Below are 72,089 nucleotides of genomic sequence, written 5' to 3' on the forward strand. Positions count from 1 at the left end.
TACATTCTTAGGCACTTTTCCGCATGTGGTCGAATCGAAAAAAAAACTCAACATTCATTTGGGGGTGAGCAAAATGGAAATTAAGGGCGATTTTTGAGTGAAAATTTTTTCGCGAATACAATACTTCCTTTTTTGTAAAAGGAAGTAAAAACATATGGGAATGTTTCGGCGACTCCTACCCTATGGGCTATCCTATTTATTTATATATTTTTTTTTACTGAAGAGCCATGAAGCACGATTTTGTATAACAAGGGCCGCCGAGAGACAAGGCGTGCACCATGTTAGTTTGACGCCAGTCCTCCCTCCCATTATGCTAATTTTACTCTATGCACAATAATTTGAGCCGAGCCCATAGTTTCCGACTAGGCAGACATACCCACTCTGTAGCCTAGTGAAAAGTGTGCTGTACTGAATGCTTTTTTTTTTTTTTTTTGTGATAATAAAAATGTTTGAAGCGTACATTTCTGCGGCTCTTACTTAGATACTCTTAATAAAAGAGAATCATGGATGTTCCTAAATTGTATTTTAAGGTTACATTTTCTATTAAAATTTTACAGAAAAAATACTTTTTGTCACTATTATTTCAATTATTTATTTATAATTACTATTTTAATTTTTCAAATCAACGGAGAGTTTTCCTTTTTCTTCGTTAGTTGCATCGCCAAATTGATATTGGCGGCCACACTTCTGAAAAACTGAGGTGGGGGGGGGGGCTACGGCAACGGCCCTGAGGGTATGAGAAAAAAGTATTATTAATGCATCTATTTCTTGCTGAATGAGTTTAAATATTTTTTCTTTCCAAAATTCAAAAATTTCATGTTTTAAAGAAAAGAAAAACCTTCTGGAAAAAAAATCCCCCCCAAAAATTTTGATGGCGCAACTTGCGCCATAATACCCCCCTGTGGGCACCCCTGATGGGTTCGACTTGTTGCACAATGGTTTTCTCCTTCCTTTGCCTGGGGATACGCAGGGCCGGACTGGGTGGTCAACAGGGCGCGGGAAGGTTGAGCTGAAGGGCGCCGAATTTGCCTCCATAATATCAAAGAAATTAAGATTTAGTGCAGACTTTTTAAGGGGATAAAAAATCATTGAAAAGTAAATAAGGCCATTTTTTGTTACAGAAAATTTCCAAACGAGAAGTCATATTTTTTGCAAGTTCAAAAATAGTAGGAGAGACCTCCTTCCCCTCAGGGGCGGATACAGAAAAATCTTTTGGAGGGGGCACGGAAAATTGAACAGCCCCCCCCCCTTCCCGATGTTTCATAACAAAGTTTTAATGACTTTGTTTGTAAATGTGCGTGTTTTTTAATTTTCCTTAGGATTCCTTCAGGTCAATGAATCCACTAAGTACATGAATATTATGCACTAATATACTTTGTATGTGGACGGAAAACATCTTTAACTTTTCAAGCCATTCAAATACTGAACCCAATATAATGTCACCAAGATGCTAGACAATGAGCGGCTTTACTTAGGAACATTATCATAATGATTATAACACGAGGGCAAGGTTATTAAATAAACCCATACTTCAATTGAGTTTTTTTAAATTAATTTATAAAGGAAATCATGACATAAAAGTTTTACTGAAGAATTCAGAAACTATGTTTTCATGAATTTCAAAACAGTTGCTGATTTGTTCTTAAAGCCATGATACAGTTGAGATAACATATTAATACTACGAGTATATGTCGTTTCCATTAAAAATCAAGGTTTTTCCAAGAAAATACCATATGATTTCTTTCATTTTGCATTTTTTATAAGCTGAAAAAGAAATCTATTATTTCGCAAATAGGTTCCTGGATCAAAATGACTCTTTTTGGTGCTCCTACACATTTAAAAAAAAGTTAATTATTGATTCCATCAAAGAAGAATTAGTGGACAAATCGCGATAATACGGTCCCTTGAATTCGAAACCAGTGAGTTAAATTCTGCAACTCTGGGCCTCTGATTCCAGAAATACTTCTTTAGCAAAGAAAAATGCTTTTATTCAAAATATGCTGTGTGTGTTTTGTGTTCTTTTTAATTAATTACGTAAAAAAATGCAAAGGAAAGGTCAATTAAAAAGTAGTAAAGAAATTAGTGAGATTAATTCATCCTTATTGGGGGGGCACGGACCCACTGCCTCCCCTCCCGCCCAAGAGTGTTGGTACATCCCCTTAAATATTACTGATTATCCCTAGAAAGAGTCCCTAAAAAAAAAGAGGAAAGACCACAAAAATATCCACTGAAAATTTGAAGAACGCCGGGAAGCGGTTGGGGGTGGAATATTTTCTGGTTTCGAAGAATGAGAAGTTTTGCTAAATGTTTCTCAGTAGCCACTTCTTCCGAAAATTCATTGTTTGTTCGTCTTTCTTCACACTGCTGTTAACTAGTGAAATGCATTATTCACTAGTTCACAGCATTAGAAGACAACACCTCTTGCTGTGATTCTTTTTTTTTTTTTTTTTGCGCGTGTGTTGTCGATTGAATTTTTTTCACTGATATCTGCAGTTGTTTTAATACATGATGCTGTCATTTTGTTACATGAATTTGTCGAATCCTTAAGCTGACGATGTTTTCTCCGTGCGATAGTCATGCCCAGGTTTTTTTTTTCTTTTTTTTCCTGCATATGCTGGTTTGTCATTCAAAAAGAATAAATTAAAAACATCATTTCATTACAAGTAAATTTTTTCTTTGCACTGTTAAAAATCTTTGCATCTCTGCATGGTGCTTTTTAAAAGCATTTTAGCTATGCAATTATTTTGCGAGTAGGAGTGAGTGATAACGAATATCAAGCCATTACTAGTTTCTATAAATGTACCTACTTAAAGGGGAAAAAAATGGATGAATAGCAATACAAAAAAGGCATTCAGTCAAGAAGGGAAAACATGATTTTACAGTTTGGTTAATAAGTCAGGAAATATTATAATTTATCAAAAATGAAAATTAATAATGACTAAGATGAAGAATTTAGTGTGGATGTGGATATAACATGAGACATGACACTAGTGATTAATTTATGCCAGTCCTCAAAATCAAAAGATTATTCGAATTGTGTTTACTCATTTGTTCTGTACTTATATTGTACTATTATTTTTTCTTCATCTCAAACGTCAAATTTGATACGGATGTAATGAAATTGGCTTATGTATAAGCCGACTGTATACAGTAACCGCTACCATGAAACCATGAAAATGAGTTAAAAATGTAACGTTTTTTGCTTAATGGTTGGAATACATATTTTTTATAAATAAAACATAAGTAATATCTAGAGTCTTTAAAGTTCATTTTTAAAGTCTGATTTTTTTTCCAAATCCGATATTTATTTATTTATTTATTTATTATTAGTATGATTAATAACATGATCATGTCATAGAAAATATCTTGGGTGAAAGTTACAAGAAAATACAACCAATCGAACTCTAACTCATCCAGTAAACCTGATTGCCTCTTTGCTCATTTTGATAACACTAAAACTACTGGAAAAAGCTCGAAAATTAAATTATTTAAGAAATCATTTTTTATGTATCGATATACATTTAAAATTACTATAATTGTTTTTGACCATTATAAGGAATAAATGAGTGAATTAATTAATTAATAAAACTTTTGCAAGAAAACTCAAAGATTTCAGTTTAAAAGACGATCAAATAAATTTCTAGACCATGTTTTCCTCTTGTTTCCTTTTTTAAGAATTCCTTAATTTTTTTTCGAAGTAAAATTCAAATTACAAGTTTTTTATTTCCCAGGGTAAGAAAACAAGAGGGTTTATCGTGATGATATTTTTTCCTCCACATTCTTAGATCAGGATCTAAGTTTTGAAAATTCATACGAACATTTTAAACGTTTCTATTCATTTTTATGGTACTGTTGTCTCAAAGTTTCTAAAACTTTTTGAGTGCAAAATTTTGTTTTTGAAAACTGGTGCAACCTAGAAATAGCCGTCATAAAATGAACCAATCATACTAAAAAGAGAGAGAGAGAATGAAAAAAAATAGTTCACGAACTGACTTGATCTTAATATTTTTTACTTTTTAAAATAATAGTTTTCAATTGATAACACAAGACACTTAAATTTTATCTTTCAACTTATCTAAGTACGTTGTTTTTTTAACTATATGCATTATTCAAAATTTTGCAATATCATTTATTTGTCATTTCGCAGCTCATAGATCATATTGCATTTAATTATGAATTATAGATCGTAATTCTATAATTTAAGAATATACATGAAGGAAAATTTTTTCGCACTAAAAAGAAAAGGAAAACTGAAACGAGTAACCTAATGTTGAAAAGATCCTTGACTTAATATATCCGATTTTGCTGCCGCTTCAAAATTACTTGTTCACTAATGCTAAAATCAGATCCTTGTCCAACAGAAATCCCTTGCTACGAATCCCCAAGCATCGCAGATCCTTATCCATAGAAAGTATCTTATAAGGCGTCATTTAAAGCCATAAAACAAGTGTGTGGTCTACATGTATGCTCCCCTTTTTCCTGCTTACTAAAAGATAGTTAGTCAAAAGCTCTTGTACAGTACAAGAATGCTTCGAAAGACCCTCATAAAATGCTTTAATGATTAGAATCTTTAGCTTTTATTCTGTGAAAGAAAAAGTGCTCTTTATTTTTTAGGCTCTATGCTATCCTGAAATGTGTATAACTATAACTGCAGATAGAAAATGAATAAGTTTATTTCGATATTTCTCACTTTACATTTCTAATAGTCTTTCTTGACTCTTATTAATATTCGTAATACCAGTGGCATACCTAGCACTGGGGACACTCGGAGCGATAATTTGTGATTTCACTCCCCCCCCCCTCCTTCCCTCGAAACGCAAAAAAAAAAAAAAAAAATGTTTTAGATTCTATGTAAACATGGAAATTTTACAATTTTCAGAAACAACTGTATTTGTGAAAAACAAAATTTTAATTGGGATAATATACAAAAGACAAATAAAAACTATGAATATTTTTTATGTAACTTGCCCTAAACGCATGTGTGCGTCGAGAGATCAAAAAAGGAAGGGGGTGTGTAAAATTGTTGGCCCTGTAATTACTTTAAACGTATCTCACACACAAGGAAAAATAATGGGTTTTCAGTTTTTTGGTATAAGAGGTCACTACTAGGTCTAAGTATTGACAATATGAAGCTAATTCTAAGTATAGTAGTATGTATTAATACCATGATGTGGAGTGGGAAATATTGGGGCCGGGCGGTCCCACCCCGTGGAAAATTTTCACATTAGAAATTTTAAAAATGCATTTCGGCTTCATATTTTTCAAAACTTGCAATTCCACTTTCAGTGTCGCCCCCCCCCCCCCCCCACACAGACAGGTCAAACCCTGGGCGGACAGCCCCACCCCAATCCGGCCACCTTAGCGACGTCACTAGTAGTAATACCTTTGCGTTTTACTTATTAGCGACATTGTTATACATTCCTTCTTCAAACTCAAACTTCGTTTCGCTCATAATGAATTGTATTGTTTCATTGATGCAAAATATATTAATAATAACCTTCATAAGTCACCAGGATAGCAAGGGGGGGGGGCATAGAGCTTCATCTGAGAGAAAACACAGGTTAAAAAACTTCCCAAAATGATATAAAGGCAGTATAAAATGTAATAATGTAATGATTTTATCCAGAAATTAAAATATAAATATTTTTAAGGTAGTATTGTAGCTTAGACAAGGGCGACAACCCCCCACCGCCAGGGCAATAACGGAATCCCTCGTCCAAATGCTACGCCCCCTCCCGAGAACGTGAGCCCCAAATGAGATTTAAAAAATCTCTTAAGTTACCCCCCAAAAATTTTAATGCCAAAGGTTATGCCATGACCCCCTTCCTTTGTGCACACCTCTGGCTAATAAGACAGTGAATGAATTAAATCTATTTACAAAAACTAGAATATGTTTTGAACACAAAGCTTGCCAACGGCAAAGATCTTGAACTTTTGTTATGATTTTAACTGACAAAGCCGAGTTTAAAATCGAAAAATGTTTTATCTTTAAAACTGTTCGGCATCTTCATTGTTTAGTGCAGTAATTCCCCAAATGTGCCCTGGGGAGCCCGCAGTCCTCGAAAATTTACTATTTTTGCTCAACTAATTCAGACTTATTATTTATGAAACTTTTTTCCAATTTTTACAGAACCTCTGCAGGATAAATAAGGGCTATTCAATGCAGATACACGGCTCGTATTTATTTTTGACTGCCAGCTACAAGTCATACTTTTATTTTGAGAAGGGCGCCATGCAAAAATCTTAATTCCAAAAAGGGCGCCTTGACTCAAAAAGTCTAGGAATCACCGTACAGTCCTGTCCTTGTTTTTTTTTGTGTGAAGCTACAAAAAATACGACATCAGTCATCGTGTTCATGCATCCACTAAAATATTGATTTTATGCGGCTTATTTCGACATTACACTATTTTTAATGCGCAGATTTCAAATATTAACATTATTTGTCTTTTTACTTGCTTCTATTGCACTCATGATCGTTAGCAGAACATGGAATCATGCTATCTGCTCATATTACAGCAATTAAAGAACAGTCAATAAATAAAACCATTCTCTTATTCTTGACCATTAGACTTGCTGTCACTTTCATCCTCACATCCCTTTTTATTAGGGAAACACCATGGGTCCGCTTTTGTCCCCAGAACTGAACCTTGAAGCAATAGATAAGCCACAAACGATGCCCTGGGTGTAGACTGTTTACGAAACAAGAGGGGCTAATTGCCTTTATAGGGGTAATAAAAAGGAACGTTTATATAAATAAGAACAACATTGCTTTTGTATGGAAAAATTATTCACATTCAAAATCACTTCTTGGTTCCACATAATTTATTTCCATATTGCTAAAACATTATTTTGGAAAATAAGAAAACAGAAGGGCGCCTTTCGAGAGGGCGCACCAGGAAAAGTCCCGGTCAAGTCTATGGCCAGTCCGGGCCTGGGGATACGTGCTCCAATGAAATCGCTGCTTCAGTGACTGATAAATATATTTTTAACTTATTATTAGTGAAAGTCAAGAAAAGAAAAACTTTTTTTCATACACTTCCTATTAATTATGAGCATACAAAATGAGAAGTGAAAATTATTTTTGGAGTGCATGTCACTGCCTTATCCTGATGCAACTATGCTTGATAAAGTAAACATAATTTAAAATATTGAGAAATTTTCTGAATTGAAGTACAGTCGAGTCTTGACTTACGCGAGGGATACGTTCCAAGACCCCTTGCTTAAGTTAAAATTTTGCGTGGCGGAAAAGGGAATGCATACAATTTTTTTGTAAACATACCTAGTTGTTTTAGGCATTTATAAACACCTCTCAAACTGTCTTAAACCATTTCTTAACTATATATGTTATAATTTCTTGCACAAAGAAGTGAATTTTTATTGCAATTTAAAAAATCTATTTTTCAACATAAAATATTCTTACAATGCACAAAATCAACAATTAATAGGAAAATAAAACAGTACGATACGTACAGTATGTAAATAAAATGCAGCACTATAATAGTACTATACATTTAAATACAGGAATTATGCTTCTAACTTAAAATAGAGGATGATGACGATTTATGCTGCACGATCAGATTGTTATCAGTCTTCCCCTGACAGCGCATGCCAAACAGGAAACTTGTCAGAAGAGGAATAACAGAGGATGAAATTATCTTCTGCTTTCTGCCAAAATTATTCTGTTGAAAATGTTCTTGTTGTGGGTGAAGAATTCGCATTTGGCTCTAAAATTTGTTACTCGTGTAAAAACTCCTGTTATAGTTATTTTGCGTAAGTCGAATCTCATTGTAGCGCGAGTCGACTGCATTTATTATTTTCAAAAACTTGAAATTTCACTATGGGTGTTACCTCAATAGCGACACCACTGTTTTATTCAACTTGTATTGAGAATACTTGTTATCAATAATTTTTATATATGTTATTCTTACTTAAATAGAATCAGTTACAAAATTCTAACAACTAACTTTAATAATAAAAAAAACAAAACAAAATTACCACTAAAGAAATTACAGCTGAAATTAAATTATAACTTAATTTTAAACAATCAATGCAGACTAAAAATATATAGTCTGGCTCCTACAAAGTCTTTAAAATACATAATGTTTCTTATGGTATTTAAAACAAATAAAAAAGTATGAAATTTAGTATAATTACAACTTTTAGCACCATATAGTAAATATCTGGCTGCAATTCTTGATTGCGAAATCTTTTACATTTTATTTGTTTAAAATAAGTTTCTAATCAATGTTCATCAGCATCTTACTCTTTATTTTTGTGCAAAATTATTGAAACAAACATTAAGAAGAAGAAATGGTATTTTATTTAAATTTTTATAATGTGAAAAGATTTTAGTACATAATATTACATCCAGGTCTCTTTATTAAGATTTGGACACGATTAAGAGTTGTATCCACCAATTTTTTACCATCATTTACAATATTTGTGTCCTTGTAACAGATATAAATTAGCGCAGTGATTAGCTTCTCTATAGTTAGTTCTCCAACAGTCCGTATGCAATAGGCGATTATTGCATATAATCCAAAGGTTCTCGATTTAACTGATATCAGGAAAGTTCCCAGGCCATTCCAATGTTTCAATTTGGTTCTCAGGTATGGATTTTTTGACCATTTTGGACGCATGGAAATGGTCTAAATCCTGCTGGAAAATACCCACTCCATCTGGGTATCGCTTTTTAACCCTAGTTAGTAAAACCTTTTTTTCAGAATAGTTATGTATTGCTCAGAACGCATCATACCCTCAGCAGGCTGCAAAGAAATAACCCCAAAACATCGTCTTTTTGGGGAGCTTTACAAATTGATTCATGTTCTTCACCTAGGAGATCTCCGCACGTGTTAAATTCTTTGGTTTTGGACAATGAAATGAATTTCGTCGCTAAAAATAGTACTTGCCGCCAATTTTCAACAGTCCAATTCTTATATTTTAATGCTTTCAAGTAGCGCTTTATCTTCATTCGTTGGGTCAGAAGCTGTTTCTTCATAGGTCTATAGGTTGGCAGACTGGCTGCAATAAGGTACCTCCGAACAATAGATAAGTTATATTTATTCCATTCTCTTTTAAATCTCTATTACGTGCTTCACTAGCCATTGGAGAGTCTTTTTTACTCTGCATAAATAGAAAAGAGTCATCTCTTGGGGTGTTGTTTTCAATTTTCGGCCTCACCCCCCCCCCGCTTAGGAGCTATGGATCCTGTTTCTCTATATTGTTTAATAATTCTACAGTTGCTATTCTAACGCCAACTATGCTTAAAATCTCTCTATAAGTCTTTGGCGTATATTAGAAATGAGTAACAATCGTTGTACGCTTTCGCGGTGTCACATCCATTGCTGACGACAGTGAAATCTCAACTGACGTGATCATGGCTGCAGCTTTCGCCAATGGAAGTTCCTGCACATGAGCTCCCAGAAACTTTCTGACTGGTGGAAATTAATGTTAGATAAATGATTTATTCATCCCATCCACACATTTTTACAGACTTTAGTTTGATTGGTTAAGAATATGTGGAAAGATTTTAAAATTGATGAAAAAAATACTTTGTTTCAAGTAATTTGCACAAGGGTGTATAACGACTGAGACTGAGCAATAAACAGTTGCCCCCCTCCCCCAATTGCACCAGAATCTTGAGAATGGTTTATTTGAGCCAAGGTTGAGGGGGGGGGGAGGGGAATCCTTTGTAATGTGTTTTGAAGATATTCAGGATTAGCCATTGAACATATGCCTTATACACTAACACTAAGCCTTATTTCCGAGAGGAAACCATTCCTTGATAAATTGAGACTGTTTGGAGCGGAAGCTGGAAAAGGGGATCATACTGTGTTTTACTCAAATACCTTGATATTAGGGGGTGCAGCAATGGAAGGGGGGGGGGGGGGGATGGAGTCTTCATAACCTTTGATTTTGACATATTTCCAATCCTAATACATTACTATACATACATTATAAATACTAGTAGATAAATTACACTGCAAGAAAATTCTGGTTGTGATAGTGTGTAACACAGAATGATTTTCTCTCAGAAGGTACATAAAATAAAACAATACACAAATATCAAGAGTAAAATCACATTTTTATTAGAAAACAATATTTACAAATGCTTCATATGAGTTTCAGCTTTAATACACATAACTTTGAACACTACATATGACTTTAAGATTTAAAAAGTCTCTACACTATTTACATAGAAATGAAATCACTATTAGTATATTTAAAGAAACTAATGTACTTAGTGCTATAAAAAGTGTTCAAATTATTTCTTATTTAAAAATGCTACAAATTCTATAACTTTTGATGACAGGTATGTTAGGAGAAAAGGTGTTAGTACCAAAATTTGGCCCATGTGGTTCTCCAGGGAGACTAAAGAAGCTCTTAATTATAAGCAAGCCACTTTTCGTAAGTTTAAAGAAACTGGTCAGAGTGCGGAGAGGCTCCAGTATGGTAAGGCAAGGCGAAATTTTAAGTATTTGGTACGGATTCAGAAAAGGGAATTGAAGCAAAGGCTGGCAGATGACATTGATGGGAACCTTAAGAGGTTTTTTGCTTACGCTAATTCTGGGAAAGCTCGAAACAGTCAAATTGGGCCTTTGGTTGATGAGTATGGAAATTTAATCCAAAACGATAGAGATATTGCAAATGTTCTAAATAGCTTTTCCAGTGTGTTTAACGATAACTGTATCTCAACAGTTGACACTAACAAGACACAAGCTATTATACAGCTCGAGGATTTTGTATTTCCCAGGGAGGAGGTTTTATTTCATTTGAAAAAGATTAAAGCAACTAAAGCTCCGGGACCAGATAATATTTATCCAAAAATTTTAGTTGAATGTGCAGAGGAATTAGTGGATGTTATTTTGAATATTTTCAATGCTTCTTATAACTCGGGGACAGTGCCAGAGGACTGGAAGCTGGCTAACATAACGCCACTCTTCAAGAAGGGGTCTAAAGGTATTGCTGGGAATTATAGACCTGTAAGTTTGACTTCGGTGATTTGTAAGATTTTCGAAACTTTGATCAAAATTAAGATCATGAAGTTCTTAGAGACTAATAGTCTGTTGACTAGTTTGCAGTATGGTTTCAGGAAAGGTAAATCCTGTACTACTAATTTATTGCATTTCTACGACAAGGTTACCTCAGCTTTAGATAACAAAAAATGTGTGGATGTTGTTTACATTGGTTTTCGAAAAGCTTTTGACAAGGTACCGCATGTTGCTCTTCTCAGCAAGTTAGCTGATATTGGAATAGGAGGAAAAACTTTACTTTGGGTTAGAAATTGGCTTACTGGTAGGAAGCAAAGAGTAGTTGTGAGAGGAAATCATTCTAATTGGAGTGATGTTTTAAGTGGGGTTCCTCAGGGATCAGTTTTAGGGCCTCTTTTGTTTATTATATTTATGAATGACATTAATGAAAATATTTCTGGAAGCATGAATTGTTTTGCTGACGATGTAAAAGTTATGGGGATTGTCGAAAATGAAGAACAAGTAAAACAGCTGCAAGAGGATTTAGATCATATTACTAAGTGGGCAGATAAATGGGGTATGGCAGTTAATGTAGGGAAATGTCAAGTTCTACACTTAGGTCATGGAAATAAGCGTATGAGATATCGTTTACAGGGTTCAGTCATAAATCAGGCAAAAAATGTTATGAATCTGGGTATCTTTATAAATCAGGACTTCAAGTTTAGTCAACAGTGCAGTATTGCTAGTAACAAAGCCAACAAAATGCTTGGGTTCATCAATAGATCTATTTCAAACAAATCTAAGAAAGTTCTTCTGCCTTTATATAGGAGTTTAGTAAGACCTCATTTGGAGTATGCTGTTCAGTTTTGGTCGCCTTATTTGAAGAAAGATATTTTTGTATTGGAAAGGGTTCAAAGAAGGGTAACTAAATTAATAAGGGGACTCTCAGATTTAGATTATGATACCAGACTTAATAGGCTTAACATGTATAGCCTGGAGCAAAGGAGAGTCAGAGGGGACATGATTCAGTTATTTAAATTTATCAAAATGAAAGATGTAAATGGATTAAATTTTTGCGGGGAAAGCAGGACAAGGGGTCATTGTTTTAAGCTATTTAAATCTCAGGCTAACTTGGAAATCAGAAAAAACTACTACTTTAGCAGGGTCGTGGGCACTTGGAATAGCTTACCGGAAGAGGCGGTAATGAGCAAGGGAGTGGATAGCTTTAAGAGGGCCATTGATCTTCATTGGGGACTAATTAATTGACTAGGACCAGCCTAGCTGGGCGCAGAGCCTGTTGCTGGTCGTTACATTTGTATTTGTATTTGTATATATACTTTTATTAAGATGGCATTAAGTAATTTTTAAGCAACATTTTGGAACATAAGGATGGAAAATGAAGGGTATACATCCCAGCACAATGTAAATTTCTTTTCTTTCTCATGCTGCATTCATTTCATACTCCTCGCAACATAAATATTACTAAAAACTAATGAGCACCACTTTGATAATAGTTTTTTTTTGGCATGAAGTTAAAGTACTTACTAATGTTTCTGAGTTAAATATAGAACAACAAACCATCATTTTATTTTTACCTAATTATCATTATTTAAAAAAAAATCTTGTTTTTAAATATAAATGCACAGGGGTTCTAGATCAAAACCTTTTGACAACAGAGCTTTATGGAATTAAATCTACCAATTGGATAAAGATTCATTTAAGATGCGAATTTCCGAACGAAGTACAATGCTTTTTTGAATGAGATTCAAGGAAAATGTTAGAGCCAAAAATTCGAAGTAGAATAATGTGTGCTGGCAGGGAGTGAACTTTTTCGACGAGAAAATACTTTATAACGAAAAAATACCTTTGTGCTGAAAAGTAAAATAATCAATTATCCAACGTATTGAAGCACAAAACATGCAAATTATTGTGACACGTGTTTTGGTGTTACAAGGAACATCTTTTTCAATGCAAAGAAGTGTGAGCTTCTGGATGAAAAGTCATCCAAGAAAAGCAACACGCTGGAACAGAAGATAGTATAAATACCAAAAATCAGAAATTAAACAAAACAAAAAAGGTAAAATGACAAGCTCACACTTCTTTGCATTGAAAAAGGTGTTCCTCGTAACACCAAAACACATGTCTGCAATAATTTGCATGTTTTGTGCTTCAATAAGTTGGATAATTGATTATTTTACTTTGTAAGATTCAAACTATTCCTTCCAAAATTTATTTGAGAGAGGGAGAGATAGACCAAACCTAACAAACATTTCCAACTTCTTATTACATAGTTTTGGATGCATTTGAAGAAAAGTTTATGAAAACTTTTTTTAGAGTACAAGTAAATAGTTTCATTAGCTAACAAACACATACGAAAACTAAGAGCAGTGGGGCTCAAAAATTTTGACCCAAGGGTCGCGAATTATATTAAAATTAACCTCAAGGGTCAGAGCACTTATAAAATTTCAAAATATTTTAATTTTTGCTAAACAACATGAAAAAAAATCAAATAGAATAGTTGTTATCATAATTTATTACGAGATTTTTTTTAATAACATTTGCTTTTCAGAAATTTTTTTCTGAATATTTGGATCCAAATTTCTGACATTGGGACTAATTGGGGGTTTCAATTTGTACACAGAAAAAAATAGCAGGTCACACAGATATTTCGTAGGGTGCATGTGTCCCATAGGTTGGGTACCATTCTCCTAGAGTAATCCAGGGGCGGATACAGGGGAGGGTCATAACCCCCCTCCCACTAAACCATCTACACTGTTACACATCATCATTGTGTTTAAAAAATGATTGCAGTAATCTTTTTTAATTCATCAAAAATGATTAAAAGTTAGCATTTGAACTATTACTTCCTTTCATTGCTTATGAAATTAGTAAAGTTTTTCTATCAAGTGCATTATTCCTGACTGATTTGGTGCTTTTTATCGGCACCCAAGCAGTTTCAAAAATTTTTCGTATCCAAAACCGTTGGTTCATTTGTAGAGGGTGAGTGGTGAGATATTCCTCAGCATGATCTGCCACAAAATGCTAGTCTGTATCCGCCCCTGAAGTAATTGGTAAATGGCTATATCATTGGCTACCACAAATTCATTTAGAATTAATAAAATTTTAATACTGCGAAAATTATACCCTTTTCCATTAAAAAAACTGTTTAACTTTTAATTCATTTTTGAAAGTTAAAAATTTATTTAAAATGCAAAAGAACATATGTAAGGGAAAGAATTAAGGGAGAAATTAAGAAAATTAATGTTAAAAAAAGTATGGATTGTTTATACATCTAAATGTACAAGCGAGAGAAAAAAGAAAAAAAGAGCAATTCTACTTAAAATATTTTTGTATGGCATGAAACTATGAAGGTTTTTTTTATATCATTTGCCCTAGACAAAAATGTGCAGGCCCTCGAGAGGTCAAAAAAGTGAGGGGGTGTATGAAATTGATAGCCCCTTAATTATTTCAAATGTATCTCAAACACAGAGAAAGATTATGGGGTTCAATTTTTATGAGAAAGTCACTACTAAGTCTAAGTATTGACAATATGAACCTAATCCTGAGTATAGTATTGACTCCACAACGTAGGGGGGATTTCACATTTGTAGTCTTAAAAATGCATTTTAGCTTCATATTTTTCAAAATTTTGCAGTTCCACTTTGGAAGTGACCCTCCAAGGTGACTCTTGAGGCAGATCCCATTTTGGTGGATTTTTGGATTTTAAGGGGTGCTGAATTCATTTTAACCAATTGTGTGAAATGATATGTGTATATATTTTTTCCTGGCCCCTTTTATTGTAACTTAACACGAAATGTATGGAATTGAGCAAAATCAAGGAATATCACTTCTAGTCTTGTGCTTAAAAACAGCTCTATAACAAAAGGTCGTTCAGCTTAATATTTGGCTGCATATAAAATCAAGTTAAAATCACTATTGAACTAGTTTTTGATGTTCTCAGTCAACTATTTTCCTTTTTTATATGCTGAAGCTGCTGGCTAGAAAGAAGAAAAAAAACAATAAATCACTCATAAAATTATACTTGATACATGTAAAGAAAAAGTTTACAAAACCATTCACATTTCAAAACCTAAGCAATTTTTAAGCTACAGCAGCCATCTTCATTTTTTGACTGGACAAAATAATCCTATTCAGGGAACCACACAAATAGTAAGATAATGGGAAAAAGAATAAAATAAAATAAATACAGTAAAACCTCTCTATTACAGACACCTACCGGGACACAAATATTGTCCGGTTTAAAGGGGTGTTCGCTTTCCCGAGGGACACGTAAAAAAATAAAAAAACAAGTTTTTAAATAATCTACTTATTACAAAATAATTAATGACACTTCTTAAAAGAAAACTTATTCTGAGATCAAAAGTTATATGCTTGTAATTACAGAAAAGTAATGAAATGTAATAAGTGTTACATATGCTGTAATTCAAGGTTTTCAAGAAATAAACTACTTTAAAATACATACCTTAAAATACATGTAAAAAAAGATGTAATTGAAGTTTGTTTTGAGTAGTTTTTGCTCATCATATCTTCATGATAAATTTTAAGTTCTTGTGTTAATTTTACCCCTATTTCATCATTTCTTTCGGTGTAAAAATGTCTTAGTTCATCAATGTATATTTGAGTATCACTTAAGCTTCTAAATTTTCGTTTCTTCAGATGATACTTCGACCACTATCTGAGGATCGTCTTCTTCTCCTTCACTTTCGGTTTCGTTATGTGTTATGCTTTCAACTATCTCCTCCATTTCTAAGGAGTTTATTTCACATTCAACATCACCATCAATGTCAGCAAATTCATTGCCAATTAAAACATTTTCACCACTGAGGCGTATTAATTTTGTTAAATCATTAACGGGTTCTTCGTCATTAACTGTTCCTTCTTCAGCAACAGGTAGACCTTTTTTGAACCCAGCTTTTAGAAAACAGCTGGTAATTGTAGTCGCCTTGACTTTTTGCCAATTTGCATTTATCCATGAAAATGCCTGTAAGACATCGATTTTTACCGAGCTTGCACTACATTTTCCTCCATCTAAAACTGAAACGATGTGCTTTAAAATTAATTGTCTGTAAAATACTTTGAAGTTTTTTATGACACCTTGATCCAAAGGTTGGCAGACGAGCATAACATTTGGAGGAAAAAAAACAATATTTACATTGGTCAGTTTTACATTTGGATGAGAGGTCACATTATCCAGAAAAAGAAGAACTTTGCGCTTCTGACGTTTCATTTTTTTATTTAATTCCATTAGCCATTCAGTCATTAAATCCATGTTCATCCAGGCTTTTCTGTTTACTTTCCATTGAAAGCCAATTTTGCGGATTCATACCTTTAAAGCATCTTGGCTTTGCCGCTCTTCCTATAATTAAGGGTTGCTCTTTAACACCATCCATACCAGAGCACAGTAAGACCGTTAAATGCTCTTTTGACATTTTGCCACCATGACATTTTTTACCTTTAAAGCACATGGGTTTTTCAGGTAATGCACGGTAAAAAAAGCCCTGTTTCATCGGCATTTAAAATATTTTCGGGCTCAGTCTTTAATTATGGATGACAATTTCTCGACCCATTCATTTACCGTTTCAGGATTTATAGTAGCGGATTCTCCACTTATTACATTAAAAGAAACAGAATGTCTCTTCCGAAATCTTTCAAGCCATCCATTCGAGGCTTTAAAATCCGTCACTCCAAGGTTCTGCGCAGCTTCTAGTGCTTTTGTTTGCAGCATTAGTCCTGACATGGGAACTTGATTGCTTCGCACTTGGCAAAACCATTCGAATACGCATTTATCAATTTATGAAGGTCCCTTTTCAGATGACATTCTGTAATGCTTGCTGTTTCCATTCTCGCACCAAGCTTTCATTAACTTTTCTCTATTTTTACAATTTCTGCCGATTGTGTTTTCCCTACGTTAAAATGCTCTGCTAATTTTCTTACACCATATTTTTCACTTTTGTGATATACGAGCACCTCAATTTTTTCTTTTAAAGTCAAAGCTTTGCGAGGCATTTTTTCCAACGTCTATGCGAATAAGGACACACTCGACTACAGGGTCAAACGCAAAAACTTATTCCAAAAACTCTTAAAATGAAATAATCCTTCCAAGGAAGTTGCCCCACCTCCTCCTTTCTCTGGCAACGATACCCCATTATTTCAATTCACAAATTTTCAGCTTTCTTTTTCCCTTTAAAATAAACTCAATAGCTGGAATTAAGTATGCATCACTTCTCAACCATCGGCCCCGTCCGTTAAAAGGCGCTGATGAAGAACAGCAAAGGCTGCAGTAATAAAACTTAAAAAGATATAAACAAATCACCAATTCTTTTGTAAACTCTGAAGACCACATGGCGGACAGTTTAATTACTATGGGAAAGATAAGGCGTTCGGCCAGTGTACCATGTGTTTTGTTCACTTAAGCCGTACTCAATAACCAACATTTGCATTTCTTGGAATCCGAGCTGTCCCCAGAAGCCTAAAATGTACTCCCTACCCCCAAACAATGGATTCTACATTCCTTTTCCACCTCAGCAGATTTTTTCCTGGCAGATTCTGAACGGGTTGTGCATTTTCGCAAAGGGGTAAATATCTTTTATGGTTTATTGTGGAGGGAGGAAAGGTGTTGCTAATTGTTATCTCTGGTTCTCTTTGTGTCAATTATTGAACAAGTCCAGTGTTGGAAGTGAATCCCAATCTAGGATGTCCAATAAATCTCTCTTTTTTTTCTTTCAAGGAGAAATAGTCAGATTTGCTGAAATTGTCCGTCGGTGTCCGCTTTAATGAGAGAAGAAAGAGCTTTTTTACAAGAAATGTTGTGTCCGTGTCCGGTTAAGTGAGTGTCTGCTTTAATGAGGGGACTTTTAATGGCTTAACCATAGAAAAGGGATGGGAATAAAAGAAACTGTTCGTAATGAGAGGTGTCCGCTTTAAAGGGGTGTCCGTTAAGCGAGGTTTCACTGTAAATAAATCAAGTAAATAAAATTAGGTATCAATCAAAAGAGCATATTGAGATATTTTTTATAACAAAAAAATTATCTGCTCTCAAGCCTCCTTATTGAGATATTAGGTCTTAAAGTCAAAGGCAAAATTTAAAGACATGACTTGGTGAGAAATTAAAGAAACCATGCAATTTCACTGCCTGGATGTGGCAGGATATCCATCTGCAAAGCAACTGAAAGATAGATAGATAGATGTCTTTTATTATTCACCAAAACTCGTTAAATTTGACAACTTTTTCTTAACATTTTGAAAGACTTTAAAATTTCATATTTCAATAATGGGGACACGAGGGAAAATAATTTATGACTCCAAAAATATGCTTTACTATGCTCTTTTGACTGCTACTTATTTAGATTTTTATCACTTTTTCACTATTGTATGGTTTACTGGTTAGAACAATGAGGAGAGTTCTGTATATATTTCTTTCAGGAAACCCTATTCTAAAGCGCAAATCTGGGGAAAATCTTTAGATCAGCATTAACAATTTCATTCGAAGGCATTTTATTGAAACCCAAGTGTCACAAGCTGATTTGAATAAAACTTAGTACATTTATAAACACTTAAAAATATTGATGACATATTTTTTTTAATTGGCAATCAACACTTATAAAGGGATAATGTTGGATAGTAGAGATATTAGAGGCTACACAATATTATTTTATTTTAAATTTCAGATACAAAAATTCAAATAAATGTTGAATATTTGAAAAAAACTAAACAAACTCAAGTTGATGTGGTCAGGATTTTTTTGGAGATACTATTTATACGAGTGAACCACCTCTCACAATCTTACCTCACCACAGGACTAGTTGCCTATGAGCAATTCCATGTCAGATAAATCACCTTCTTGACCTCACCATTTCCGGTTTCAATAAAACTTGGAATGAACAACACATATAACAAGGTAAGTAATATTGCCAATTTTTAGATTTCTATTTTAAAAACTGTTCAAAACATAAGGCCTGTAGAAAACTGAATAAGGGGGGGGGGAAGAAAAGAAAAGTGTGTTTTTACAAATAACTGTAGCTTCTCTCTCAATTTTAGTAAAATGAAAATTCAAAAAGCATGGTAAAGCTAAAAAATACAGCTTTCTACAGATATATTACAACATATTTACAAGGTCATGGGGTTCTCTGACGAGGTAATATTGTAAAAGCTGATTTACACCCTATTAATAGTATTTTCAGAAAGATTCTAAAACATGTAAAATTTAGTATGCTTAGTTTTTTGCAATCATTATTTGAATTTTTGTAATTAAAATTTTAAATAAATGAATATATTATTGTAGATTCTAAAATCCAAACTATCCAATATTTAGGGGTAAATTTCACCCCACTAAATTTTTTATTGTCGATAAAAAAAAAAAAAAAAAAAAAAAAATATATGTAAATATTTTATAGTGTTCTAGCAATGTGCAAAATTTTATTTAAATCAACATGCGACACTTGGGTAGAGTTATTTGTAAGTCACATTAGTTAGTGTAAGTAAAATATTTTTAATAAATAAGTTTATAAAGTCTATCACTTGATTTAATTGGAAAAGATTTTACCAATTACTTAATGCCTTTTGCCATTTGAAGTGGCGATAATGTGACAATTGCGTGGCGATTTTTTAATCGTTAGTTTTTTCATTCAGCCTTTTGTGGCTAAAGGGGATAAGTAATTTTGCTCTTTAATGTATCCCACTCTCAGATAATAAACCTTGAAAATTAAGCATACTAAAAAGTAGATTAATATAGAATAGAGTACTTTTGTAAAAACAAAAAAAAAGAATTTTTTTTTATTTTATTGAAAATTGTAACAAAATTATTGCAAAATAGCATTAATGCATACTTTTTTTAGCACAAACTATTCAAGTTCAGTCTTATTGGTGTGCCAACATTATTAGTGATTGCAATTTGTCTAGATTCAAAACTTTGATTTCATCACTTAGATAATGGGAGAGATGGGGACAATGATGTTCAATTTCTCTAATTTTCTCTTTGATGTGTTAAACGTTTCAAAGGAATATTTATAACAGAATTTTCTGCTCAGAAAACACTCTATAAAAATTCCTTATGTTAAAGTATAAGTATCTTTCTTTCATAACTCTACTTTGGAGCAACAACAATCGACACCAAAAATACCAGTTTTACAAAAAGTGGTTGTAAAGCTTATTTTTCTAAACACACTTTTATTAACTTCACCTGCATCAAAAATCTATTTATGTCTGTAACGGAATCTAGCAACTCAAACTGTTTTATTTCTGACTCTATCCAACTTTTAAGCCTGAGTCTAGTGAAACTGTTGATCACCTCAAGAAGTCTTGCTACATTAGATAAGTACACAATTTTAAATTGTCTTAATTATACTTGAATTACAAGTGGCATTAACTGTTTTAATTGTAACTAAAACTAATACAAATACAAATGTGACGACCAGCAACAGGCTCTGGGCCCAGCTAGGCTGGTCCTAGTCAATTAATTAGTCCCCAATGAAGATCAATGGCCCTCTTAAAGCTATCCACTCCCTTGCTCATTACCGCCTCTTCCGGTAAGCTATTCCAAGTGCCCACGACCCTGCTAAAGTAGTAGTTTTTCCTGATTTCCAAGTTAGCCTGAGATTTAAATAGCTTAAAACAATGACCCCTTGTCCTGCTTTCCCAGCAAAAATTTAATCCATTTACATCTTTCATTTTGATAAATTTAAATAACTGAATCATGTCCCCTCTGACTCTCCTTTGCTCCAGGCTATACATGTTAAGCCAATTAAGTCTGGTATCATAATCTAAATCTGAGAGTCCCCTTACTAATTTAGTTACCCTTCTTTGAACCCTTTCCAATACAAAAATATCTTTCTTCAGATAAGGCGACCAAAACTGAACAGCATACTCCAAATGAGGTCTTACTAAACTCCTATATAAAGGCAGAAGAACATTCTTAGATTTGTTTGAAATAGATCTATTGATGAACCCAAGCATTTTGTTGGCTTTGTTACTAGCAATACTGCACTGTTGACTAAACTTGAAGTCCTGATTTATAAAGACACCCAGATCCATAACATTTTCTGCCTGATTTATGACTGAACCCTGTAAACGATATCTCATACGCTTATTTCCATGACCTAAGTGTAGCACTTGACATTTCCCTACATTAACTGCCATACCCCATTTATCTGCCCACTTAGTAATATGATCTAAATCCTCTTGCAGCTGTTTTACTTGTTCTTCATTTTCGACAATCCCCATAACTTTTACATCGTCAGCAAAACAATTCATGCTTCCAGAAATATTTTCATTGAAATGCACAAACAATCATTGAATAATGATTGTTGTAAAAACAAAGATTATAGGATTGAAGTAAACATGATTACTATAACTCAATATTGGGGAGTTTTATCATGTTGGTTACTGTTGCATGGAAAAGTTTAATACTTTGTGGACAGAATTCCATCATAAATTAAATTTCATAAAAATCAGAAATTGGCTGCTCTTGCTCCAAGGTACAAATACAACATTTTACTTACTCTGTAGCTTACATTATTAGGTTAATGAATGTAGGTTGTTTGATCATTCAATAGTTCAACTTTCTTTTGTGGTTTTTGATGATACAATGATGTTATCAATCGACCCCCCCTCCCCTTCTTTGCAGCTTCAACTTATTGAAGTCTCACTGTATCATAGGAACAAAAAATACTTACAAGTGAACCAAAGCACTTGAAATGTCTGGAGGCAAGCCTTTCATTGTATAACAAATTTCATAAAATGTTCTCATCTGTTTCAGGAATTCAAAGCAATTTAAATTATCAGTCTGAAAAAGAGAAAGGAAATTCTGAATAAAGGTGAAATTTAAGTAATAATCAATGCTGATAAAATGACATTAATGATAAATGGAAGTTAATGGAATGATAATGGTAATTGTTGACAAAATGATAAATGGAACATTTAAAAAAAAAAAAAAAAAAAACGCTAATACTGTGACTGAACTTCATCTTTAATATAGGTTACACCATCTGAACTTTTTACGAACTAGATTTCAAAAGTCAAATACCATTTTCAGTTAGCAAAAGAGAAAAATCATTTTTTTCACTCTAAACTATCTGCCAGACACATCCTGTAAGAAATTCCTATCACCAACATAAAAATTGTCTTCTTATCATCAAATACAACATTTAAGTCGCAACTCTTAGCTCAGAACACTATAAAAGTTAGTTTGGATATACATGGGAGTTGCATCAATTCAGCCAAAACGAATGTTTTTTGTTTCATTAATTCACAGCAACACAGTTTGGTGCATCGTTAAACCAAATGTAATTAAGAACTGCATTTTAAAACTGTACTTGGTGTGTGAAATGATTTAGAATAGGTTGACAGCTCATCCTTAGAAGAAAAGGGTTTTCAGACATAGCAGATTTTTCTTCATTATCATACATGTGATTGGTAAAAAAGAAAAGAAGCTGAAAGTTTTTTGAGTATCTGAAGATTGAAAATTGCGGAATTCCGTTTTCCGGAAATTTTTACCGAGAAAAGGTTAGTATTTTATTACAATTTTTCAACTTTAGGGAAGCAAACATGGTTTAAAAGAACATCAGTTTCTTACCACAAGATTATTTATTAGGAACTGCTTTTTCTTAGTTGAGTTTTTTTTAGTGGTTACTTAAATAATTTACTAGCTTTTTATGAGACATATTGACTACATTTTTGAACTTAAACTAAGAAGTAAGTACTAGCCCTGACTCCATGGGGCTTGAGGGAGCTCAAGCCTACCCAATAATTTGTGTAAGCATGTCTTTTTTTAAAGAGTGTTTTTAGAGTAGGGTAACCAGTGCTTTACTTGAGGAGGAGTTTTGTTTTGCTTGAGGAGTGTCAAAGACAATTGTGAAGTTTTTAGCAATTTCTAGGCATTTATGAAATTCCAGACATCAAGGCAAACACACAATTTAATTTACTAAAAGAAGTTCTTGTGCACCTAGACTTGCCTTTTCCAGATTTAAGAGGACTGCTGTGACAGTGAGTTGTGCCAAATATGAGGGAGGAGTTGGGTGGATTTCAAAAGTTGGTTTTAGATTTGCAACCACATGCAAAATATGTCCACTGCATGGCTCATCACAAAACAGAACTGTAAAAATGTTCATTCAAACAAGTAACCTGGTCTATTTGAACCAGAAAACTTGTATACAAATTTTTTGAGTCTTTTATCTAGAAAAAGCCATGCCTCATATTGTTGTTTCTTGCAAATTAATCATATCAGAAAATAAGTAAAACAACATTTTCAAAGCATAAAAACCTGAAAAATTTCCGAGGGAAATTTCCACAGATCTCACCTTCTTGGATGATTCCATACCCGTTAGAGTCCCCCCCCCCCTGGCAGTGATTTCAGCCCCCCCTCAATAATTTTTGCAAGATGGCGCCCCTGGAAGTAAGTAACCACCCTTAAGCAGGGCTAAGACAGAACTGCATGCATTAGACCGACAGCCCAGTTAAAACATATAGAGACTGCAGTTTGTCCATGTGAAAATAAAAATCAATTTATTTACTTTGTAAATGAACTTTTGCTAAAAATGAGAAATATCTCATTCTTGAGCAAAATGCGGAAAGATTGTGTATAGTAAGTAACATATATGTTCTTTAGCTTGCATGTGAAAAAGATTACATTATTTTACACCTTATCTGAAATCAAGTAGCAATATCTAATTATCTGCTATTGATTTCCTATTTTTCTTATTTCCTAAACAGTAGGCAGTATAAAACCTGATGAACAAAAATACAAAGTCATTTTTTACAATAATATTTTTTTTGTTAAATTCTTGTATTTTCTTCTTCCTAAAAAAAGAAACCCCCGAATTCCATGATTCTGTAGATTAAAATTTGCGATTCTGCAAATCAGAGGAGAAATAACATGTATGATTAAGCAGCAGCGGAAAATGATCTCATAACTAGCACTTGAGGAGAATGCAGAAGAAAAGGATGACAAGTCGGCACCAACATGTACAATTACTGCTGACTTAAATCAACTGTAAAAAGTACTGTTTTATTTGTAACATGCTGAAGAAATGTTGAGCTAATAGAAGAAAACTGATAATTGCTTGTTTCAATACACATCTAAAAATAAAAGAAACATCCATTTACAGTACCTCACAAAAGTAAATTTCAGAAAGTATTATTCATATACCGTATATACTCGCGTATAAATCGAGAAATTTTGTCCAAAAAATGAGATCAAAGGAAGGGGGGTCGACTTATACGCGGGTCAAATTTTCCGGAATTTTTTTTTTGATCAACGAGAGCTGGGAAGCTACAAGAAATGCCGATGTGCGGTTACAGGTAGTTGCTGATAAGTTGATTGTGTGAAAAAGTAAACTTATTCAAAAATAATAACTAAAAAAACCTAAATATTACACATAAATAAAGATAATTTTATTCCTCTTTATTAAGAATCAAATCAGCAATTAACAAATATCGTGAAACGTATGAAAATATTTATCGTCAACAGTCACGCCATTCAAATAATTAACTGCTATACTTTTTGTTTTAAGAGTGGCAACATACGTGCTTAATCATATCTTTTCAAAGCACGTGCGCACTTCTGCCTCCTGTTTTCTTAAGATGGCTGATTATTCCAAACAAAAGAGAAAATCCTACAATGCAGGCTTTAAGCTGCAAGTTATTTTATTTGCCGAATCATCGAACAACTTTGCTGCTTCACGTAAGTTTGGCATGAGTGAAAAACTCGTGCAGGACCGGAGAAAGAAGAGAGAAGAGCTGCAGCAGATGCCAAAAACAAAGAAGGCTATGCGTCATGGATCTGCATCTTTTCCAGAGTTGGAAAAAACTTTGAACGATTGGGTCGTCGACTGCCGGAAAAATGGGTACGCAGTTTCTCGAACTGCAATTTGTTTGAAAGCGCAAAAACTTGGCAAAGAAGTTGCTTCCGGCAGCACTTTCCGCGCATCAGCAGGGTGGTGTACCCGTTTCATGAATAGGCACGGCTTGTGCTTACGACAGCGCACCAAAATCGCACAAAAGTTGCCAGCTGATTTGGAGCATAAGATTATGAAGTTCCAAAGATTCATTATCCGAAAGAAGCAAGAGGTTACTTACAACCCCTCTCAAATAGGAAATATGGACGAAACCCCCCTCTGTTTCGATCTCCCTGGAAACAGGACTGTAAACCAAAAGAGGGAGAAAACCATCCTCATAAAAACGACTCGTCATGAGAAGGCGAATTTTACTGTCGTTCTCTCGTGTTGTGCTGACGGGACCAAGTTACCGCCGCTCATAATATTTAAAAGAAAAACTTTGCCAAAGTCTGTAGTGTTTCCCGCTGGCGTGGTGGTTTGAGCTCAAGAAAAGGGGTGAATGAATGAAGAGGGTGTATTAGATTGGTTGAAGACCGTCTGGAATAGACGTCCAGGCGCACTCCTTCAAAAAGAATCCCTTTTAGTGTGGGACATGTTTATTGCTCACCGGTCCGACGCCGCGAAAAGACAAGCAAAAAAAGTGAAGACTACTATATAATTAAATAAATTATATATCAAACGGATAGATGATTTTAACATTTTAATCAGAATTTAGTCCCAAGAAAATAGAAACTAAAAATCCATAATAAATTTATTTTTAACTAGTACAGGGTTCATACTCATTTTTAAAAGTGAAAATTAAGGACTTTTTAAGGACTCTCAAAATTTTTTAAGGACTCATTGGAAATAATTAGACAACTTTAGGTACACGATTTCGAAGTTTTCCAGTAGGGCAAAGTACTTGATACATATTATACGGAGGTCATTCAGAAAGTTAGTTGCACTACGTCGTAAATATGTTTTGTCTGAGACAAATGTCATGAAATTCTGTGGCAACACCTCAGACAAGTACCTTTATTGTGTGACACAGCGGCTTTCTCAAGGCGAGTTTAGTTTTTCTGATAATCAGTCACAAACATGTCTCAACAGCTGCAAGTAGCGTTCAAATCAGAAATGCATGCAGTGATTTGATTTTGTGGGGAAAAAATGCAGGTGCACTGAAATTTATGGGCAGTAGCATGAAGTGTATGGTGAAAATGCAATACCATGTCAAGTTATAGTGAAATGGTGCAACATGTTTGAAAAAGGACGTATGGATATTGACGACGATGAGCGAGAGGGAAAACCAAGTTCAGGAGGGAAGAGTGGGATTACCCTCCCTAGCCGCCTAAACCTTTCGTCTCCTAACTTCCATGTTTCTTGCTCCCATGAAACAAGAACTTTACAAGTGACACTATAACTATATACTATTTGGATGACAAAATGAAAGCTGCAACCCATCAATGGTTATCGGACATTGGACAGGATTTCTTTACAAGAAGGCATCAAAAAACGTGTACCATGCCTTGACAAATACTTTAATAACAGAAGGGGTTGCATTAAAAAGTAGATTTTGAATGAAACTTTAGAAAGACAATAAAGCTAATGTAAAATTTCTATCCTTTTTTTGTTTTCTTGAGCAGTGCAACTAACTTTCTGACTGACCCTCGTATATACGCATACACAAATGCATAACATTATTTCTAAAGTGTAGGGAGAGACGCAATTGACAGTGATGCCCCATTATCCGTGAACTATACTTTAAAATTTCATACATCACAGGGATGAGTGATCAGAGAGTGAAAAGGAGGAAATCAAAAATGAAAAAAAAAAAAAAGAAAAAGAAAAATGAAAATTAATTTGAATTCTGAAATTTTGAATTCAAATTATATTTCTCGCAATCACGAACTGTGACAGGATCCTATTCATTGGAGTTATTGTTTCTAGAAACGGCTCCTGTCCCCCCAAGTTTGCCTCTCCTCCTGTGCGGTTACTGGTGCATAGTTATGTGTGTGCACGTAGGCATGTGTGAGTGTATGTGTGTGAAGTCGTGTGTGTGCGTGTGTGTAGTACATGGACACCTCTGACCAGGAGAAGCGGATAGCTCAGAACCGGAGCAGCCGCACCGCCTGCACAGGTCGGTGGGCGGTGGTGCTGCAGAGGCCCCTGGTCCAAGCTGAAAAGGAATCAGACGCCAAAGACTGTCAAGAGAGGACAATAAGCAATCGTGATTGCGCAAAAAAAAAAAAAAAAAAAAAAAAAAATCTTAAAATCATACAGAAAAGGGACGAGATCAAAATAGCCTCTGGAGTCTATGACATTCCAAAATTAAACAAAAAAGGCTAATTTGCCAGTTTCAAAGATAATACAATATTTTTCCCTATTAATTATGCTTGAAACAATTGAGTGGTAATTAATACATAGTGTACATGTTTTAGCATACATTATTGGAGTGAGGGGCAAACTGATGGGAAAAAAAACTAAAATCTCTTTTCTTCAAGATATTTAAACTACCGTTTTGTTATTATTGCTTTTCATTTGTTACTAACATACCATTTTTTACAAATTTGCTGCATATCCCCATTTCTTGCAAATATGTTTATTTCTATTTAAGTTTTGAAGGAGAGGCAACTATTTCAAACCCCTGAGTCCTTATGATAAAGGGTTGAGGGAGCCAGGATTCAATCTTGGATGCATCACTAATAAATATCAATTTTTCATAATTTTTAGAGAAAAATATCTTTTTTTAATTAAAAACATTTGAATTCAAGGTATTGAAAATTAGAATGTAAATTTTAAAAGTAGATCTGTTTTTAAAGTAAAAATTTACAACAAAGTGAAAAATCTAAGTTTTCCTTATGTGGTAGAACATACTTTTCACAGCGAGAATTGAAAATACATAAAAAAATAAAAAATATACATATAAATAATTGGTTATCCTTTTTCCTTGGATTGGAACTCAAAATTTGGTTTGAAAAGCTTCATAATACTATTTCAGGATCAAAAGATTAACTTGAAGTTGCTTCATTTGTTTTGCAATCATGAAATTCCAAAACGTTTTATAGGCTGTAGAGCCTAAACCATTAGAGATGCATCATAAATAATTTGAATGCTTTCTTAAATGCATAAAAAAGTAACCATGCCAAGTTCCAATACGATCCGAGACTGGGAGTTGGGCCACATTTTTTTTTTTGTAGACTTTTGCTTTTTTCTAAAATAAATTTAAGAAATAAAAATATTATTGAAATAATAAATTAAATAAGCAGATATAAAGTAGCATTTGGTAAAAAAACTTTCCAACAATAAAAATTATTGAAAAACTTTCCAACAATAAAAATGATTGAAATATTTGCAGGATGCAAAAGGATTGAAATCTAGAACAAGGCATGCAATTTTCGGCAAAACACATGTTTGACATCGTTGGCATGTTTCCCAAACATACGTTTTTGGCAGATATCGTGGAAGAAGAATATTTTTGGTTGAGAAAGAGAAAAGTAATAAAATGGGGATCAAACTTAATATAATTTTTAAAAAAATAAGGAAATGTTCAGAAAATTAAGGACTTTTAAAGGGTTTTTTAAGGAAGTACGAACCCTGTAGTACACTTGTTTCTTCACAAAGTAGTAAAAAATATGTCTCAGTGAAAAAAGTAACAATTAAAAAAAGCTTAGCATAAATGAAACATAAAGAAGGGTTTACCTTAATAGTATAAGGACCTTCATCAGTAGGGGGCACTTTAACTTTCTTTGGCACAGGAAAAGCAACATTTTTAACAAACTCCATACTATCAGACAAATTCACTGAAAGTGTAAAATTTTGATTATATATGCATATATAATTTCACTTAATACTTGAAATAATCATATTTAGTTCAAGCATACCATACCTAACACTGAATCTCTTCCTTTCACTGGATCATCTGGTACTACAGTTTGTAAACATTCTTCATATTTCTTATCACGCCCTGGGCAAGCACATATTTTGACATCTATTCGGTGATGGCCAATTACCTTATTACTGAAATATAATGAAGTTGAAAAATCAAACTGAGCTAAAATATGTAGTCTAATCATGTAACACATTTGATTTGCCCATGTCTGACAAGGGCAAAAGTTATAGGCAAATTTGCACATGCCCATTGCCCGTGCCTCACATGTTCTAGTAATGATTTATAATAATAAAACGTATTTATCATAAATGGCACTGCTAGAGAAGCATTTTTCCTGTACAAAACACATCCTACATTTTAGCAATAAGCCATAATATCGTTATAAATTCTTTACTATAAAGTACAGCAATGTCTGGAAGAACCGCACAGCATTTATTCATTTGAAAAGTTAAATTTTCGGAAGTGCTGCCTTTTGGTCGATGTGACGTTTACAATCGACTTTTCTTTTATCACCCCGATTTTATCCCAACTGTTTTGACAAAACAATAAGGAAATATATACTGACACATTCTGATAAAATTACAGATATCTACCTGTTAAGTAAAAGCTTTAACTACAGTGAATGGTTGGCTGTTCGAAAAGATCTGGAAAAGTTGAATTTAATATTTGCGAATTTTTGGCATAATTGATTACAAGTAAAATGGGCTGGTTTTTTAAACAAAAAAGTAACGTAAAACCTTTAAAGGAATGTAAGGAAGCAAAAAATTAAAAACCTGGACACATTTTACTGATGTTAATGCACAATAAAAGCGATACAAAACAGGAATTTGCCAAAACGAAACATTTTTAAAAAATCGTGAAAAGAAACTTCTTCCAAACAGAAATACATTTATTGTCAATTCTAAATCATAAACACGAATATAAATTTCCATTTTCTTCCTTTGTAAAGAGCTTATTTGCAAAAAAAAAAAAGGTGGCAAAACATTCCTGATTTGTGGAGAAAAATCAAGAAACATTCCCAATTTTTGGAGAAAAATCGAAAAGGAATTTAAATGTGGGATTAAGTTTTTTCTTAATTTTTCCTTTAAAAGTGGAGGGAAAGAGCCAAACTCGAGTATATACTGTAAATTCTTTCTTTTTAATGAGTATTTTCTACTCTGATATACCATGGATGAGTTAATCATCATTTCTAAGTGCAGCGATGCAGCGTTTCTGAGCATTTAAAATTTTTGTGACAAAGATTTTTTTGGGATGCAGTGATTATGACGAAGTGGCATTATTACCAGAAATCACTGTAGTTGCTTGGTGGAGAAAAGGTAAAATATCCATTTTGAATGAACTTTTACCCATTTTCAGGGTTGCCAACTTCCAGTGAGGCTGAACAGAAGCACTATTTTGCAGGTCTAAGATTAGAGTATAAAGTGCACCTCCGCAACTTTTAGAGAGATGAATTGTTTACTTTGGTAACTCAAAAGTAACAAGAGTGTGCAATATCAAGATAATTATCATTATCTTTTATTCTTCTTTCTTTTTCTCTTTGCACTAGCATTTTTTCCTCAACATGTACAAAATGATAATAAGAGCAAAGATGAGGTCATATAAAAAGTTGAAACACACAACAACAGTATACTATTGCAAGCTCATTGATTTACAACTCAATATTTGTTCAAAAAAAAAAAAAAAAACAATTTGTGCTAATTTAAGAAAAACAAAACTCAAACTCACATAATTTCATGTATAAATATATAAATGAAAAAAAAAATCATTAATAATTAAGATAAAAAATTAGCTCTTCTAAAATGGCACACATGAAGATAACTTTTCAAGAGACAAAAACATTAAAATAATTACAAGATACAAAAGGTTTGAAATCTGAAATACAGGAAATAAAGTAGGTATTCAATGTCAGCGTTGCAATGTTTCCAAAAAAGTAAACTATTTTATTAATCATTAAAATAAAACCAAATAAGCTAATCTTTGGTAATATATGTGAAAATAATTTCCAACAGCCATAAATACTGCCAGCCCCATTTAATCACGTAAAAGATAAACAAATATCCCACTTTTACTAACAAAACCTCCTAGAACCGAATATTTCCCCATAGATGCAATGTTAAAGATCCCCGCTAAATCGAATAATTTCCCCGGATAATCGAATAATATTAATCAGCTTTTGCATATATCTTTGTTGAGAAAATTTTGGAATAAATTCGAAAGAAATTAAGTAAGAACAATTATTGACATTAAAATATAAAGTAATATTTATCGCTGACAACGGGCGAAAACAACAACATTCTTATTCTATTAAAATGTTTCCACTATTATAACAAATTTCTTTTGTCTTTGTCATTACAAAAAAAAAGTGATGTTGATAACTAAATTAAATAACACATATAAATATACACATTTTAGACAATGACAATTCGATAAATATTAAATGTAAGACAAGGGGGGGGGGGGGAGGGAGTCAGAAAAGTGTTTTGAAAATACCTTGAGCAAGCAATTTCTTATTATGGAATTTTTCAAAAAATAACGAACTGAAAAAAAGGTGCCAAAAGAAAGATTATACAACTCAAGTTGTAAGTTACATTTTATAATTTTCATACGTACTTGTAATACATACTAATTATTGAACTATTTAGTTGTTTATTTAGTTTATTTTAAAAATTTTTTAGCAATAACATTATTGATTTCATTTATATAGTTATTGATCTATTATTAGTATGTTTTAAGACAAAGGTTGTCAATTTAGAAAGGTAAATAAAATTTCCCAGCTTAATCCAAATCCCCGCTTTATCGAATATTTCTTGAAACCGACTACATTCAAAAAAGCAGGGCTGAAAGTATTAAAATATCAACAATATGCACAAGGATTGAAACCTTAAAAACAGAAAGCTATTTCCTGCGACCCACATATCCAACGTTATCATGTTTCCAAAGAAATAAATTATTTCATAAATAGAATTAAAATAGAAAACAAAATAAACTAACCATCAGCAACATATGTTAAGAAATCTTTCAAATTCATAAAATATTAATACATATACAAGATGCAAAAGGATTGAAACCTCAAATACGGGATGAAATTTCTAGCACCATACGTGTTCATTGATGTCATGCTAAAGCCATAGCTTGGCCTTAAAAAAATCCTTAACAAGAATGCATGTTTCATTGAGTTCACTACATTTTAGAGTTGAGCGTTGATGGTAAAAGGGATTTCATTATGTAGAAATTGCTCCACATTGGATAATTTTTATAATAGCTTAATTTAATAGTATATTTCAGTTTATATTCAGTAGAAAATAATTTATTAGCAATTAATGTATTAAAAATTCAATCTGTCAAATTATAAAATTAGTTTGATTGAGATTATTCTTGATTCAGATTGGAAAATCAACTAAATGTTTTAGATTGAATCTTCAATTTTTGTTTTACAAAAGTAACATGATACACTTACTCTTTTTCTAAAGTAAAAACTATCATCATAGGTCTTCGGTTTGGGCCTCCAGAACACGATCCAAAACATGTAAATTTATATATGAATGTAGAGAATTCTTGCCCAACTAAATATATTCAACATAATATTGATATTAATCAACTTTGTAAAAATACACAAAAAACAAGATTAATGATAAAAGTAATTTTTTTCCTTACCCCACAACTTTGCACTGCTAGGCAACATGCTTTAAAAATTCAGTAAATTGGTAATTATTCTTGGGATAAGTTAATAGAGTAAAGAAAATAAAGCTTCATAAAGAGTATGATAATGTTCTTTAAAATGATTTTAAACTTCAGTTTTTGATTTAATGAAAATATTTTCAGTCTTTTTATTTCCTGTAAGCATTATTGTAACATTAAATTGTTGACCAGCTATTTACTTATAATTAATAATAAATAATAACAACAGAAAAAACATAATAAAAATAATCAAAAAAAAAAAAAAAAAATTAATAAGTATCTTAATATTGCAAGGCCATAACAAGCCTTTTGTTTTGAGGAGGGTTCTATCAAGCATTTTTCAGGAAATCTGTATGATCGATAACACTTGATTTTATTCTGAGACGTGCTGTTTGCCCAAGCAAACCAATCAGAGCTGGGCACTCCAAATTTATTTCATTTTTCAAAGTTAAGGAGAATTATAATTAAAATTACTCATATTTTCTGCACTTAAGGTGAGCTACTTTTCATGGTGATATATAATATGAATCATGCATTTGTGTTAAAGTTTTTTCTTTTCAATATCCAGTATTAAAAATAGTTACTGCCATGAAATTGACTTACAGTGTGTTTTTCAATGTTTAAAACATCATGTAGTGTTATAAGTGTAAGATAACACAGGGGAACAGACAATTTGGTGCACAGGTATTTGGAGGTGATTTCATATGAATTTGCTACCCTGAGTTCAAATATGACATCAGTTTTTGCACAGGAGCTCTAATTTCTAAGATATAACATTGAAACACATGTGACATGGGTTTAAGTTACATCCATAGATCAAACAAAAAATGAAACATGGAATTTTTATTCCTATTGTATTATACAAGTAAATCAGAGTTCAATTACCAAACAGACCAATTAGGTTGTTGACCATGGGTCCCCGATTTATAGAGGCCCCCCAAAAGACTTAAATTGTAGTGGTCTGTTATTTCAGAAAATGAAAAATATTTAAGATACGCTCCTTCATTTATTTACCTTTTTTAGGTGTACAAGTGTGGGATGCTCTGCGTCCCAACAACAAGTATTTTGAATGAGTGGTTCAATAATTCAACACTCCTGAAACCACCTCCATTTCATCCTGAGTTCTCCATTAATGCTTACGTTTATACGGTTTGACTGCAGAGGACCCCTGAAAAATGTTTGTTTTTGGCACCCACTGTTTTTGGCACCCACTACATTAATCGGAACCTAAAAATATTATATACACAGATCCAACTTGTCACATATCACGCATAGTGCATATATGCAAAGCAAGAACTTACAAGTTGACTTTAATTCGTTGAAGCTTTGTTACTAAACTTGCCAGATATTTACTCCATGCAGCAAATTTTCCTGAACGTAACTGGACTGTAGACTGACAGTAGGGCAAATGTGATGGAAGCAATCCTTGTTTCAGAAACCTATACTTGCTTTAGAAATGCGCAAAATGAAGTTAAAACTGCATAATTTGAGTAAAACAGAAGCACTTATCTGATAAAGTAGAGCTACTAGAGAACTATTTTCATATTTTGATTCAGAACCCCAAACATATCTAAAATTTGTTTTCAAACTCTGGGCACCAAAGAAAAAGCTTTTTTTTTTTTGTCCTTTGCATTCTTAATGCCTTAAATCTTTGAAGTTAGTTAAAAAAAAATCCAATTTTATTCAAATTAAATCTGATTTCAATAAAAATTGTTTTGATTAAAAAAAAATAAATAATTATAAAAAAAATCATGAACCCTGATTTATTTTAATACATACAAGTACATTAATATAAAAAATGACAAAGAGAACAAAAATTTCAAATTACCACATGGATTTTCAAAAGGGACAACAACACTATGTCGATAAGTTAAGGGATCAATTTGATACTGAGCATTCCTACACTCACATCTGATCAAATGTTCTGCTTCAGCAAGCCCTGCAAAAAATTAAGCAAATTTAAACATACTGAGAAATAACATAAGATACATATCACAGCAGAAATTGCATACAGGTTAAAAAAACAACCTAGGAATGATTCTGTGCATGCGTGAGTGTGGTAAAAAAACAACCTTAAATTTACAATCAAGTTCCTGGAAGCACAGAAAAGACACATGACACACACAGGGGGGGGGGGGGGACGCCTGTAAGCAGGCCTGAGATTTTTAAAATGAGGGCTGAGGAGTGAAATATATGTAGGGGCATAGAGGTTAACAATAAGGAGGACTGTAAAAGGGATTTGTGATGGGTCTCGACATTTCTGTGCACACACATGCTCCTGCACACACACACACATACATATATATATATACATATATATAATCAGGCCCACGCCAAGACTGATCGGAGCCGTCATGCAAATGTCTTATGAGCGCTTTCCTGCCGTGGCATTAGACACAAGCAATAATTTTCTCTTTATATAAAGGCAGCGAGACGGATTGCTTGTTTCAGTGAGCAGTATAATTTCTTCAATACCTCTAGATATGATGAAAATTTCAATTTTATTTTTTTGCTCGGAGATTTTTCTCCTCCAATTTTAGCACTTTTGAATGGTAGAGCTCGGCACCTTTTTGACTCTGGCGCGGTTGTGCGTAGCACGACCTTGCACATAGGGATGATAGTATTTGAGATTTCTAAGGAAACATTATACACTTCCTAATATTTTTTTTGCTTGTAAATTTTTGCTGCAGGAATCTTAATAAATTACTAGCTGCGTGCCTGGCGTTGCACGGGCTACTTAAAAAACGAAAGAGATGTCCAATTGATATTTTTGCATTACTCTGACATCAGTTTCTAAAGCGCAAAGGAGTAAATAAATACGCATAATGCAAGGTTTGCAAAACACCAGTACAGCATATTTTTGGCAAAAATCTCTTTAATGTTAATCATAGTTATCAATGATACAAGTTATGAGTAATTTCAATTAGCACAAAAGATGAAAATATGTGCATTATCAACTATAATCTGTGCTCATGTTAAAATGAATTACATCTGATAGACTATATCTGAAATATTTATGTACAAATAATTTATGTACAAATATTTATGTAAAAATCATTATGTAAAAAGCTAAATTACAATCAGCTTTTTACATAAAATGACACACACTTTTTGGTTGATTACGTGAAACTAAAGCACCAAGACTAAATAAATACCAATAAGCATTAATTTAATACCAAATTATCAGATTCCAATTTAGCTTTAGTTAAAATCCTTAAAAACAATCTTTTTTGTTCAACTCTGTTTCACTTAAAGAAATCCAAACAATCTTAATTTATTATGTTCTTTTATCGATACAAACTGTATTCCAAAAATAGAAACAGGAAGGAAAAAGAGAGTTATTACAATTCGAAAACTCACCCATGTGACGGGAAAAAGTCCAACAAAATAAACATAATTAGTTGCACATCCTAAATGTACCAAAATATGAGTCCCGTGAATGATAAACTTTGCACTACAATCAATAAACATAGCTAAAGAAACAACATTCATATGCTGAAAAGAGTTAAGAACGTTGAATGTAAAAAATAAAAAAAGGGCAGACGATAAAATAAAGGCTATGTCCGAATAGAGCAACCAATTTTAAACTAATTTAAAATGAAATTCTAGATGGAAACATTGTTTTAAGATTTGGACAGCAGCCAAAAAAATCTATCTCTTTTAAAACAATTATTAGAATTTTATTTGCTCACCCATATGCAAAATGGCAACAGGAAAGAAATAAATATTCCTGAATAACGTTGTGTTAATTAACGTTTTAATTAATATCTCCGCTAATTAAAGTCGCACAATTACGAGATTGGTCCTATTGTTTTCTTTGGAAAATTTCGAATTGATCGGTGTCTCGTTTGACTCCCGATTCGCAGCGGTTCTCGAGAAGATCGATCTTCAGACAGACAGACATACAGACGAACAGGAACAGATTTTAATATTATAGTGGATTGCAACTTTTGAGTTTCTTATCAGAATGATTCCTGGAAAAGAAAAAAAAAGAAAACTGCGTAAAATATGAAATGTAAGTTTTAAAATATTAAAATATGAATCCTTCTTTTTTTGCACAGCATCAAAAGTTGAACTAATAAACAGATAAGCAACTATAGCTGGGTCTGATGAGAAGAAATCTGACCTTGAGAGAATTCATTTTTTCTTGGAGAGAAAAATTAGTAAGAGGAAGAAATGCTGCAATTGAAGACAGTTGGTTTGACATGGCAGTACATAATTGGTGAGAATTCTTACACCCATCACTATATTTTGAATCAGTGGTCAATCCAGGATTTTGTTCTGGGGGTCTCCTTGACATCACCAAATTTTATTGATTTCAACGAAGGCATTTTTTCAAAACTATATTATCATTATCTGCTATTTAAGGGTGTGAACAGGTAATGAAATTTTCTGAGTCACATTTGAAATTTTAAAAAATTTGGTATTCAGTGGTAAAATTTTAAAATTTAAATGTCAATGTGTATCAATATATATATATATATATATATATATATATATATATATATATATATATATATATATAAATAATGTTATGCATTTTAGACAACATTGCATCGCAATTTCAAAGCAAAAATTTTATCATTTCTTGAGGATGCAAAAAATTGCAAGTAACAGTAGGTGGTGTAAACAAAATTGAAGAAAGAAAACTTGAAAAATTGCAAACTAATAGTTAAAAACAATGAGAACGAAGACAAAAATTTCAGAATTGGTACTAAAGGCTACATCTAAAGAGAGAGAGAAACAAGTAGCTAGGAGGTCTCTATTTTTTTTCTTCTTTTAGGGAGTAAATAAACACATTTTTGAAACAGATAGAGCAAAATTTCCGAAATTCGAAAGGAAGTTTGGGAGAACTAACATCCCTGTTAATATCGCAGATTTGTGTATCAACCACAAGAAGAGCGAAAGCAAATTAAATGATAAAAATAGGATGAATGTAGGAAATTATATCATTTTTCAAAAACTTTACATCAAGATACATAGACATTCTTAAAAATAAGTTCTGATCTGGGAGCGGCTGCAGCCTCATAACCGCCTTCTGGATTTGCCACTGATTTGAATTCTGTATAATGCCGCGTGTTTTTCAAGTACCCTTTATATTTTCAAATAGAACATTTTTTTTTGGTTATAACAGTCTGAATATGATTATGTACGACATATTGGTATTGGAAAGATGTGTAAAAGCTTCTTTCACAGACAGCATTTAATGCTTTTAATGTTAGTACCACCTACATATCGTTAGTTAATATTGTATAAGTTACGTTGAGGAAAAAAAACTTGAAGAGATAAGGATCAAAATACAAAAGCATTATGCATAAATCTTAAAAAGGATTTTAAAATAAATCTTCTTTGTTAGGGCAAGACTTCATAAACACCCAGTATATTACGCAATAGTGGATTTGGTTCATCTTTAAGAACAAAAATCTTAAAAAAGATCCCAAGTCTATTTGATTTTGAATTAAAGATTTCAAGAATTCATTTAAAAGCGTAATTTGAAGAAATTGAGTTACCTTTGTTTAAATCATCTGTAGAATGGTTAATACAACGGTGAACAACTTCTGATACATGATCAGGAGAACTATAAAAGGCTGTAGCTCTTACGAAAACATCATCTGGTAATCGCGTGTTGGCAGAAAAATTGATAGGACAAGAAGCATCTTTTTTAACATAAAGTTTGTTTGAAATTTCAGAGTACTAAAAAGAGGAAAAAAATGCATCATTAAGTTTGTGTTATGAATAATATTACAATAATTCAATCTGAGAAAATTTTTGTACAATAAATTAAACTTTTTAAACCAAAGAATTTTCCTCTATCAATACATTATTAATTACAATCAGCGTAGTAAACTAAACACATGTGTAAGAATATTGCAATCTATAAACTTATGATTAGAAGTAAACCGATCCATAAATTTATTCAAATTTAAGATTGGAAATGAATAGAAAAATTTAGATTCTGTTTGTTCTACAGAACTTGGCCCTTTTCACTGACTAAGCATAAAATGAGCAAAATGACAGATATGCATTTTGATATCACCTCAAATTGCAAAACTATAGGGGAGTCAGGAGGGAGGAAAGGCACAGTACTTCATTTCTGCCAAAATAAAATATGAAAATTTCTTTCTACCTTCTCCAGTGCCTGCAGCTGGCTTAAAATTTTGCTGCAACATCTACTGGATAAGCTAGAAATAATTGCTGCATTTTAATTCGGCATAAGTGCAGCACTGTTCTGTTTGTGTTTTGAGACTCTCCCTTACACATATTCTAACATTTACTGCAAAGCACAAAATTAATCAGCAGAGAATACTGCTTTATTTTGTGCCATTTTTTAACTGAAAAGTTCAAAGGCCCTAAAGAATCAAGATTAATAACTTTATTTTGAGAATATTTTTTTCCCCTTAAAAATAAGCACTAAGCACCATTAATACCATGCAATTACTTTGTAGTAAATGCACTAAGTTTATTGATTTAAATTTAAAAAATTAATATTTTTGAAACAGTAATTTCCACACACATTTGCAAAAGGATAATTATTAGTTCTGAACTTACAAATGATTACAATTTGTACATTCACTAGTAATTGTAAGGTTACTTTGTAATGTTGTGAGAAGTGCCTTTGCAAAAGATTTATCTATTTTAATTATGCCCACTTAATTTATCTATCATTAAATTAAATAGTACTTTTTTTAAGGTGAGGAAAGTAGAAATTCTACCATTGAATATGTCAGTCCTTAACTTTAGAAGCATTCTTTCCATGTCATTCTCAGACAAGAAGGGTGAAAAGCTTTTGAAATAAACTTTATGAATTTCTTCATACAATAGCCATTTAGCACCATCTACAATGGCTGTTTCTTTTAAACCTCTAATCGCACACTACAAAAACATGCAGCAGGACGCTGTTGTGCAACGTTCATATTAAGCAACAGCACATCTCCCCAGCTACACCTTCATATTAAGCAACAGCACATCTCCCCAGCTACACCCTCTGTCATTACCGGATGCAACAGGCCATTTCTTGTTGAGCTGCAGACATATGAGCATGACAGTCTCTACAGATTCTCCTGCCAAGTGTGAATTGCTATTTGTTTCTTGCAGGTAGAATGAAAGAGTTCAGTGGAATTTCATCAAAGGATGTGTCGAGGGTTAGGAGAGACCTCTATGAGTGATGGTATTGTTCCTGAACAGTGTCGAAAGTTTGAAGATGGCTAAAGCTAAACTGATGTGTGGGATGAAGGGGGTCAAAGACACAAGTTTGTCACTACAGATGAACTTGCAAAACAAGTTGACCAAGTTTTTAAAGAAAATCAAAGGTTTTCCATGGGGGATTTACCAATGAAAGAAGTGGCTTGGAGGTAATGCATCCAAAATGGCCAAGAGTTCAAGGACACCACCACAACTCACTTGAAATCATTTTATAAAGAGTGTTTATCAAAGCTTAATCACAGATATGACAAATGCTTCAATAGCACTAGCGTCGACTCCATGGGGCTCGCATTCCTCCAATAATTGTGTGTATTTCGGTATGTCTTTTTTTTAAGGGAGTGACCAGTGCTTCACTTAAAGAAGAGTTTCTTTTTGCTTGAGTGTCAATGAGTATTGTTAAGTTTTTAGGGATTTGTTGGCATTTATTAAATTCTATGTATCAAGGCAAAGACCCTAGTTAAATTACTAAAAGATGTTCTTGTATGCCTAGAGTTGCCTTTTCTGGTTCTAAGAGAACTGCTTGGAGTATGTACAGGGTTCATACTCTATTTGGATGAAAAAATTCCACGACTTTTCCAAGACTTTTTCATGACTTTATAAAAATTTTCATGACCTTGTTACACGAAGAGAATAGTACTATTTAATGCCAAACTTGCCAATTTTTTCGGAAATGGGCATTAGAAAAACATTTACGTGAGTGCCACTACCTCATTGGAGCACTTGTGACTAAAAAAATATCAGTGCATACTGCTGAAAGTAATAAATTATTCTTATTTGTCTTCATCACATAAAATCAAGTAAAATAAAAATATAGTGAATGCAACACAACTGATGTTTAAATGTCTAAAAAATATTTAATAAATAGGGCAGAATAGTAATGAATGGGACAAAAATTGAATGAGTCATCACTAAGTTTAAAATAATAAATTTACTTCATAAAAACATTGCCCTTTGATGTCAATAGTGCATCTTATTACCCATGTAACTGGACAGCATATTCATTCATTAAAGTAAAGTCGCTTTTTTCAGTAAATTCATTTTTCGAAACCAGATGTTTCAGCTGGCCAAAAGGATCAGTTTTGCGAGGTGTATGGTGGGCACTACTGTTTTAGAGTATTAGAATTCCCCTATTTCTATATTCTATTGCCTTACTAAAGTCTTCATTTTAAAGCCTTCAACATATTAAGATATAAACTCTGATAAATTTAATAATGAACTTTTTACAAGTAGTTGAAATGAACTCAAATGCAATTGAATTACACTTTTAAGGGGGCGTGGCAAAAATCAAGAACGTGCAAGTCCACTACTACAGAATATAAAATATCAGAAGCACTGAAAATAATGGTGGTTTCAAAATTAAAGATGCCCCAGTAGTAAAATCACATCACGAAAAAAGGCGAGCAGCTGTTTCAGAAGCGGATGAAATAGGATTCCAAAACTCGGATTGGTTTTTCAGATCGTTCAGTTTATATGCAATATTACTAAATCATTCAATATTTTTAGCGCTCTTTTAGCTATTGTTACTTTCTTACTACCCAAGACATTTTTCCATGACTTTAAATAAATTTCCATAACTTTTAATGAAAATATTAATTTTCTATGACTTTCCAGGATTTCCATGACCCGTACGAACCCTATATGTAGCGTCAAATATATGAGGGAAAGTTTGCTGGACTTCAAAAGTTGGTTTTAGACTAACAGACACAAGCAATATGAATCAGCACGTCTTCACAAAATAGAACTGTAAAAATGTCCCTTAAGACAAAGTACATGGTCTAATTGAACCAGAAAAACCGCGTGAATTGGAAAATATTTTTGCCATGTGTGCCACTTCAAGAGGTGCTTGATTTTACAAACTCCTAGGTAATATGGAAAAGTTCATAAAACAGGAAATCCATAACATTGAAAAAATGCAATGAAAACCATGCACTGCATATGGTGTGCATATTTCTATGGCGTACCATAAGTAATTTCTATTAATGCTAATAGATATTTTATTTCTTGTTCTGTGCCAAATAAAAAAGCGTTGAAACACAGACATCCGGAAATTCAGATTGTAAGATCAAGGCCTATTAACCATTTATAACTAATTTATTTCCTTATAAAATAAATGCAAAGGCAGCGAAGGATTAAACTGCAATTTAAATAAAAGAGATTTTCTTTTTTTCTTAGATTTCTCTTTTTGATCTTATGTCAAGTTGCAAAAAAAAAAAAAGTTTTTAGCCATTTCTTGTTTGTAAAAAAGAATGCAAAATTACATTGTTTAAATAGAAGATTTTTCCAAACTAGAGACTAGTTTGAAAAAATCATGAGTGTTCGTAAAATCGGACATCAATTTTACTTCTAAATCAAGAAGCAATATTTTCTGCAGAAAAATAGTTGCATGGGTAAAACACAGGACCTTGTTGAGAGAAAAAAAAGGGGGGGGGGACTGGTTGTAGTAGAGATCCTGTTGAGTGGAGGAGAGTTAAGATTCAGAAGGAGTCTTTTATATTATAGGGGGCTAAAACCATGGTGGCATGGAATTTCTATTTTATATTGATGGAATTTTTACTTTTGTGCCATTCCACGGAAAACGGTCATTTAGTCCCGCACTTAACATCTCATATATTTCATTAAAAATAATACTTTGGAATATTAATAAAAGAATTTTTTCTGCTTAACAAATAACAAATTTATGTCTGATTTCTTTAGCAAAAACTTTCGTCATCACAACTTTAAAATTATTACTTTTTAATGAAATATGTGAACCGTCACATGCGGAACAAAGGGTTGCCTTTTCCGTGGAATGGCCCTTTTGAAAGTTTAAATGCAACACAAATAATTCCATTTAATCCTTCAAATGACAGTTGTGATCTTCAAAATGTTAGTTACATTTACAGTCATGTAAAATGAGGCATTAACAAACTATGTTTGAAACGTGAAAATTTATTACCGTCCAAGTTAATGCTTTTGAACTTTTTTGTTCTTGAGTAAAGGAGACTGTAAATCCATATTCACCATGCCAGCTCTGACTATAAACATAAAATTTTGCACATGAAGGTAAATAATTTTTTACATAAGTGGAAAAATATTTACATGCAGGTAAAATTATCAGCAATACCTAGCTGGCACAGAAGAAGGCACATAGAAATTTGAAGGTTGATTTTGCAGAACAGGCACCTGAATGTTGCCAGCAATAATTCCAAATGGTTTCTGAAAGTAAATATCCTGTAATTAAGTATTTAAGCTTATGTTTTCAAAGATACTTGTAAACAACCTTTTGAAACAATAAAATCAAATTTCCAGTATAAATTTACGTTAATTCATGCTTTAATAATACACACAATAGTCGCCTTTTGTGAACAGCTGGTTGAACACAGCAGATATCAAATATCCTTTTTTTTATACTGTTTTTAATGAAAATTGAAGTTGTCGATAAGAGCAAGTAGAAGCTAATAATGTCTTGTTTGTTTCAATTTAAATAGAATTACAGCAAGTAAAGGCTGCATGAACTTCATAATATTTATCGAAACATTTTAGAAGAATGTACAAAAGAACTAGTGTAGGTTATCTCTTAAATATTTTGAACATTTTTTATAACTTAGGGATGGTGCCAATGGACTGGATGCCAGTGAACACAATGCTGCTTTTGAAGAAAGGGTCTAAAACTAAGGTGTTCTTGAGCTTAGTGTTGTTTACTGGTTTTCAGTATGGTTTTAGGATGGGTAGGCCTTGTGCTACTAATTCATTGATACTACATCTATGACAAGGTTATCATGGCTTTCGACACAACAAAAGATACTTGCACAAGTTCATAGATGTTTATATTGACCTTTAAAAAAGTTTTTGATAAGGTACCTTATATAACTTTTTGCAAGCACATTTTTATACGAATAGCAGAGGAAACTAGTCTTGCAAACTGGCTTGAATTGGGATAAGAGAGAAAACTTCAATTTTGGGATATCTATTCAGAAGATTTGCCTCCTTTCGGATTCGAAACCAAAGCCTTAAACTCCCAGGAGAAAAGTTATAAGCATAATTGATTTTTCCTTACTTAAAAGTAAGGAAAAATCAATTTTTTAATGGAAATTTATCCTCTGCTGCGAGCCCAGGGCGCCCATATGCAAAATTTTAAAGGGGGGGGGGGGCTCAGATATTTTCCTCATGTTTAGCAAGATATTTTCCCTATAGAAACCGTTTACAGTACAAATCAGAGTTATTAAAATTTGACATTTTTAATAACTTATTCATTAAATGCAGGAGAAGAAATGTTTTTACATTTTTGCAAAGAAAAAAAGTACTAAAAGCAAGAAAATTCTAATTTCAAAGGGGGGGGGGGCTTGAGCGCCCACTTGCCCGCCGCCCTATATGGGCGCTCTTGCCACTAGCTCAGTTTTAATTAGCATGAGTAAAACCACAGAGAAAAAAGATCTGTTGCCATTTTATTGCCATTATATGTGAAAAAATAAAATCCTTTCTTTTGCTTTGAGGCTTTTCTTGTAATTGGGAGACTAAATTTTTTTTTCTCTTTTTGCTTATTTTTCCACGATTTATTAATTTCTTTTTGTACTTCCTGTAGAAGATAATCAAGGACTTTAGTTGTATTAATTCAGACTTAGTGTTGCATTTAATCTTATCAAGACTTTAAAATTTGCATTAACCTTATTTTTGAATGGTTAATGCTTATGTGGATTTTGAGGGACTGAAGTTGTTATTTCTAACGAACTCTTTTACAGAACTTTACCAAAGGGAAATGTTTTGAAACTAATGTTCCAATTCTGATGCAGATTAAATAAGAGAGAATGTCAATGCTGTTTTGTTTTTTTCCCTTCTCATTCTAAAAGGGGGATTTAGAACTATTTTCCTATTGCAGACATTTTGTTATTTTTGGGACTGCTGATGTTATTTGAAAACTGTAACCCTTATCCTAACAGGAATTTTTAGAAACTGATGTGCTTATCATAATACAGAATTTTAGGGAGTGTTTTTGTGTTTCTAATGTAGAGTTTGGGATACAGTTGTCCTGACTAAGAAAGGATTTTTTGGGGACTAATATCCAGATTGTACTGGGGATAGCTGTCCTGATTCTAACTAGGATTTTAAGGTCTTGCAAACTGTTAATATTATTTTGTTACAAAACCCTGTTTTATTGTGATGATAAACATTGAGTCTGCTTGTTTAAGAATTTATTTCACTAACTACCCAGATTATTTGGATTCTTCATCATTGGGATTGCCTTTGGTCCAAGTAGGATCAGATAAATGATGTTACGCCGTATAACAATATTTCTCAACAGCATTAGAGGGGTTAACTTACCATTGTTTGTATTCCAATAATATTGCTTGCAGTTGACAAAAAACTGGTAGAACTTTGATTTTGAAACTAGAAGAAAAAAAAAAAATCTTAAAATTACAATTTCAAAAAAAAAAAAAAAAGCCAAAAATTAATTCTAAAAAAACATAAATATACCATAAAATATTCAAATGAATTAATTTCAATTTTTGAACCAATGGATAATAAAAGAAAATTAATGTAAGAAACAAATGCATATATATATTCTACAAATCTACAAATATATGTTAATTTCAATTTTGTACGTTAAGGTCAAACAAAATTTTACAGGATGATACAGAATAAGTGTCCGCACATTTTAAATTCATTTAAACCACTAGTTTTCTCAACAGTAAAACTGCAAACTAAAATATCATTTTATGCTGTTAAATAGATGCTGTTCATTAGTTTGTTCTAAAACATTAGCAAAGAAAACAACCTCGTCAATTTTATAGGCAGTGAGAGCTTTCTTTCCATTGACAAATTAAAAGTTTATTCAGTATTTATTTGGAATGAATGACTGATGAGGCAATGTGTGCCATATGTGTGTGTGAATACCAGATGAGGCAAAGTGTGCCAGCTGCAAAACAGTAACGGATTTTTTCGGATATTTATGTTATTTCGGATGCTTGGAAGCAGAATTTTCATCAGAAGTGGGCAACACGGATTAAAAATCCAAAAAGAGTCTGCGGGATAGTCCAACAGATTAATTGCAAAATACCAATTGGTTCCAAGTAACATTTAAAAATAAGACGCTAAACTACAGAACGACAACTACATGCTACCTGTGGATAAAATCCCAGAAAATATGGCACAAATCTTTGCTCACTGAAGTTGAAGGTTTTTCATTGCAAAATTTATTATTTTCCCTCCCTAAGCAAGTCAGCAGACTTGCTCAAGAATCTGCAATGCACATCATAGCATCACGCTATTTCTGCTACCCAGTACAAAGACATATGATAAAGCTAGAATTGTGCACTCAAATGAAGTCAAAAATGAGTAAGCATTTTCTTTTAGTAACTTGATCTTTCGTTACTTTTGATTCACTTAAGGGACTAATACTGTGACACCATGTAAAGGAAATAGTAATTAAAATGTGATAAAATTTATAGATAGCATTAGAAATGTAAACTGAAGACCTTACCTTGGATAGCATTTCTGCAACATTATCACCTTCATTTGATAAACAAGTTGTTGAAGTTTGGTTTTGCAACTGAAAAGAAATAACTTTAAACTAAAACTGAGTTTATTTTAAGCAACACCTAAAATTAATTAGTAGTTAAAATTAATTTTTGATCAGCAAAGGAATATCTGTAACAAAATTGTTTGAAATCAGTAAAAGAAAAAAAGTCTTACTTAGTTGGTACAATTTAGTTCTAAGTATTTATGGCTTGTAATTAAAAATGAAATAACACGCTGAAATTTTTAAAAAATTATCTTAATTTTTATGGCAATAATAATATGTTTAAAAGTGAAGACCAATCAACTTACAGAATGATATTAACAACAGGACGATTCAAAAGTCGTGCAACTCGTTATAAAATATTTTATTTTAAAAATAAAGTATTGATTTTAAATATAAATTATTTGGCTCGCTGGCAACACTTGTTTGAAATGATACGCCATTTTTATTTTCGTTTTTCATTGACACTTTCATTCAGTAGTTTAGTTTAATGTGTGGTCAAGATAGTTTTTTGCCAAGATCAAAGAAATTTCATTACTGAGTGATATACAAGAGCCTATGTAAAGAACAAAAAATTGAATTTCCCTTCAAAGAGTCATCAATTTGGCTTCAGAAATGGATTTTTCATATGGGCTATCACACAGCTCTAAAGCAATTGAAACTTCATGTTGCTTATAATGTTCATGTTGTGTAAGAACTAGTGATGTGCCGGTTCGTTAAAAAAGTAGATCCGCAGATATGGATATGGATCCGGATCATCAGTGTCAAGATCCGCGGATACGGATACGGATCACAAAATTTTTTGTTACCCAATTCAACTACCCAAGTGTAACATTTGTTACGGAAGGTATTCCCGTCAGCATAATGGCAGTTTCTTCAAAAAATGTCAACTGCGGCACAAATATAATCAAGACTATGATTTATTCTTTAAAGAAATCTCCGTTAAAATGAGGGAGGGTTGGAAGGACTGGGGCAGCGCTGCATTAATGCTTAGATGGAATGTGAAAAATTATTTCTAGCTTACTAGTTTACTCGGTAAATGTAGGATACAGGAGCAAGAGTGTAAACCTGCTACTGGACAGGCTAGAAACAATTTTTCGCATTTTATTTCAGCATAAATGCAGCGCTCACCCATTCCACCGAACTTACTCCGACCGACGAAATACAGAGCCGGAACACCTTTACAAACAGAACTTAGTCTCACTTTTTTTTTGAAGGATGCCGAGAAAAACAAAAATGAAGAATAACAGAAACCCCAAATCAATAACAAAAACTAATATGAAATTAAAAATTAAAAAAACAAAACATGTCCAAGAGAGCCGACCGTATATTAAAATGAATTCCGCAGGTCAGAACACGCATTTGTTAACAAATATGAACTGACACACTGACAGCAGGTAAAAATTTTAAATCATTGAGGTTTTTCTCCTTATCTTCCGACAATGAAATCGCTACCAATCACGCGTATAAAGGCTTAGAATTGCATTTAAAATTTACTTATCAAGATTATAGCTCCTACTGTATATAAGTTGGAAATTTCAAATAAATATCAAACTATAAGTTGGAAGTTTTAAATAAATATCAAACGCAGAAAACTTCGTTCTTTTAATTAGGGCCAATATTTTTAACGTACGGGTAAATTTTTACTACTATTATTGTGAAAAACATTAAGTCGATTTTTAATTAATAATATCTGGTAATTAAAGTTCTACAAAAACGAGGCTTAGCTAAGAACACTTTTGATCAAGTCAGCTTTTGAACGAAAAATGAACGATCCAAATCGGTTCACCTGTTTAGAAGCTTACGATGCTACAAACACTGATACACACTTTTAAAACTTATTCCCCCTTCCTTTTTGCAACAGGAGAGGGGGGGGGTACAAATTGGTTTCCGAATGATACCTTATAGTTCAAATAGGGAATAAAACCTAATTTAAACGGTATTTAAGAGTCTTTTATTCAAATATTTAAAATTTTTTAGAATAGAAATGATCCGTTTAAGATCCGTCAAAAAAGTAATGGATACGGATACAGATCTTTATTTTCCCTCGGATATCCGCGGATACGGATATGCGGAACATCACTAATAAGAACTGAAACAAATTAAATGTTTAAGTTACATGATAAACATAAGTTATGGTGATGGCCAAAGTCGTTCCGTGATGAAAATGGTGTTGAAAGAAATTAAACCTGGCTGTTTTGAGGCTACCAGAATCAAAATGGACCCATCCAAAAAACCGTTCTTTCTATTTGAAATTTTGAATTTAAGCTCCTGTTAGTAAATCCCAGTGTTGATTAGTATAAGCATAAATAAGAGAATATTGACAAAAATGATCAGTGCAAACTTATATGAAATTTCAACACCAGAAAATGAAAAAAAAAGTAATTTTTCAAGTAAAATAACTACAAGGAAAAACATTCATGCAACCCATTAAAAATATTTTATTCTTAAATACTATTAATTTAAATTACAATTTTTTTAGCTAGTTGGCAACGCTATCTTTTTCAGAGTGATGCAATTCTTTTTTTTCATTTTTCTATCGCACTGACACTTTTGTTGGTTTTTAGTTTGTAGTGTGGTAAGATGATTTCGGCTAGGATTAGGAGTTTTTGCCAAATGCAAAGGCTTTTGCAGATAGACATATGAAATTTGAGGCAGACCAAATTCTTGTGTTTTGGTTTTAACATACCCTGTAAGAAGAAAACAGTCTTCCTTTATAAACTCTTTTTCCATCACTTTTATATCATTGTCTCCCTAAGTCACTAACACTTTCATTAGCTTTGCATATGTGACAGCAATAGAATCCTTTGTTTTAATTTCCATCCTATTTTAGATGCCCAACTCATTTGAAGTTTTGATTACATATAAAGAACCAATGACAATACAATCATAACAAGGGGGTGGCACAAATGCTTCTTGTTTAGCATGCCTGCTACATCTCGAGCAGTGACGTGCGCTCTGCCCGAACAAACCAAGCAGAGCTTGGGCACTCCAAAATAACTTTTTTTTCTCCTCTGTATGTCATTATTGACAGGAAGCATGAACTAGAAGTTTTTTCTTATCTTGACTTTCACTGAAAATAAGTTTAAAAAACATTTATTATTCGCTCAAATGGCTATTTCTCGGGAAAATGTATTTCCAGGCAAGGAGCGTGAAATTCACACTGCAGCCCATGCACAGCAAGAAATGAAGTAGTGTTGCCATGACAACACAATGATGCCGTCACTCCTATCCAATAATACTTCTTCAGATTTGAAACCAAGCAAGCAGTTCTAAGAATGGGGATGCAGGGTTGCCAGATTGACTCTATTTGAGCCAAATTTGAGAAATTTGACCTTTTTTGAGATCAGCTGGCTTGAAAAAAATTGTCTGTCTTCTTGGCTTTTCTTATTTTCTCTCTCTTTTTTTTTAAATTTCGAAAAAATTTAAAACAATTTTTTGACAAAAATGAAGTTTTTCAAACTGAGATTTGTTTTAAATTCTTCATAACTTTAAAAAAATTTATTTTGTCTTTTTTAATCGTGCTTCAGCTTGATGTAGTAATTTTGATGACGAATGTTTTTGTCTTCACAATGGTAATTGGCGATGGCTTTCGGTCGATGGAGTATTTATTGTTCTAAGATGGTCAATAGCTGTGTTCTATTGCAGAATGCTGATCTTTGATCTTAATATGCAAAAAACTTTAGAAGGGTTTCCCACCCCCATTAGCGGTAGCGCAGGCACTTTCCGAATGAGAATAAAGGCTTTAAGCACCACACGGCTAAAATGTTCAATGTCGGAGCCAGGGCCACATAGGCTCCCCTAGCTGTTCACTCATGCTTTAACTATTATTAAAAGAAATAGTACATCCATTCTTTTAAAAACGAGTCACCCAACACGTTTTTCAATTCTGTAATGGAATATTTTGCTGCGGACTAACAAAGAATGGAATTCATTAATAAATGAACTGTTAAATGCAGTATTTGCTTTTAAAAACTCTTTAACTTTGTGGTATTTTAGTAGTATTTTATAACACTGCATATTTTCGAACCCAGTTTCAGTCATTATTTGTTTTTCTCAAAGTGTTGCTAATATGCATTTCTAATGTATTTTTGTAATTAAAAGTTTTTCGTATTACATGTTTGTTTTTGCTGCATAAAAAAAAATGTTCTATTCAACATGACAGTTACTAGAATTAACACCCTTTACTCAGAAAATGCAGATATACTACAAACAAATATTATAAAGCATAAGTAGTGATGTAAAAAACCCGGGTATTTATTTTATGGGGTGAATACCCAGGCATTTAAAACAAAAATTTATATTCAACTAAAATACTTTTCTGTATGTATTCCACTATGTATATATATAACCAACCATATACAAAACAATACATTTTTGCAAAAAATTGTATTTTGATCACATATTTAAAAAATTATTGTGTGAAACAACTTAGCAATCTAATATGATATTCACATTAAATGTATTGGATATGCCTAATCAATGTTGATAGCCAAATTTCAGATATAAAAAGCCACTCTACCAAAAGTAAAAAGCTTAACTGGCTACAAAAAAAAAAAAAAAAAAAAGCAAACATCAACTTTTTAAGGTCCTAGTCTTTTATTACCCAGTAAAATATCTCTGCGTGACATCAAAAGTAACGAAATGTCATTGGGGGGCACGGCAGTGCCTCCGCCAAGTCGAGCGCGAAGCAAACACTGCCGTACCATCCTTTACTGGAACCATTTCGCCGCATTTTCAGGCCCTTATTTGAGAACCTCTGGATGAGACCAAAACGCAGAAATTTTTGTCATCCAGTAAGCTATAATCACATACTTAAAATCCAAAATTTCAAGTCTGTAGGTCATTTAGTTCCGAAGTTGAGCGAAAGCAAAGTTTCGCCTTTATGACACTCACTCACTCATGATCATCAAAATAGAACTAGTACTTCCCATAAACTCAGAGAGGTGAAATTTGGTACAGAGTTAGGGTTTAATGGCCACATAAAGGGAAAACTATAAATACTAGGCTAATCGAAGATTTGGAGTGACCCTGATTAGAAAACACAAGAGCCCAACCAAACTATTAGAGATCGACATACCGCCTTTACAAAAAATATTCAACTTGGTGGGTCGCTTCATTTGATGTCAAAAATCGAAAGTCTGAAGTATCTAATGAAGAACACTCAGCTGGTCTCAGCTGTGTTAGAGATATGGTAATGTCCTCTTCTACTATTGGTACATTAAAAAATTGACTGTCATTGCAAAAGTCCAGCGTAGTGGTACACATCTTCTAATTTAATCTAGCCTAACTTTAGTCTACTCGAACATTACACAAATTAAATGTTTCTACAAAAAGTGAAATCCCACCAAAAACATTCTGCAAAAAACTAGCCAAGTCTTGATGGAGCTGCTTGTTTATCTCTAAAAAGTAATGAAACCTAGACAAAGTCATGACAAGTCTAAGGTTCCTTACTGCGATTTCTTTATTATTATAGTTAATGTTGTGAGACTTGGCCGTTAAAGGGTACACAAAGGTACAAAACCAGGTGCTCCTTGACACCATTGCACCAATCTGTCCCCAGAACCTCTGCTCATTGACGATGGAAAATTGCCCCTTGGAAAACGTGTAAACAAAATTGACTTGTACCCACTAACGTATAAAGAATGTTTAACGGCCAAGTCACACAACATTAACTATAATAATAAAGAAATCGCAGTAAGGAACCTTAGACTTGTCATGACTTTGTCTAGATTTCATTACTTTTTAGAGATAAACAAGCAGCTCCATCGAGACTTGGCTAGTTTTTTACAGAATGTTTTTGGTGAGATTCAATTTATTACTATTTATTTACCTATATCTTTTGCAGAAATTTCCTCCAAACCTAGTTCAAGGGTTCAGGCGTATTCTGCATCTTTTTTCAGTAAAATGTGTTTGAAGATGTTTAAAATTCTTTTTTTTTTAATTCTAAAGAAAAGAAACTGCTGAGGTTTGTTTCAAAATGATAAAGAGCTGATAATGGGAAAGAAAAATTAAAGATAGCTGCACTTGCAGCAGGAAGGAATTTTGATAGTCTCAAAAACCCTGTGTTACTGATGGAATGACTCTTAAAATAAAATCCCAAAATAGTATTTTAAAAAGAAGAAAATTTGAGCCTAAGATAGTTCATTTTAAATTCTGACAGTTTCTTTTTGATAAGATTTCCCTAAGCCTTTAATTAAAAGAATCATAATGCATAAATTTTTATATTTTTAATCTTTCATTTTACGGTTTATGTTTTAAAAAGAAAATCATCACCTTTTGATATCACCTAAATTTTTTTTTTTTGCAAAATGTGCAATTACTAGGGGATTTACCCTGCCTTTGGATAAATACCCCCCCTTCCCAAAAAAAAATTTACCTTCACACCCTACATCACTAATTGCGTGTATTAAAAATAGTTTGAATAAATTTTCATCATGAAGTACCGGGGAGCAAAAGCAAATGAGCAAGGCAACAGAAAACAATATTTTGATTTTTTTTTTTACTTATTAATGTGTGAAAACTGTTTCTATATTTGTCAGGTTATCACTTAAACAGCAATAAAATAAATAAATAACATCATAGTCTTAATAACTTCTCAGTTTATTCTTTCAAACATCCCTCATGCTTCCTTTTTTTTTCATTTTGGATATGACTAACCTGTATTATGATTTTGAAATCCTGAAGTTCATCGTTGAATTGCTCATACTTCTCCAATTATAACATTGAAAAGAAAAATTCTTTGGTTCACACGATATGTTTCTTTCATAATTTTAATAATTTCATCAAGTCTTTCAATAAAAAATATTATAAACTGTGTAATACATATGTATGTATCAGTTTTATCAATTATTTCATATTTAGATTTAAAAAAAAAACCCATTCACTTTTTGTATTTTTTTGTAAAATACCCTGTTTTTGGGTATTTACCCAGGCCTTGGGTAAATACCCCAAAAAAATTTACCTACCCGCAGGGTACTTACCCAATTCACATCACTAAGCATAAGTAATAATATGAAGACAATTGGCCATTACGGCAGCTTGGGTATGTGCTTGGGCCATCACACGTGCCTGATCTCAAGCAATGTCAGGATTCAAACAAAACAATGTGCACAAGTGGGCCTCAGTGGAAACAGAGACTGAGTAGATTTTTACTCCAAAGGAGGTGATACAGTTGAAAGCTTTTTCTGACGGGTTTTGATTGGCACATATCAAGTCATTGTACAAATGTAAATGGGTCTTTCAATGAACTTGCAGTTCTATTATATCCATCTAAATTGCCACTTTTAAAATGACACTGAACATATATAGATTTTAGGAAGTAATGTTCAGTAACAAAACGCTGCTCAATCAGTCTATCACATACAGGCCAAAGAGAGGTTAAATTGTGACATCACTGTGGGAGGACAGTGACGTAAAGGTAAAGCTATACAACAGTCGCGAATGGGTCACATTTTATAATCTATTGGAAAGTTATTAGAACTCTAAAAATTTGCTGCTTACTAATTTTGGTAGTGAAAGAATGATCAATTTTACAGTATTTAGTCAGTAAAAAAAAAATTCATCAAGTCACATTAAGGTCACAATGTAACGTCTCCTTAAAGTTACATAGTGACCGGTCACAATGCAGTTGTTACAGTGACATTGAAGTGAAGTTACATGAAAAAAATGTTTCAAATGTGTAACAATGTGACTTATCTGTATCGTTACTATTCAGTCACCTTGTCACTATGAGGCTCATGACTCGGAGTGGAGTCACTGTGACTTAGCCAAGACACATTGTACTGTTTGGGATAGATATGACATCCTTAAAAAAAAGGGGGGTGGGGAACCTTACCTTTTCGTTATCAGGTGGAAGCACTGCTGCATTCATATCAAGCTTTGATGTTCGGAATTTTTTTTCATATTCCTCATCTGTAGGTTCCTCTTTCACTTTTATCACATTTGTATGAGCTGTTGCATGAACAGACTTTTTCTCTAGAAACGAACTTTTCGAATCCCTGGCCGGGTCCTTTTCCGCATCCTTTGAAACGGTTTCAGAATGTTTTCGTGATGTTGAGCGGGCTAGTTTGAAAGAGTTCTGTGGATAGACACAGAAATCTAAAATCAGTAATCTCGTCTAACTTAAGGAGAAATGCAAAAGTACTAATCACATAGCAAAACTTAAAATTAAAAAAAAAAAATGTAAAAATCTCTAAGTTCAAAAGAACAAAACTAAGATCCAAATTTAAGTTTAAAAAAATGTAAAAACATTTTTCAGGAGATTGTAAAACTCAGACTTACATTGTAAAGCAGAATGAAAATGTAAAACTTCTAACTGCAAATGATCATAACTAAGACTCATCGAATTAAATGTAAGAAACGAGCTGATGTGTCACATGACTTTCTTCAGGGCCAGATTTGGAAGTTTGGAGGCCCCGGGGCAACAAAGGAGTGGAGGCCCCTAATCAGGGTTTGAAATGATCATCATATTTTAGAAAATATCGGATACTTTGCTACATATCTGAATATTTTGATACATATGTATATATCCGATATTTTCGACCTGTGAAAGTTAGGATAGTTTGTAAAAATTTTATTGTGGGGGCCCCTTTGTTGTGGAGACCCTGGGGCAGTAGCCCCGCCTGCCCTCCCCTAAATCCGGCCCTGACTTTCTTTTACGGCCAATTTAATGATAATAGTGCCTTGGAGGAAGCAAGGAAACACTTTAACTATTTTCATCCATAGTTTGTCGCGAACCAAAGCAAAAAAATGTTTTGCAGAGCTTAATTTTGTCAATATTGGCAATTACACAATGTTCGTTCTCCCATCACATTTGGTGTCTTTTGTTAATCCTATGAAAGGAAGGAACAGTCCCGGTTTTCAGACAAAATCCTGGTGTCCCGGCCAGTTTACTTCACGTGCTGGTTAAAGATAAATTTGATTACAGATGAGCAAAATATTCTAAAACTAATTAACTGTGATTAACTGTAATTATTTGAAATAATAACTTTGTCATTTCTGTAAATCAGAGCCAGACTGATCTAAGTCCAAAAATTGTGATTTTCTGTTTATTACTGCATTGCATGTAGAATCCTAGTAAACATCAAGCCATGCAACATTTAATTCTAAAAAAAAAATCCTCTGTAATTATTTATGAGTATTAAAAGAGTGTGCATCTCATCCTTTGTTTGTGCCAGACTAGTGTTTTTCCTATCTCCAGTAAAGCAGGGAAATTATGTGACTTACGTCAGTCTGATTTAGAGTCGCTATATAGTGGCCTTAGTCTGACTCCAAGGTACATATCGGATTAGCTCGCGATGATTTTTCCAACAAGATTGAAAACAAAACAGACTTTTCATAAAAGTCCTATATAGCCAAGGCAAAGAACATGTAAATACTATCCAAATTCTTATTCCGCTTTCAAATGTTTTCTTCTAACTAGTGATGTAAAATACCCGGGTATTTATTTTTAGGGGTAAATACCCAGGGTATATACCCGGGTAAATACACAAAATGGGTAAATACCCGGGTATTTATTTCAAAAATTTATATTCAACTAAAATACTTTTCTGTATGTATTCCATTATGTATATATACAATGAACCATATACAAAAAGTTTTGCCCAAAAATTGTATTTTGATCACATATTTAAAGAATTATTGTGCGAAACAGCTTAGCAATCTAATATGATATTCACATTAAATGTGTTGGATATGTCTAATCAATGTTGATAGCCAAATTTCAGATATAAAAAGTCATTCTACAAGAAGAAAAAAGCTTAACTGGTTACAAAAAAAAAAAGCAAACATCATTTTTTAAGGTCCTAGTCTTTTATAACCCAGTAATATGTCCCTGCATGACATCAAAATGTAACGAAGTGTCGCTCAATTTTTAATTATTATTTATTTACCTATATCTTATGCAGAAATTTCCTCCAAACTTAGTTCAATTGTTCAGGTGTATTCTGTATCACATATATATATATATATACACACACACATAATATACATAAACATTTAAAATTCATTTAAAATTTTTAATCTTTTATTTTAGGGTTTATGTTTAAAAAAGAAAATATTCACCTTTTAATACTACCTAAAATTTTTTTTGCAAAATGCGCAATTACTAGGGGATTTACCCTGCCTTCGGATAAATACCCAAGAAAATATTTACCTTCCCACCCTACAGGGGAGCAAATGCAAATGAGCAAGGCAACAGAAAAGAAAATTTCGCTTTTTTTTTTGCTTATTAATGTGAAAACTGTTTCTATATTTTCCATGTTATCACTTAAATATCAGTAAAATAAATAACACCATAGTGTCTTAATAACTTCTCAGTTTATTCTTCCAAACATCCCTCATGCTTCCTTTTTTTTTCATTTTGGATATGACTAAAATAGATTGTGATTTTGAAATCCTGAAGTTCATAATGAATTGCTTATACTTCTCCAATTATGACATTGAAAAGAAAGATTCTTTGGTTCACGATATGTTTCTTTCATGAATTCATCAAGTCTTTCAATAAAAAATATTATAAACTGTGTAATACATATGTATATATCAGTTTTACCAATTTTTTCATATTTAGATTTAAAAAAAAAAATTTCATTCACTTTTCTGCATTTTTTATAAAATACCCAATTTTTGGGTATTTACCCAGGCCTTGGGTAAATACCCGGGTAAATACCCAAAAAATATTTACCTACCTGCTGGGTATTTACCCGATCCACATCACTACTTCTAACTGAAGTAACTTTAAAATATTAACATGTAAGGAATAAAATGTTTTAATGTATCTGCTTGCGCCATGTTTCATGTATTACTACTTGGTTTAGGATTATAATTAGCAACCATATATTCACAGCATTAAAAGTGAACTACCCTCTAAAACACTCTAAAAACAACCAGGGTGTGTACCCTTTTGAAAACTCGCTACACTGGCGGGGGAGGGGGGTATTCTGGTGTCTCAGTTGAACTTTTCAGAAGTATGGCAAGCCTATTTATAGGCGCTATTCAAGTTATTTGAAGAGTCAAAACAATCTAGTACATATTTTTGATTTTTTTTTGGGGGGCTATGTGCTATAAATCAGAGGTACTTCTCTCCCATTTTTTGTTTATCATTGTGGAATATTTTTGACATCAGACGACAAAATCTTGTTAAAGTAAATGCTTTTATTAGCAAATAATAAATATTATTTAGTAGCAGATGATCAATACAAAATGAAAATATTTAGTTTCATTTGCAAACAATATATATCCTGTAACTATGTTAATTTGCAACTCCAGCGCTCAAATACACTACCTTGTGGTGATTTACAAAGTTACAGAAAAAGGTAAAACATTGCATTTCACGTGCGTCTGTTGAGGTAAACATAGGCAGTTTGTCGTGAGTATTTATTAACGGGATAAATGTCTGAACGGCACAACTTTGAGGGTCACGTATCTGAACAACATTCTGGATTTAGGTCAATTCCCACTACACATAAAACCAGGCAAAGGGATTTGACTGCATAGGCCCTAGTTCAGCCATGAAGGGGGTCCGAAAATTCTAGTTATGCTCCAGAAAAGCAATTGGTTTTCCCTTCAAATTAACCTTTTTTTACTTATTTCTTAATACTGTATTGCCGTATCGTGCAACTGAATGCATTCACTGTACAGAATAAATTTCACTGCCTGTACGTAGTAATAACAAAAGACACGACAGATGCTAGGAGAGCAAATATCATACCAAAGTTTCAAATTCTAAAAAAAAAAAAACCATGCTATTGCCAAACAAGCAAATTTAGACCCTCCTTGCAGTTGAATTGTTATTTATGGTAGGTCATTATTAATGGATTTAATTATATGTCAATAAAGTAATCAATTCAGAAGCAATCATCGTCACTACCATTTGTTCATAATTTTTTTAAATTAATTATTTTAGGTTCCTCTTAGAGAGGTAAGTGTAATTTTCATTTATTGAATAGCTATGATAAATTTTTTAGCACTGGTTTAAGGGTGGTAACTTACTGCTTAAATGTTTGCTTACTTAGTTTCAATTTAATTTTTATAAAATTATTCATTATTAAACAATATTTTTATTGTTAAAATAACAAATGACTTTGTTAGTAAATATTTTCACAAAATTAAACTGTTTCTTAATGCTAATGAGATATGCATGAATATGAAATATATTCATTTCTAAGTTGCATATTTTTTTTATATTACCACTAGTCGACTCGTGCGGAACTCCGCACTGTGCTTTAAATCGTTTCATCCGGCATTTTGCTCTTTAAAAATTTCAGAAAGAACATTATAAAGAAGAACCAAAAAAAGTAAACGGAAAAAAGTAAGCGCACAAGAGAAGCCATGTAATCTGAAGACATTAGTAACAAAACCTCGTTAAATGCAACGTGGTGATAATTTTATCATCGCTCACCTTTTGATTGTACATATTTTCAATGCAAATATAAATATCATTAAAAGTGTGGTTGAGTGACTCGTGAAAAAACAGTAATTGTGCATGTAAAAAATCAGGTTGTGGCAAATACAGTCCTGCCCATGTGAGCATCTAACGGGAAAGAAAGAAACATTATTGGCACAGATTCGAACTAGCGCCATTCTGATTAACAGCACGACACTCCAACAAACCTAGCAATTGCACCTTCCTTTTTGAATGCTTTTCATTGAAGGAATGCGTAGTAAAAAACAGCAAAAAAGCTTTTTGCTGAAAAAAAAAATAAGATCCTGCGTCTATGTTTTGTCATTAGCCAGCATGATACGATTTAAAATTATTCGTAAAGCATGGAATTTGATCAAAGAATGAGGACCATCTCACGTAGAGATTGAAACAAATATTATAGAGAAGTAATAAATTAGATTGAAAATAAGTGTTTTTATTTTTGAATATTGAACTATTTCCCACAGCAGGCTGCTTTAACCGTTCCAGCTTAAATGCTCGCATATGTTTCGCTTTTAACCGAACACTTAAATTCAAAACCAAAACCAGTTGAACTCAGTCCGTTTTTTAAGTGTAATTTTTCGAACGTAGAAAAAATGTATTTTTTTTTCAGCCGAAAGCAGAGGAGTAGAAAATGATTTCTTAATAATGAATTTGATAATAATTTCAGTGTTTTATATCGTATTCGAATAAAAAATTAAATGTTTACTGGGTGAAACTCGTAGTTTCAATTTGGCGTAATATTTTTTCATTTGTACAAAATGTCGAACACTGCTATTAGAAAAATCTAAACTTCAACATACAATGAAAATGTTTTTCTGCACAAAAAGGATTCCCTTGAGGTAATTCTAATACTTTTTTATGCTTACAATATGCTTAGTGGTCTGGACGGAGTCAAAGCTTAAAAAAAAAAAGGAAGAACACCCTTCGATTAACAGTCAACTTATACGAATGATAACTGTAGCCGGCATAAAGGAGTCGAAACACCAAGTAGCATTCCCATTGCATTATTTATTTTATTACGTGTGTTATCTGTTGTATGTTATGTGTACATGTAATGCGTAATATTAATCTAAATTTGCTATTATGTCAGACAGCCCGAGCTTGCCCGAAGTTCAGTTAGTTTATAGCCGAACGCTCTACCGAAAAAACTTATCAATTTAACCGAACAACTAAGTCCAGTGCTTGTAAGCTTTTTTTAAAGACACACACACACACACACAGGTTAATTTAATTTTTTTTTCTTGGTGGAAGCGAAGCAAAAAATTGCAAAATTGTATTAGCTGACCTGATAAATTTTAAAATGAGAGGCGAATAATATATAAGATAAGATAGTGATGAGAAGTGTTTTTATTTTTGAAAATTTTTACAATTTGTTATCGCAGGCTGCTTGAACTGTTATGACTTAGATGGAAGCACGTGTTCATCATTTAACAGCATGGTTGAAATACAAACTAATTTGAACTAAGTTTTTTTTAAGCATAGCTTTTCGAATGTAGTAAAAATGTGATAGGATATTTGTTTTTTACAAAAAGAAGAAAAAAATGTAGTTTACCCTTCAAATTGAGGTAGTAATTTTTTTACTTGTACAAAGAGTCAAAAATTCATTAGAAGAATCTATATTTCAATATACGATTTATTATTTTTTTCTGAATAAAAAACAATTCCATTGTAGTCTGAAATCTTAAACCTGATACTTATATAATCGCTTACATTATGCTTTAATTTTCTTACCGGAGCCAAAGCCTTAAAAAAAAAACGTACAATTAAGAATCAATTTAGTTCCACATTGCAATAAGTTTTCATAACAGCAAGGATTGTTTCCAACATTTATTCTATTCCCTCATATTTGTTATTCATTGATATTAAGCGTTCGTGTAATACGCGATATTTATCTAATTTTTTGATGCAGATTGTCTGGATGTGGGCCCGAACACGCATTCTTCTGGTTACCAGTCGAACGCTCTGCCAATCAAGCTATTCAGCTCCGTCGGTCTCCTTGCAAGTTAAACTTATAAATTTAACCGAAAACCTCATTCTGGTTCTTTAAAACCGGTTTTTTTGACAAAAAGAAACAATTTTTAGACCGTGGGTCTATTTTTCGTCAGTAGCCTACATGATTAGCTTTAAAATAAGCTGTAAATCAAAGAAGTCGATCAAGAATTGAGGAAGATCTTGCGTAGAAACCAAAAACAGAAATAATATATAAGGATTTTTTTTCCTAACCTCGTTTTTTCCGACATGCCGGAAAGGGCCAGGCAAGTGTTATTAAAAATCTCGCGACCCCCGAATTTTGCAACATGCCGGATAATGCGGTGTAGTACAGTAAATATTTCACCATGTCACTTCGCCCCACTATTCCACTTTGTCCCAAATTCCCCTATAATAGTGGACTGCCTTAAAGAGGCATGCTAATGCAATTTACTACTGATATGAAAATGTGATGATGTAGGCGGCTTTCTCACAAGAAGCTTTACTTGTAATTCAGGGTTTCAAAGGTAGTGGTAGTGTAGTTTAACACCTCAAAAAAATGATGATAATGTAGATTTATGTTATAGAGAAGGAATATGGATTGGAAACTTTCACGAATCATTAAATTTGAATATGTCACAAATCATTAAATTAGAATAGATACGATCTACATCAATTTTTACAAAAAAATTCTTATTCTACAGACTAAGACTTGCATACATGGGCGCCCATATGCAAAATTGTAAGGGGGGGGGGGGCTCAGATATTTTAATCCTGGTTTAGCATGATATTTTCCCCATGAAAACCAATTTCAGGACAGATTAGAGTCATTAAAGTTGGACATTTTTAATTACTTATTCATTAATGGCTGGAGAAGAAATATTTTTACATTTTTGCAAAGAAAAAAAAAAAAACTAAAAGCAAGGAAGTTCTAATTTCTAAGGGTTTGGGATGGGGGTGAGGGGGCTCGAGTCCCCCCTTGCGCCACTATATGCATGCTCTTGCTTGCATACTGTTTACAGGAAATATTCATAAAATAGCTCCGGTGAGTAGAAACAATATCAATTCTTGTCAAGACAAAAACTTTTTCAGGACATTCGAAAATTATAAAAGCCTAGACTTTCCTGTAATGAAATACTAATTAATTTTAACATAAACCCCTGCAATGCAAATTTATCGCTTTAAAGACCAATTTTGAGGGATTACGGTGAAGAAAAAAACTTTGAAATGTCAGGCAAATGCACTTTTGTATTATTAATTTTGTACTTAATTAAATGAAATTTTCTTTACAATAGTTTCCAAAAAGAAAAATAATTGAATTAAAAATTAACACTGCTTTCATTTTAACAAAAATGCATTCATTATCCTCACAGGTATTTAATGAAAGGAAATAGATTAGAAAATTAATTAGCTTTCAAGGAAACATAAAACAAAATATTCATTAAATTTGTTTTGCAGATTTCAATTAGTTTGAGGACAACTTAATCAGTGAATTTTAAATAATAAAAAATCTAATTTTTAAAAGGTTTAAATTAAGAAAAAGCGACACAAAGGAAAAAAAAAAAAAGGTTATGAATCAGGAAAGTCTTATTCCTCATTATTATTCAGAAAATAAAAATGTTTACTTAATCATATAACTCTGCAAATTTCAAAGTTTTTATACCGAGTAATAAATTAACTGATTTGTTAGAGTGAGAATAGTTTTATTTAATGAAGAAATTACAGAAAAATGTAACTAGGGAAAAAAGAGCAATTTGTGAAACACTATAAGAAGTCTAATTTCCGCTTACACAGTTGCTGCTACAAACTGTTCTGCCACTACACCAGATATTTCCAAACTCTGTATACATGCAGCCTTTTTAGCCTACTTTCCCAGCAAAAGTCAGAGAAAGAAGAAAAAAGCATTGAAAGAGGGCTTAATGATCTTAAAAATATTGCAAAAAAAAGTCAAAAATAAATTAATTAAATAAATATCAAAAAAATTAAAAATTGGAAAGTAAGGTATTGAGATGGGGAAAAGGGTAAAATGTCTGTGGGTCTGTCCCCCCCCCCAATAACTTTTGAATGAATTGTCCGTTTCGAACAATTTTTTTTTTTATTTGACAGATCTCGGCGAGGACATCTTATTCCCATGTTTCATTTTTTGATTTGAACTATTTTTTGTTCAATTTTGAGCAGTTCAAAAAAACTTAACATTAGTGCCTAAGGGGAAATTCAAGGCAAATATAAATCCAATTTTAGAGGCGAATTTGCTTCAAACAAACTTGGTAGGAAAAAGTTTTTGAAGAAGAACATGTATAGAAAATACCTTTTGATTTGAACAATTTTCAGTTCAATTTTAAACTGTTCAAATCCCTTAACATTAGCTTCTACGGCAAAACTAAAAGTCAATATAGATCCAGAACTTTAAGGCGGATTTGCTTCAAACAAATTTTGCTGGAAATAGCTCTTGATGACCGACTACCGATTCCAACTTCAAAAATTTTAGGGCAGTTGACTCCAAATCCAACTATTGTATGACAATCTGTACCCGAAAGTTAGTCGAACTTCGACTCTGACTCAGTAGCTTTGGTAAAAATTCAGACATGGAGGGGAAATAACTGACCCTGACTCTTGGAAATTTAAAGTCTTTGACTCCGACTCCATAATATCAAAAAAAAGATTGACTCGGAGACTCTGCAAACATTAGCAGAGTTGCAGACTTTAAGGGGAAATGACCATTTCTGACTAACAGTCCATTAGATTAAAAACCATCGACTCCTGAATCCAACTCTTTCCCCTAAAACAAGGTTGACTCCGAATCTGCAGCGATGGTTTTTATTTTGAAATAATTATTATTGATATGATTTGTTTCTATTTTCAGGCTAAAATTTTAACTTATGTATTTAGAGTTTGGGGGAGAAATTCGGAGTCCTTTATGTTTCTACGTAAAGATATGCACAGAGGTTTTTTTTTTTTTGACAATAAAAATCACTTTTTTACGCTGACATTTTTTTTTTCAATTATTTTAAAAGTACATTTATTCATTTTTTCAATTACTTTTTGGCAACAGGAGAAAAACAAGCGATTTTTTTTTGACATAATTTAATTATTTTAATGAACCAATTATTTTTCCTTCTTTTTGAGATTTTTTCTAATGAAAAAAAAAAAATTAGCTGCTTTAAGCAATAAATAAATACTTTTGTGCCGAGAAATAACAGGAAATATCCAACGTTGTTAAGCACAAATAAACAGATTTCAGAATACACGTGTTTCGAGGTTTCAAGGAACCCCCTTTTCAATTCAAAGGTGTTAGCTTCTAGATGTAAAGGCACCCAGTAAAATCCCAGCTTTTACTGGGTGTCTTTACGTCTAGAAGCTCACACTTTTGAATTGAAAAAGGGGTTACTTGAAACCTTGAAACACGTGTATTCTGAAATCTGTTTATTTGTGCTAAACAACGTTGGATATTTCCTGTTATTAGCTGCTTTGTTTAATTTATTCATTTAAATACTGTTCATTTATTTTTTTTTTTTAGCATCTATTTCTTCAGAAAAGTTATGTTTGAAATAATTTGCGATTTTTGCTAATTTTGAGAATATTGATCAGATACTAGAAAGTGGATACTGTTTTACAGGAAAGTAGGCTTGTTTAGTTCAGGATGGAACTTCTTGTTTCTTTCATCAAATAATTAATCAGGGGTGGGTGCCCACCTAGGGGGAGGGGGAGGGATGCTCCCTTGCTCTTAGGGGAGATGGGCTCCCCTGAATTAATATTATGTATACAGTTGGCTCTCTGTTTAATGATGCTCTATTTAACAACTTTCTCTATTTAACGACAGCTTTTCACGCTCCCAAATGGTCCACTATTGTGCTAAAAGCATTCTATTTACGGACGCTTTCTACTTAAGGATGATTTTTTGTGGTCCCTTGAAAGTCGTTAAACAGAGAGCCAACTGCATATATATATATATATATATATATATATATATATATATATATATATATATATATATATATATATATATATATATATATATATATATATATATATATATATACAATGAAAAAAAATAACAGAGCTTACCCCATATGTTTCACTTGGATTACATTTCTTTATGATTTTTTTCGGACTTTTTAAACGACATGTTTTCTTATGACCAAAATAGGAACACATTCTGCTACGCTGACATTCAAAATTGCTGGGCAGTACTCCTTTTTTCAATCGCAGTGGACAACCAGTTAGCTGATGTTGTACAACATTATCAAAATCTTCATGCAGCTAAATAGGAAAAGAAAAAATAATATACATAACATATAAATAAATAATAAAGTACAGTCAACATTCAATAGCACAGACAATGATGCCCCCCCCCCCATTAAAAAAATTGCATAAATAAGGGCAAATAACAAATGTAGTAATTTCAACTAAAACAACGTTTAAAAGTAGTTTTCTAAGTTCAAATTTGATCACAAACAAACAATAATTACAATTTAAAAAAATAATGAAGGATCACCCCTACTCCTCCCATAAAAAAAACTAAATTAAAATATGCATTATACAATTATAACAAAGCATATGGTATCCCCCTCCCCCCAAAAGGAAAATTAATTTAATTAAAATATGCATTACAGTTTGAAAAAAAAAAAAAAAACCTAAAACATGCATGTGATTTTGGTGGGGGGGGGGGGGAAATAAATAAAGGTCACCCTCCCATTTAAAAAAAAAAAAAACTTAATGTATGCAATACACAATATTATAAACAATGTATCCCCCTTGCCCAAAAAGGAAAATAAATTTAGTTAAAAAACTCATTTTAGTAAGAACAAATCAAAAATTACCCCCCCCCCCTCAGAAGAAAATAGGATTTTATTAAAATACTAAAGCAAAATTTATTACAAAATTAATGCATTTAAGGCAAAAAAGAAATCTCACCCTGCCCTCTCTTTCATGTGATAAAAAGAATTTAAATCAAGTACTGGAGCAAACAAAAGATCCCTTTCCATGCAAAGAAAAAATAATTTAATTAGAATATGCATTTTGAAAAAAATCTATGACTCCTCCAAATAGAAAAAAAAATTCATTCATATAAGCACTTCTATCTGAATAACGATTGGTCAGCCCAAAATGCCACACAATTTATCAAGTATTCCATCTGTTTTCTGTTGCTGCAACCTATCATACCGAAGATAAGCCACTTTTTAACCCCTTAACAATCCGATAATTTTCAAGAAAATGGTCATAAAAGTGTCTATTTTTTTTATTTAAGAAAATGATATGAAAATAAGTGTATGATCAACATGTGCATTCAATTTTTCATTTTCAATATTTTTTGGATTGAAATTTTTAAAAAAATTAAAATTTTATGAAAAGTCAACAAGCAAGCCCAAGCAACAGCGAAAATTTCAGAAATACGTCTTTTAAATATTAAAAAAGAATTTTATTAATCTTTTGTGTAATATAAGTAAAGATAAGTAAATTTTTCTTATATGGTAAATTTAAAAGCTTGAGATACAGAGGCCAACGTCACAATCTGGTAAGTTAGTACCAAATTTCCTTTCCTCATCTCTGCAATTACATTTAAAATCTGTAATTACATTTAAAATGAACTGGTGCTGCCATCTAATGTATAAAGGGAGAAATAATATGTATTCCGGGCAAAATAAATGAATTGGTTTTAATAGTTTCGTCGCGTTAATATTGCTCACCCCAGCACGGTAATATCACAGGAGCGAGAAATGTAGGTCGAAACTTCAACACGGCATTTTCACCGGAGCGAGTGGGAAGGGGTTAAAGGCTTAAATTAATTTTTCAACAGAGGTGAAAAAAAGCTCGAAAAGAAAATAAGTTGGCACAAGTCCTTCACACAAGCAAACAACCATGTGCGTTGCGAAGCCAATGTGAAACCGCTTTTCTTTCATCAACACAAGGTTGCTTTAAAATCGCTCCATGTGGGGGAGAAGTTCCGGTTAGAACCAGTTTTTATCCATGCCATATCTCCCGATGTCCGATGTTGCAGATACCACGGTCATCAATGATCGCTCGATTTGGCGCTCACCAAAGCTTTTTTTTGTTGTAAAATGTCGCAATTATTTTATTTTTCGCAAAAAATCAGGCCTTTTCCTTAATTTCTAGTCAAGTTAAATTTTTACCGTGAAACAGCTATCCTTTGGTATTGTTCTGCAGAATGGTTTTATTGCCGACTTTTTTTCCCTTTCCCTTTCCCCCCCCCCCTCCTTAGTGCAAAATCTTTCTTCACAAATTCTCCCTCTTCTCAAATTCTCCCTCATTCTGTGACAATGTCGCCGTGGTGGCAGCTTTCTGCTACGGTTTAATATACTAATAGTTAGATTACAATGTGTGAATTAGTTGTAATATTTTTGAAATATAGATTAGCATGTCTTCGTTTTTTCACAGTATCACTCATTCAGGGTTGTTATGAATAATTAATACGAACAAATTGCTGGATTTTGTAAATTTTGTATAAACTGAGTTCAGCTGCAGTTTCAATTTCTTTGTTGTTCTTAAATGTACATTTAAGAAACTAATTTTAAATTTTATAATACCAATTTCCGTAAGTGGTGGTAAAGTGGTATTTTATGACACAGAAATTAAGAAATAATACTAGCTGCCAGCGGCTAATGCGTTTACTCCTATGACTTTCACTTTGCCAGTGAATATTTTTGTGTTGCCTGTTAGTTAGAAAGCACCAAATCACACGAATAAAAAAACTGGCTGTGCAGAAGACCTCACAGACTTGATCAACTGGATCAAGTTGCCTATTTCTTTTCATTCTTTTAGGGTGACACTAAGTTTTCCACGATGGGATGCTTGGTGGCTCATGCACTGATGAGACAGTAGGGCAGCATTATCACCCTTTCTTCTCTTTGCTGATCCTTGCTAGGGCACTGTCAGTTAAAAGAAACATCATTTTATCACAATTAATGCTTAATTTTCTCATGAGGCCATCACGTCTTAAATAAATCCTCTACAGTGAACGCCGGTATATTGATTCAGTGGTTAATTGAATCAACTGCTTTAATGAATCAAATTGCAAGAAACCAAACAAAATCCAGCTTTATTGAATCAGCCGCTTTATGGAATTAAAGCTGTTTAGAACAAATGTGATTCGTATAGCAGTGGTCACTGTATATAAGACTTGTCTTTCAACAGCAATATTGCTAGTTATTTTGCTGTAAATGGTTTTCTTTTAAAGTTCAAAAATCTCCATAAATTAAAAATTTTGCTCTTCATCAACAATGCAGCATGATTAAGCAGTAAGTTACAGCCCTTAGACCTCTGACTCCAGCTGACTTGGTTAATCACTATCCCAGAGTAATGACTCCGTAACAAGGATGAAACTGCAGTTTCTGGATGTGATAACTGGGTTGTTGGTACATTGCATGTAATGTTACGAGATTCATCAAGTGTTATGGTATAGCAAGGCCCCTTCTGCAGTTCACCTACAGCATGCAACTAGATCCCGTACAGGGCTGAAGAGAAGCCATGTTAGCTTAGTCAAGAACTCGAGGCCCAGCTTGGAATCAGAGTAGAAAAATTGCCAAGTTTTTGTGGCGGAGGAATGCCCAGCGTCTAAATTGACAAGGGGCCCAATTTGACTCTCGACAGCCCTGATCATGTAGCTGTTCTGCACTGCACAGTTTGGCAACTATTGTATTTTATTGACTACCTATAACCACTAAGAATTCAAACCAGCCCTGCAATTACTTGCAAAATGTTACAAAAAATGACAACAGAGGTGCCCAAAAGGTATATTACTGTCTACAAAAATATGTCTTAAATAATTGATTTGGGTAATTTATACTTGAAAACCTCTTTGGTGGTTCAGTTTTTTACCTTCCGTGGTCCGCCAGTTACCGACCACTTCACTAGACACTTCATTTCTATATTTTCTTAGAAAGTGAACTCTATGTTTTGAAAAGAAAATATTGGAGTAAGTAAATTATACATACATGCACAGAAAAAAAGGATTAAGAGAGAAACATGGAAGATAACAAATTTCCGGAAAAATTCCTCACTGTTCAAACTTTTGATGACATTTTTGTTCCTCAAGCTTTAAAATTTGAAAGTTTTATTGAACTTTTTGTGTTACTAAATGCTTTTTTATTTATTTATCTTAACGTAATCATTTAAAACAATTTATTTCATTGGAATGCAACTTCTAATCTTGTTAAATGACTATTTTGTTTAAAAATGGAACATGAAATTTAAAATTTCAGCAATGTTGATTTTGGCAACGTTTGACCAGCAGATTCAATCATGGTTTTACAAATACAAATACAAAAGTGACGACCAGCAACAGGCTCTGGGCCCAACTAGACTGGTTCCTAGTCAATTTACAATCCCCAGTGAAGATCAATGGCCCTCTTAAAACTGTCTACTCCCTTGCTCATTACCACCTCTTCCGGTAAGCTGTTCCAAGGTTAAACTACCCTGCTAAAATAATTTTTCCTAATATCCATGTTAGCCTGGGATTTAAATAGCTTAAAACAATGACCCCTTGTCCTGTTTTCAGTGCTAAACTTCAGTCCCGTAACATCTTTCGTTTTAATAAATTTAAACAGCTGAATCATGTCCCCTCGGTCTCTTCTTTGCTCAAGACTGCATTTTAAGCCTTCTGAGCCTGGAATCATAATCTAAGTAGGAAAGTCCACTTATTAGCCTTGTAGCCCGCCTTTGAACCCTTTCCAATACATTAATGTCTTTCTTAAGATAAGGAGACCAAAACTGAACAGCATACTCCAAATGGGGTCTTACCAAACTTCTATAGAAGGGCAGAAGAACTTCTTTAGGATTTGTTTGAAATAGATCTATTGATAAACCCAAGCATCTTATTGGCTTTGTTGCTAGCAATGCTGCACTGTTGGCTAAACTTTAAATCCTAACTTATTAAGACCCCCAGACAGGGCCGTCGACAGGATTTATGGGCCCCTATGCAACTTTCTTCAGGGCCCCTAACTTTTTACTTAATCTTTAACCTCATCTTTCTACGCTCTGTTTTCACATAAATATTTAAAATTGATTTGCGATTTTAGGTATGGGGGACCCTTTTTGTAGCCCGGACAACTTTATGTCGACAGCAAAACAGGCCATTTTATATTTTTTTCCTCAAGATGTGTCTTTTCCTATGCGACTGTGTGTTTGTGTGTGTACTTAATAGAAATGAATAAATAAATAAATAAAAAACCTTTCTGCTGTCTGCCTTTTTTTACCTCCTTGGAGGAGGCGGGATACCAGGAGAGTGATGCAGGTATCCCCGTTGGGTTGAGGGCAGAATATCTCCAACTTTAGGGGGTCCGGGATTTTTGAAAAATACACTAAAAAATTCTGCATTTTGAGGCTTTATACGGGATAATAGTTCACTAAAATTCTGTTTAGCTTTCTAAAGGAAGCAATTTTTTTTAGCCTTGGAATTCACGCAAAAAAAAAAAAATTCATTTATTTTTGGTTCAAGGCGTTGACAGTGGGCTATGAAGATAGGGACAAGTAGAGTTTCTCACTTCGAGCCTGATCACTTTCACTGAATTCACTTCGATTGAAAACTAATAATTTTAACTCTAGGAGAAAGACTTCCATCAAACTAAAAAGTTTTTTTTTAGGGGGTGGGATTTATCTTTATCTTAGGCCCGCTTCGCGGGCCCCTCAATCTCTCACGGGCCCCTGTGCAATGCATAGGCTTGCCCCCCTCTCTCGATGGCCCTGCCCCCAGATCAGTAACTTTGTCTGCCTGACTAATGACTGAACCTTACAAACAATAACTTGTACACTTATTTCCATGCCCTAAATGTAGCACTTGACATTTCCCAACATTAACAGCCATACCCCATTTATCAGCCCACTCCGTAATATGATCTAGATCCTCTTGCAGCTGTTTTGCTTGTTCTTCATTTTCTACAGTCCCCATAACTTTGACATCATCAGTAAAACAATTTATGTTCCCAGAAATATTTTTGTGAATATCGTTTATTAAAACAATGAACAAAACAGGCCCTAACACTGATCCTTGAGGAACCCCGCTTAAGACCTCACTCCAATTAGAATAATTTCCCCTTACAAGTACTCTTTGTTTCCTTCCGGTCAGCCAGTTTTGAGTTGTTGTACGAAAACTTTCGAAAACGGGTCAAGTATTCTACGTTATGATTGTTGCAAGCCTTTGCTTTTATGCTCGTCTTTTAGGATTTTGCTCGTGTGGCAACAGCTGATGTATTTTGAGAGGACAGTTTTAAAAATAAAAAGATGGTAATTGCACAATAAATATTGGAGTAGTTGAAAATTATTGAATAATTATAAATTCTCCAGTAGCACTAACCTGTCTAACCTTTATATAAGGACACAGCATTTTGGTGACCCAGACGTGATCCGATGACACAGGTTGGTGAAATAATATATAGTGACAAAACGTCTAGAAATAGTAAAATGGAGGAAGCTATCAGGAAACGGAAATCATTACGGATGACTTTTACAAAAACTATAGGATGCCTATTTGACGAATTGGGTAAAGAAATGCCTGATGGTAAAAATACAGAAGAAGACCGTTATAACGCCGACCTGTATAACGCAATTCTCTATAAACCACACTACTTTTCAGAAGTAAACAATAGGTTTTAAAGTTTAAAAAATCTCTCTGTTTTGCTTTGCAAAAATAAAAATTGTTTGGCAAATTATGTTTTGAAAGTTTTTCATGTTTCCATCTCATTTCAAAGCTTTGAAAATTGAGTTGAAATTGAAAATTAGTACTCATAGTAAACAGAAAATACCAGATGGCTCTTGAAAATGCAGCTGTTATGCAAACCATGAAGCTAGCAGAAGTGCAGGATTTTGAATGTGAAACATATTTATTTGTGAATAACTAATTGTAATAATGGTGCTTTAACACTCATTGCACATAAAACTCATTCTGAAGTGCTAATATAAAGATATATTCTGAATATTAGTTTAAAAATTTGTGAAATGATCTATATAGTGCAAAAACCTGTATAACGCAAAAGCTCTGGTCCCAAGGTGTGCGTTATAACGATTTTCTACTGTATTAAAGTTCAATGTGCTACGTTAGAAAGAGTTAATGATAAAATAAAGGAATGTGATGAATTAATTTTGAACAAAACAGTAACAGATAAAGAATTTGAAGCAGAATATGATGAAATTGAACTATATAATCAAAAAAATGGATGTGGCGAGAACGGAATGGGAAACTTATTTTAGTAATAAAGTTTTGGCGGTTGGTGCGGGTTCAGTCGCTTCTTCGACAAACATAAAATGTAGAATGCGTCTTCCGAAAATCGAACTGTCACATTTTAGAGGAGACCTGAAGGATTACTTAGGCTTTTGGAGTCAGTTCCAAAGAATACATAGCGACAGTGAGCTAGCTGAAGAAGACAAATTCCAGTATTTGCTACAGTGCATTTCACCAGGTAGCCGAGATCGTGAAGTCATTGAAAGTTTTCCGCCAACAGCGGAAAACTATGGAAAGGCTATCGACGCACTGAAAAGTAGATTTGGAAGAGAGGAGTTGTGTTAATCGAATACTATGTCCGCAAATTATTATCTCTTATAGTGAAAAATGCGACAGAAAAGAGAAGAAATTTTGATGTTGCAAAGTTATATGACAAGTTAGAGTCCTATCTCAGATTGT

General features: G+C 32.9%; 1 protein-coding gene across 1 annotated transcript; it reads right to left on the reverse strand.

Moving 5' to 3' along the window:
* Positions 1 to 14,829: 14,829 nt before the first annotated feature.
* On the reverse strand, positions 14,830 to 46,038 carry LOC129230380 (cellular tumor antigen p53-like). The gene is made up of 10 exons (XM_054864779.1): positions 46,027 to 46,038; positions 42,673 to 42,764; positions 42,505 to 42,583; positions 37,877 to 38,060; positions 34,195 to 34,305; positions 32,146 to 32,251; positions 28,686 to 28,816; positions 28,499 to 28,599; positions 21,662 to 21,771; positions 14,830 to 14,968 (listed from the first exon to the last, which is right to left on the reverse strand). The coding sequence occupies exons 1-10, from the start codon at positions 46,036 to 46,038 to the stop codon at positions 14,932 to 14,934; spliced, it is 963 nt and encodes a 320-aa protein (XP_054720754.1). The 3' UTR covers positions 14,830 to 14,931.
* Positions 46,039 to 72,089: the final 26,051 nt, after the last annotated feature.

This window comes from Uloborus diversus, chromosome 9 (genome assembly GCF_026930045.1).
Source record: "Uloborus diversus isolate 005 chromosome 9, Udiv.v.3.1, whole genome shotgun sequence".
NCBI lineage: Eukaryota > Metazoa > Arthropoda > Arachnida > Araneae > Uloboridae > Uloborus > Uloborus diversus.

Excerpts from the sequence above, each read along its gene's own strand:
- LOC129230380 (XM_054864779.1), bottom strand. Across the intron at positions 42,584-42,672 it reads CCTTCTTCTGTGCCAGCTAG|TCAGAGCTGGCATGGTGAAT; the intron begins GTATTGCTGATA and ends TTATGTTTATAG. Across the intron at positions 32,252-34,194 it reads CCCTTTTGAAAATCCATGTG|TTGGGCAAGAATTCTCTACA; the intron begins GTAATTTGAAAT and ends GAATATATTTAG.